Raw genomic sequence first — 61268 nt, forward strand, 5'->3', positions numbered from 1 at the left:
ATTAGTATTGCAAGCTGACGTGAGGCCTGCTTTATAGAAAAAAGCTCATCGGAATGGTAACCTATCAAATAAAAAAAACGATACACATGCAGAAATTGAAAAAGCATAGTTTGGTTAGCCAGTAAGTAAAGGCTAATGGTATTTTTCAATCACAAAGACCTAAATACAATGATCAGCCCTTATTGAGCAAACAAACAATGACGTAAAATCCTTTAGATCGCCAACTTTGACACGAACCATTTTCCTTCAGGGAAATGGTACTGTAGTGTTTATGAAGGCGACACAGTTTTTTTTTTTAGGTATAGCATTAACTACTTGATGTAAGGTATATTTTATCTATCTCACATCAAAGGTCCACAATTTTCTCTTTCCCTCTCTTTCTCTCTCTATCTCTTTCTCTCTGTCTCATAATTAGTTTCTTTTAGTAACTCACCAAGCACATCGATGATTGTTTTATTTCATTTTCTCACCCTCTATCTTTCTAAGTCTCTCCCCTTTTCTGTCTGTAACGCATCATGCCTATAACCCCCTCTCTCCATCTCTTTTAAGTTCCCCACCAGATCAAGGGATGTTAGTGACCTTGATTGGTGCAGTATTCTGGTTTTATCATAATAATATAGAATTATGTAAATATGATGCCGTAAAAGTAAATTGTATGCCTGAATTTTTATTTCTATGACCCGTAATAAAGGATTGTTTTATTGTTCAATACATTAGTTTTATGCTTATGTGAGTATAAAGCTTTAAAGCAAGTAAATTGAAATTGTGTCTACTCTAACCTTACATGCATTCCAATAATGTTGTTTAAAAAAAGCATATCATAGTGCTAGGATTCAAGCAACAGTTTAAGTTTTTTTTTTTTATTTCAACTCAATCAAAAAACGAATAAAAACAGAAATAATACAAATTACTACAAAGGAAAATTAACGTATATACCTATAACAATAACGACACTCGTCAGTAATGATAATCATAATGCAGATAAGAAATATTATTATCATACAGCATTTGTTTTGCTTTAAAAACCAACGGAGTATATAGTAATTTAAATACATTTTCCGCTGTAATTTGATATAACAGAGGCAGAGGAAATAGGGAGATTCGCTAAAAATGTTGAAATTTGAAATTCTATGGGTAAAAAATTATAGGCACAATACTCTCACATATGAAATGTTATAGGTCCACCTGTAAGGCATGAGTAAATATGTCAGAGGTGAAAATGTCTTAGGTGAAGTTGTTCGCGAAAAACAAGTATTAGCTAATGTTTAACAGAGGCTCAATAGAGCAATCTGCCGCCGGGGATTTTTTTAGACTGACAGTTTGCGAATCTTCAACAAACTCTTAAGACCTTATCCGTTCGAGATGTTTAGAATGCACATAATGTAGGCTTCAGGCATTATTTTGTACTTAATGCACAGCGTCATGACGACGTTGATGATGATAATCATAATAGTAAAAAGGCTTTATTGATATTTAGATAATCTTATGGAGTATTCCTGTTTCTTAGAGGAAAGTTATCACTTCCTTTAAAAATTTAAGAAATTTTGATCTTATTGAATAACAGAATAATTAAGTTTTGGAGATAAGTTGACTTTGTTATATCTATATATATCTATATCTGTTTTTTTTCCTCCACCATATTTCACTAATAGAACTATTGACCTATTTCCCTGATCGAAATACCTATCTGTTAAAAATTTAGATGCAGATGGGCTCGAGATCATCAGAGGTGTTTTATGCACCCCTAAGGCTGATCGATAGATTTTTGTAGGCTTTTCAATTCTGGCCAAATATATCAATCAGGAGCAACACCACGAGAGTGATGAGTAGAGGGAGATTATACCCAATCCTATGATTATTCAAGTAATTAAATACATACATATATATTATATATATATATATATACATGTGTGTGTGTGTATGTGTATATATATATATATATATACACACATACACACACACACATATATATATATATATATATATGAAATTATATATATATATATATATAAAATTATATATATATATATATATATATATAGAATTATATATATATATATATATATATATATATATATATATATATATATATATATATATATATATATATATATATATATATATATATATATATATAGCTCTGGGAACCTTGATTTAAGCTACGCCTACCATTGTTCTCTTCATCCATTTCTTTACACAATATTTAAATAAAAGAGTTGCCAAAGCTGTTGTACATGTATAGCTTCACACACATTTATATATATATATATATATATATATATATATATATATATATACATATATAAAATAATCACAATTATCATTATAACCATCATCATTATCATAAATGCACCCCCCCCCACGAGTAATATGAGCCGCCATCGATGTCAAGTTTATGGATGGGCTACGCCTTATCCAACTCTATGGTGGGATGAGCTCAACAACAATATTTAGTGCATTACCGGTGACAGAAAATTCAGACAAAAAATATACTAACGAAAAGTCAATTAATTGATATTTGTTGCGAATTAATATAATTTTATAAGAACAAAATAGATATGATGCTTACAATAATTGGTCTAAATGTAACAACAGATCACCCCCCCCCCCCCGACATCGGTACTTGTCATTGTTTTCATTAAATACCTTATGAGAAATATGGTTGATATGATATAGATAAGAGGAATCATATCAACTTCATGTACGTACAATATCCTTTATCAATTCGTTTTTGGACAGCCAAATCTCTCCCTCTTGTTGCATTTGAAATTGTGCAATGGATCCTGAAATTTGTGCTCCCGTGTATACAGGAAGTTAGATATCTGTGCAAAATGGGTTAGACAAAATTAGAAGAAAAGGAAATAAGCATTTAGTTCATACCATTTTAATATTTTCTGTTCACGTTTGTATGTGAAAATAAACTTTAGAAATCGTGAATGTATTCATAAGGATAATGCTTTTCAGATGTATGCATTCTACTAGGCCTGTCTCATTAACTAAAAATCTCATAATGATGCAAAGTTCCTCATTTTGGAACACTATACCCGTATTCTGCCCTAGTCGATTTTGAACCTTCCTGTTCACCAATATTAATGTCCAAGCATAGGCAAATAATTCAAAAACATAAGAAAAGGACACAGAATAATTGCCTTTAAAATCAAGAAAATGTAACAATCCAAAGCAAAATTAACAATGGAAATTGATATTCTAACTGTTGACGATTTTCGTTATCCTCACACAGTCCATTTACAAACAAGTTGGTTTAAAAGATATTTTGGTAAAAAAACGCTAGAGCTAGTAAAATGAAACCGAAGTGGGGATAGCTTTTTGCACTCTATATAGGTACAGGTGCAAGTTTGCACCCCAAACGCAATATTGATATCTTCGTCCACCTAATATGGAAAAGTGCAAAGCTGCATCATTTTGTTCTTGTTTGACCCTCTAAGGGACAATCTGCACCCAAACGAGCAATTATTCCACAACCTAAAACAAAACCATGAAACGTTTGAGATTATTTTGCTTTAATTAGTGTTGGTGGCATATTTCCACCTTCTCCATTGCGCACTCCTCCACCTAAAGTAATCAAAATGTAGCAGACTGCCCCCTTAATCATTATGATGCAGATTTTTTACTTATTGGAAGGTACAAAGTTTTAGTAAGAGATCTCCCAATATTACATGAAGTAATTTTCCTGTAGTGTATGCCAAGCAGTTAAAACAATTTAACAATTGTTCATGAATATTTGAGAGTGAATGCTTCAGTGATATATTGACTTTATGTACTTAACAGTCTCATCGTCCTAGATCTCTAGCTTTTTATCGGTTTAATTCTTACATGGGTGAATTAATAGCTCGACTGCTGATGCGCGTTACTTTACACTATAATGCAATAAAAATATATTAAAACGATTCCATTTTGGACTGAGCCTGCAAAACAATTTTATGTGAGCAGGCGATCTTCTCCCGCTCACTGTAAAATCAAATTAGTGCAGTCCAAGTGATGGAATGATGAAATATCAATCGATTGTGGAATCGCAGCCCTACATCATACCTTCCACTTCAACACACTTTTTATCATGTAACGGTGTGGACTAAATGTTCTTTTTTAACGGATGAAATCAAATAACAGTGTTATAGTTTCTGCCGTGTGGCGGGGTATAGACCCATCCGCCATCCCCCATTAAAAATATTTATATAAATTCTTCTTAAATATCTTTCTTATACGATTTTTCCACATGCAAAATTTACGACAGTTATCTTTTCACTTAAATTTAAATTCTAAAGCTCGATCACTTTACTCGTCTATTTTTGCCTTAAACGTGCACGATTTTTAAACTCAGCTCCTCAATACGCCAATGGGTTTTGAAAATTGGGGTGACCAGACAAAAAAATGATAAATCAGATGGTAATATTAACAGATCTTTTTTATACACACTTATTGAAAGCCTTCCCACACCCCTGAACCATTAATTTTGATGACTTTGAATAAGTACTTTCATTTAAATAAAAATAATAAAAACAATAGTAAGTATCTTTTCCCGCATTAATCTCAGTAATAGGTGACATACATAATAGGCCTACATGCTTCGGAAACTGCACGCCATTGAATGTATACAGTAAACATGACAGTGTTAGTTCACCTGTCTGATATCACTATTTTCATCAATGTTCTCATTCTTATATACAGGTATATTTTTTTTGTAAAAAGTGATATTGAAAAGATTAAATTGTGTATAATTATAATATGCCTGAATTTAATTTGTCAATCAGGTATAAAAAAAAGAAAAAAGAACAATATATACGCAGAAGATAAGATTCAAGGTTTTAAACGACTCTGGTAAATTTTAACTTATTTTGGAAAAAAACATCCTATTAAATTGTGTCTGGGTGTTTTTTTTTAACGCTTACTAGATAATAAGTTATGGCGATGTCTATATCAAAGTTTGAAACTTACGTATGTAACTAACTAGTACATCTATTGTGGCTAGGTTTTTAAGTTTTGTATATTATTTACTTGATTGGATCTATGTAAACACCCATGCCAGCACAACACACCCACACACAAACCCTCACGCACCCATCCAGGCACACACACCTTACATGTGCACACCTAGGATATCCATCTATCGTTCTCTCGCTGTAATCGTTCAACGCACACTTACACACCCGCACACCTTCACGCAACACATTCCCCATCACACCAATCTATAATACACACTTCTCCCATCACCCTCACACACCCCCACACACTCAGACTCTCTAATCTATGTTATCATTTCTATTTTTGTTTTGTCAATATCCCTTCAATATATTCTTGCCATTATGTTAAACGCCTAACTTCTCTATAATTTCCTTGACGTCGATGCGCATTTGTCTTTTTTCTTCCTCTTCCATGTTCGTTGAATAGGATGGATATATGATGAGACCAAAATATCGATGAAAAGTATTGCTTGGGGTCTTTTGTCGAAAGGCGCTAGTACCGACCATTAACCTACTCTGACCTTTTCATCTTTCCTTCCTTTGCCGATAGCATCAGCTATACGAAAAGCCGTCAGATGCTCCGAATTACAGCTTTACATATTAGAGAGCATCAGAAATCTTTACAGGCTGGGAATTATGTGTATTTTATGTAAACGTGACGATCTATTCAGTAACACTAAGCAGTACACGAACATCTGATCTGAAAGCGAATCATTCTTTAAGAATGATTATTCCCACAAGTACACTCAAAATAGATACACTTCATTTTAGGGATTAAAGTTATCGCAATATCTATTAAAGTTTGGTTACTCATTTATCGCTGTCGTTCGTCTATTGTTTCATTTTATTTTTTTTTTCATTTCTATATTTCATAATTTACATTTTACTTATTATGTTTTTTTTTGTTGTTTTTTTTTACTTTGAAATGAAAAAGCGAATAAATACAATTAATCAAGCGAACATTATTATTATTCAAACTACAGCTGTGGGTAATATGAATTTGTTAAAGACGAAATTTACCAATCGACAAGCAATGAAGTGACCATGCAGGATGTCTATTTTTATCATTCTTTTATGCTCACTTTATTATTATTATCATCATCATTACTTTGGAATATGGTTCAAACCGGGAAGATTATCATATTTTAAGGTTTATCGACTATCACATTTTTTATATATTTTCACGAACTAACAGGTGAGTTTAACACAAATATAGAAAAATGCATTAGTCAAGAACAGTTTAGCTTCGATAATCAGAAATACTAACATTTTCTCTTTTAATACGTCAACATATTCCATAATATATGCTACAGAATATGGTATTTGGAACTTTGATGTTAATATTCGATTATCTCGGATTTACCTTTTTTCAAACAGTAACGCTTATCTGTCATTTCATGAAACGGGGGGGGGGATTGATCAAAAGATTACTAAACACTTAATAAACGTGGCAAATGTTAACCATTAAACTCCAAAATATAGGAGATATTAAAAACACAAACAATATGATTGTAAACAATGAGTTTTGGGTGATTGTTGAGGGATATCAATCACCTTTATTTAGCTTGTCAATTACTTTTTTTGCATTTGCTTCTATGGTGGTGACAATTATTTATCTTTTTTTGTTGTTTGGAAGGAACAAAATATTACGGACAAATGCCCATTCCCCTTTCACTTGTTCATTCTGGATCCGCAACTGAGTCCAGCCATCGCAATAAGCAATGTTTACCAAATGGTATTTATATTTGCCTACACCATGTGTTTGAAATGTTATTTGTAATTGAAAGCTTAAATCATTGGCATCGTCTGAAAATAATGATAGACAACAGTGCATTTTGACATGGGGCGGGACGACATGACCCCCCCCTCTCTTTCTCTGTTCCCTCCTTATTTTCTTAATTTTGTCTATTCATTCATTAACGTCGCATTAATTGATAAGGAATACCTACCTACAACCCTCCCATAATACTTTTAATAGTTTATTTATAAGCATTTTTATTCATATTTTATGCATGATGTGAAATCAAACATAATTCCTATTACTTTTAAACAAGTTTGGTCAATGATGGCGCTTGTCATCTCCTATGGGTACTCCAGATTAAACAGATCGACAAACAAATTCATTCGCCCATAATTCCTACTTTGTGTTTTCATAATTTCACACATTGTTAAGGCGGTTATATCATTTTGTTTTCATACAGCTTCCGGGACTTGTTTAAGTATAATTTTACTGATAGCATATTTCTTTTTTTTTTCATTACTACTTTTTTGATATATCAAATTGTTATTAAAAAAAACTGAGAGCCTTATAAAGATTAATAGCAATCATCAATATACAAATTGGGTTTGAATATGGTTGTATCAGCACAAATATGAAAACTACTAAATTATTCCTTTATATAATATTGTCAAGTAAGAATGAAGGATGGGTATATCTAAATCTATATTACACGCTCATTTTTTCCTGCATTGTCTAGATCATTAATGAAGCACCACCCGGTCAGATTCAGAGTGACAAATTTATATAATTAGCCTATACATATACCTATTACACCCATTCCGTGATTACACCGAATGGGATTTGAACAATAATAATAATAATAATAATAACGTTTTATTTACCCAGGGTAGCCACTTCAATCATAAGACTGCTCTTCCAGCGGGCCCTGCATAACATAATATGTTATTATTACCCTTCTCCAATCTAAATGCTGAGCGCCAAGCAAGAAGGCAGAAGGTCCCATTTTTATAAGTCTTTGGTATGACTCGGCCAGGGATCGAACCCTAGACCTCCCGTTCATGAGGCGGACGCTCTACCACTGAGCCAACATGACCGGTATGTAGGCTACCTTATTATGACAACTCAAAAAACCAAGACATTTTGTTAAATCACAGTCATGGCGGATATACCCCCCCCCCGCACCATTAATATCTTTGAATAAAGAAAGATTTAAAGAAAAATCCTGAAATACTTGGAGAGTAGACATGATAGTTTGTGTATAATATACACAAAGGGAATAGAAATAATAGAGTAATTCAATATAGGCCTTATTCACATCATGGCCTGGCCTATAGTTTTTGGAACTCCCTCGACAATAAAAAACAGCCCTTCCATCCACTCTTTTAAAAGAAAACTAAAAAAATTCTTACTTAAATCCTACCGAGGTCTTCATTACTAATTCCCGCTCGTTATCACCCCCTCTCAGACACCAAGTTATTTTCATAAGTCTCTATCATTTTGTTTTATTCTCTATTTTCGGTCGCAATTCGTCCTGTTTCTATTTATGTTTATTTTCATTTTGTCGTCCTGTTTTTGTTTTTCTTCGTGGTATTTTACTCTTTATTGGTTTTGTCTTGTTCTGTGGGTTATCTTGTTGTTTTTTGTTTTGTTTTTGCTTTTTTGTTTGTTTTTTATTCTATTCAGCAAGTCTCCGTAGGCAAATAACAACCATTGCGTCTCCCCCCCCCTCTCTCTCTCTCCCTCTCTCCCCTTCTTTTTAGTGAATCTCCCATTTCCACAGATACCTTTTTTCTATTTAAATTATATATTACAATTTGTCTACTAAATGCATCATATTTTGTAGATATCTTTATATCTTATCATGGATGTTTTTTTATATGATTATAATGACAATGATTTGTATCGCAAATATTTGTTATAAAGTATGAAAATAATTTGTATCAGCATTTATGTCATTTCTGTTGGAAATAAATCTGAATCTGAATAATAGTCCCGATGACTCGTCATGAAAATCTGTAATTCATAAAAACTGAAATAAGCATGCTGATATCCTTTAACGATTTCACTGCAAAGTTACTGGAATAGATGTAATTTAGGTAAACCCATGGTAAAAAAAACCATATGATCTGCAGTGGGGGCGGCGGATCCAGCTTTTGCCAATAGGGAGGGGGTGTATAAAAATATTTTCATAGTTTTCCCGATCGGCCGTTAAAAGTTGATTTTTTTCTTGTGTGTTTTTTTAAGGGGGTATAAAGTCCTACACTTAAGACTAACGGGTTTATTCACATTTTAGCTTTATTCTTTGAAACAAGGTAAAGAAGATCAATGTCATTAGGCCCGAGAATGCAAGCGCGAGCTCATATTTCTCATATTTTTCCCTTGGGGAGGGGGATTTATGCATTTGAAACTTGAAAATTGATTGGTTTAGCATTTTTGTAAACATGAGCAGGATGAGTATTTAAAATTAAGTGAACAACTGATGTGAGCGCGAAGCGCGAGCTTAAAATTCTTGTTGGGCTGACCCAAAGTTTCGATCTAGCACTTTTGGTAATCATAAACAGACATCTCATGCGAGCGCGAAGAGCGAGCAGAAATTTTGTGATACTCCGACCTTGAACTGATTTTTAGCACTTTTTGTCAATATGAACAGAATAAGCGCGAGTTCAGTTGAAAAACTTAGATCATTCACCGACCTACTGTTAGAGTTTATAATATATAGGGCCCATTCGAAGCACTATTTTGGTACTGATGGAATTCATGCGAGCGCGAGCTGAATTTTTTTCACATCCAGCAGTTTTTTATTTTGTAACCATGAACATGATGTATCTCTTGCTAAACCTAAAATGAAACTCGAATTTTCAGCAGAAGAAATTGCACATATAGTATTGACTTAGATCCTTGCTTAGATCACAACGGAAAATTAGATTTTTTTTTCTCTCAATCCCTCCATTTCTCCTTCTCCCGGCTTTTTTGCGCCGCAAATAGGGGGCTGCGTCCCCTTGGACCCCCACCTGGAACTCCCTATGTATGGGCTATGCAGCAGCAATGGATCTTCATCATTAATTATAAAGTGTGGGGTGGTACTTGGTGGAACCTGTCGATGTCGACCTTTTTTTAAGATCGACCCCATACATGCGCTAATAAGCTAGCTGAAAAGGGGGCGGGGTTTGTTTTAATTTTGGAAGCAATTTACATCGCACTCGCTGACCTGAGGCTGAGCCGAGTTTACTGTCGAAATTTGTCACTCAACTTACAATCGGTATGTGACTATTTCTGCATATTTCCATAACTTACTGATTTTTTTTTCATTGAGATAAGATTTTCAAAAACAAGAATTAAAATAGTAATTATAGCTATAGCTAGATGAATCTGCACCTGATCGATCTAGTCAGTAGTCTCGGATCTCCAGTGTTAACTCCGCCGAAGCGTCGGCGGCGCGGCGAGGCTGCCTAGTGGCAGTGCTAGTCGAGAGCACTTGTTCACTGCTACCACCCTGCCTGTGGGGAATCTAGAGGTAGGACTATGGTTTAGACAGCTGGCAGCCGTCTGTTTCGAGGAGTTTTTTAACATTTTTTTTTAAATTTCTCCTCATACTGTATTTGGTGAGTGAAGCCAACGGAGTTCAGCTGAACAACCAACAAAACAGAGACCGAAGCTTTTGGTCTGGAGTATGCGTATGCCAATGTTGTACAGAGCACACACTTTAAAAAATCATTAAAATATCACTTTTGTGACCAAAATTACTAATTTCCATACAGTTGCAATTTATTTTTCATTAGTAAGTTGGGAATAATTTTTTCATTCACCAGAGCGCTCAAAAACTTGAATTTTGGGCATATATCTGTGTACGCCCTCTATTGGTGGAAAGTAATATGGCAAGAAAATTTTCATTTTTTGATCTCTATTTTTATTAAGAAAAAAATGATTGAAAGAATCAAATTTAAATAAGAGCCAAGTTGTATGAATAATAGGTGTAATGGAAACTGTCAGTGTAAAAAATCAAGCATTTGCCCCAAAGAAAAAGAGAAAATAAGCCAAACATTGCCACCCTTATTTTGCCACACATGGAGATATAACTGAGAACAAGGTTATATTATAACCTTGTAGGCTTGTTCATTGAATGAGTGGGTAGGACTATGGTATGCCAATGCTGTATTGAGCACACACTTTAAAGAATCAATAAAATATCACTTTTGTGACCAAAATTATTAATTTCCATACAGTTGCAATTTATTTTTCATAAGTAACTTGGGAATAATTTTTTTATTCACCAGCCTGGTGAATAAAAAAACTTGAATTTTGGGCATATTTTTGTGTACGCCCTCTATGAGTGAAAAGTAATGTGGCAAGAATATTTCCATTTTCACTCTCTATTTTTAATTAAGAAAAAAATAATTGAAAAAATCAAATTTACCTAAGACTAAGAGCCAAGTTGTATGATGACTAGCTGTAATGAAAACTGACAGTGTAAGAAAATCAAGCATTTGTCCCATAAAAAAGGAGAAAATAAGCCAAACATTGCCACCCTCATTTTGCCACACATGGATGTAACTGAGAACAAGGTTATATCATAACCTTGTTCATTGAATGAGTGGTCTAGAGTTTGATGTCAATAAGCCGACCAATTCTGCTGGACTTCTTCTCCTCTTCTCTGGTTCAGGAGAGTCCTCTTATTAGAGTAGGGTCTATAGTCGTACTTGACTGAGGCCGCAATCACAAAAAACACATGACAGATTTGGTACAGTAAGTAAAAACAGAAAGTTCTCCCGGGGCGGGGGCACTCATTCAATGAACAACTTCAACAAGTTTACCTTGTTCTCTGTTAGTGTTACTGCTCCCTGTGTGGTGAAATAAGGTTGGTAATGTTTGGCTTATTTTCTCTTTTGGGGGGACAAATGCTTGATTTTTTACACTGTCAGTTTCCATTACAGCTATTGATTATATAACTTGGCTCTTAAGTAAATTTGATTCTTTGAATTATTTTTTTCTTAATTAAAAATAGAGATTGAAAAAATGACTATTACTTTCCACCAATAGAGGGCGTACACAAAAATATGCCCAAAATTCAAGTTTTCGAGCGCTCTGGTGAATGCAAAAATTAAACCCAAGTTCCTAACAAAAAATAAAAATTGTGTGGAAATTAGTATTTTTGGTCACAAAAGTGATATTTTAATGATTTTTTAAATTGTGTGATGTGTATGATCGGTGGGGTCTCCAAATTCTATTCCGATCGGCGAATGCGGGCTGTGCTGGAAAACGTTCGGAAAAAGTGTGACCTAACTTCGCGCATCAAAGCTTTTGTGGAGATATAAACAAAAACTCAAGCTCAAAAAGTGAAATATTTATATCAGATTGATGGCAAAATGCTATAGAATCGGTTAGTACCACATTTAACTCACATTTTTGATGATTTCTGCTTGCAAAATGGTGATATCGTGATGCTTGTTGATTTCTTCAAAACGGGCGCTAGCGGTGACAAATTTGCCGATCTTTTGCCAATATTTTCATGAATACTGAACTCATCCTAAAGAAACTTTCACCAAAGGGTAATTTTAGGACGCTTTTCACGTTGATGATGTAAGATTTTAAGAATATTGGCTAGTTTTTTAGATAATGACCGTCCGTGAAGAATGGACACGCGCAAAGTTTGGACTCACTGCCATACAGCATGGGCATACCGTAGTCCTAACTGTCGATTCCCCACAGGTAGGATGGTAATGAACCCTTGAGTGTCCGGGGGGGGGCCGGGGGTTAATTGCTGTAGGTGTAGCTGTACACATGCGTGACCAATAAAACCTTTTTATAGGGTTTTTTTTCAGTTTTGGACGTGCACTCATTAAGAATGAAACCCCGGCTGATTTACAAAGATTAACATTAGATTTGATAGTGTGCATATATATGCATGTTCTTCGAAGGATATTGGGTGATTTCAAGTCTGATGTATGGAGTTGATTGTGTTTCTCAGTTATTAGGCAGGCTGTCTCCAAATTCTGAGTTTTGCCTTGGCATGCCATGCATTTAAACTTTAACCCAACTTCTAGCTCTGTTCCGAAGTCTGGATAATGGAAAAACTAAATTGTCTCCAAGTGAGTGGGAAATGTTGATAATGTATGTTCAGAATTATCAGAAATTACCGGTAACTTTGTTTTTGCTGTGTCGGTGTGCGTCACATAATTTCATGCTGTAATCAGAAGTGGCTCAGCCCATTTGTAGAAGAATACCTATGCAGTGTACCATTTTAACCATAATAATATGCTTTCTAAATATAAAAAAAAAAAAGCTTGAAAATGGACAATTATAATTTTCACCTTCCCTACACCTGGGGAGCGTTTCATCAACATTTTTGTCTGACATGTTGTCAGATCTGACATCTTTCCTTGATTTTGATTGGCTGATAAGCAAAGTTACTTTGGTAACTGTCGGATAAAATGGGACTTGTCGGATAAAACGTCTGACAAGTCCTTTCATGAAACGCTCCCCTGGTATCCCTCTTTTATTCTGCCACCCTCTCCTTAAAAAAAGCAACAATTTTTTTCTACAGTCAGATCTAAGTAAAAATTGATTGTTAATTTTGTATTTATATTCTTCAGTGCATGTAAAATGGCTGATGGTTCGGAGGAACTTCTCATCATTGATACAGACGGTGGAACAGATGACTGTCACGGTATACTCATTGCTGCTGCCGCAGCGCATGTCGAGGTTTTGGCCATTACGTGTGTCGTAGGAAACGTGGATGTTGATCAAGTCGCTCAGAATGTTCTAATCACGGTCAACACTTCAGACAAACTTCGGGTATGTAATCAACTTTATGCAAAGTTTAATTTTCTCATTCATTTTCAACAACCCCGTTTCTTGAGTCTTGATGGAAATTCTAAGTCAGTAGTGAAACACTTATTTCAGAGCTGCCAAGTAGTACGGATTTTCAGTATTTAGTACTGAAAAATGAGAAGAATACTGATGTTTTATGCAAAATACTGATATATCAAGTTTCAGTTTTATGTGTTGTCCTATGGTATTTCTTTGAAAATACTGATTTCCTTGCCAAAATACTGATTTTCAGCTTTAAAAATACTGAAATGTCTTGTTCAGGTTGGCAGCTCTGTTATTAAGTAATGGCAAGCTTGAGAGCTGATCCTACCTGAATGACAGGATCGAGCAAAGTGAGAGACAGAAAAACTCAGTGTATCTATTCCTCTGCATTTTTTTTTGTTTACTTCATTGTCACTCAGAAAGCAAAGTGTCCCATTTACCTGGGTGCCGCTCGACCACTGGCTGGTTTCCCCATTCATCGTTTCAATGTGCATGGAGAGGATGGCTTAGGTAACACCAAGCGATTGGATGACCCACAACATGAATTCCTGAAAGATGAAGCCGCCTGTTTGGCACTAGTGAAGCTAGTCAACCAATATCCCGGCCAGATAAGCATCGCTGCCATTGGACCCCTAACCAACCTCGCACTGGCCACGAGGATAGATCCAAACTTTTCATCCAAGATCAAAAAACTTATCATCATGGGTGGAGACTCGGAAGGTAAAACTTGATTCTTTGCAATGAGCCTGCTTTCGTAAAATGATACTTAATGTACTTTTTGTTATAAGCTACTAAAATCCTGGCATTCAGTTGGCTCAGAGCAAATTTGTCAGTAAAAATTACTGACAAGAAGCGGCATTCAGGATTCAACTTATGTAGGATATGATCTTAATATTATCATAGCATACATAATTCTGTAACTTATCTCTGAATGTAATCACTGACAGTGTCTTCAATTATGTTTCGTACACAGATTGTCATCACTTTCTGTTCAAGACACCTTATGAAAAGTATGCTGAATACATCTGTTACTTTGGCAGGGGGATGTGCACACATATATTTGGGAATATCAACATGTCTAAAAGATCTCTAGTACATGTAATTATGGGGGTCATTTAGATGACAACTATTTCATTTATAAGCCCATACAAATGAAAAAAGAGAAAGTAGTCTTTGTGAGCATGTGGTTTCTACGGATGTGACCGTCCATTTAGACACTTAAGGCACAAACCCCAGTATAAGACATGCTTTCATGTTAGGTGAAAAGTATACCAGTCCCATGTATTTACTTTACTGTTACAGGACGAGGGAACATTACCCCATGTGCTGAGTTCAACTTTTGTGCCGACCCTGAAGCAGCCAAAGTGGTGCTACATGAGTTCACCTGCCGAAAGATACTCGTATCTTGGGAACTCACAATGAAATATGCCTGGAATATTGTAAGTCTTCTCATTTCCATTTCATCCATGCATTTCAGTACCTTCCACAAAAATGCTGAGTCAGTTTCCCATGAGACATAGTGGGAAAAGTTGATAACAAATATCAGATGTTATATTCTAATATACCATACAAGGAGCTGAAAAAAGAGCACAGGTGTGAGGGCAATGGAGTCCACATACATTACCATACTTTTACACAATATGGTAATGATACAGACACACAAACAAAAGGGAGTCCAGGGCCCTGTTGTACAAAGAGTTACGATTGATCCAATCAATTGTAACTCTATGGAAATCTATCAGTGTAATCATTTTGTCTACAGGTCATTTTCAAAAAGGAAAACACACCAAATTGTCAAGAAATCAATGACTTTATGGATATACATTCATATCTAGAACAATTTTTGAACAAACATGCGTTTTATATGTTGACTTTGCTGGCTTTCCATAGTTGCCATTGATCGAATCAATCGCAACTCTTTGTAAGACAGGCCCCAGTTCGACCGAGGGTGTATCATTGGTAATAACGTAATAGCTTTTTTTGAACTGGGGCCTGTTGCAGAAAGAGTTGCGTTTAAACGCAAGTCAAAAAATCAAACGCAAGTCCCAAATGCACGCTGTTGATTGGTTGAAAATCAAGTCACGCATGATTTTTAGAGTTGCAAAGATTGCAACTCTTTCTGCAACGGGCCCCTGGAGTCACTTTCTCAGTGTGGATGTAGCATGAAAAATTACACTAGAACAGAAAAGGCTCAATTACCCCCTAGTCTGATAACTATTATAAAATGAAACTAGATTTTTAATAATTCAATATTTAAATGCAATAATGCTTTTATTCTACCATGACTTTAAGGGGGAAATATCTATTTTGTTTTCAAGGATTGGATGCACAAACAACTGTTTTTAGAGGACTGTAGAGTTGGCCGATTTCTCAGAGAAACCCATGAGCATATTCTAGAAGTTTGCAAAAATGTAAGTTTTATTATAAATGTTGCTTCAGTAAGTGCTCTTAGTTATGTACTTTCAATAATGAACTATAAATTAGATATCCTTTTTTATTCATGTCCTTGTGTAATGATGCGCTGATAAATATTATTCCATTATTTGTGTAATCTCTGATACATTTCATAATGTAAAGATCCGTGATGTGAATTTACTATATGTCAGGAGGGACACAGGAATGATTGTATGGTCAAGGGTATTCAATCTCCTTTAATGATTTTTCTAGTGTTTATAAATTGGTTGGTCGGTTGCTTTTTTTTTTAATCTATTTACTTTACCTTATTTTTTGCCAAGTTCTCAAAGAGACCTAGCACACATAAAGAGTGACTTATAATGCTTTCAAGACAGAAAACTTTTTCAGGTACAGTGATGCCACGTTAGCAACATACATTGTAAGGCCATTATGAACAGCAAGGGTATTCAATCCCCTTCAATGATATTTCTAGTTTTTATGAGTATTGTCATCATTACTATCAATATTCTTATCATTTTTATTATTACTTTTATTATTGTTATCTTTATTTTTATTATTATTGTTATTTTCATTATGATTATCACTTGTTTTTCTCTTTATGAAAGGCAACATTGCTGCTATATTGCATTGTGTAACCCTGGTGGGTGTTTCATAAAGCTGTTCGTTAGTTAAGAGCGACTTTAATAACGACTGGTGATCCTTTTCTATGGTAAATGATATTAACCATTGATGTTCATTGGTGATTATTTAGCGCTTAAGAAGGGATCACCAGTCGTTCTTAAAGTCCCTCTTCACTTACAAATAGCTTTATGAAAAGGTCCCCAGGTGTCACTGCCAGAGGCTTTCCACTCATCATTAATATTTATTCTCACTCTTTTTATCACCATTACCAGATTATTAATTATTTTGTTATACCATGTAGGATCCTGCCATGTGTACTGGAGGATTGGTAGGTTTGTTTCCAGCCTGTGATCAGCTTGCTGTAGCACTGACCATTAGACCGGAATTGATCACCAAGTTTGACCACTTCCGCTGTTCAGTAGAGACATCGGGTGTGTCTAGCAGAGGTCACTTGGTCATAGATAGAGGCTCTGTTGACCAATCATTGAAGGGAGTCACACCCACAGACATTATAACTGAAGTTGACTTTGAGAAATTCAAAGAGGTCAGTCTACTTTCACTTGAAGCATGATGTTTTAGGTATGTATTGTATGTAGACATATGGCTGTATTTCATTCAAAACTTGGATTAAAGGTAAGGGAATATAGTAATAGCAAACATTTATTTCATGGAACGTCCGTAAAATCAAGGTTAATTGTATATCATGGTGGATCTCAATCTGGTATATTGTATGCAAACCTAACTGTGTAATCATGAAACCTATACTGAAACGTTACCACACTGGAGATCCCAAACACAGATAAGCACATGTGGGGCAGTGCATTGTTGTTGCTTGGAAAAGTACCCAGCATTTGGGTGGAATACCATGCTTTTGTTGTTGATTTCTCAGCAATGACACATTAAGCTTTACCAGAATCATTTGGTAAATCAATTTTCTGTACATGTAAACACTGTGGTGGTCGTTTAATTTGATTCTGTTCAAACTCAGTGTAGATAAATTTTACTAAGTATTTTGATCAGCTAAGAGATTCACCTATTTCAGTTCAATAGTGAGCATCTTATTGAAGTAATCCAAAACGTACATAAGCCAAATTTCTTATGGAGAAGCATTGTGATGTCAAATAGTTGTTGCCGAATCAGGGACCTGGGAAGCGGGGGTGCTGGGGGTGCTGAAGCACCCCCAAAAATTTCCTTGGGGGTGCTGCGTGTATTATTTTCCATAGGCAGCACCCCCACGAAATCAGATTCCCCCTGTATTTTTTTAATATGTTATAATGTACATAATTATCACATACACAAATTGCAAATCATTTACATAGTCTTTCACATATTCCAATAACATCCCTCCTGTAACACAACTCAATCAAGCTCCCGTGTTCTGATACAGACGTGGTCGCGCGCGATACGTATATAGTTTACATGTACACACTACTCGATAGCTGGGAGGAACATGGGTGTGGCTGGACATGAAACTTTCAGGTTTTGTGTCGAATCAAGTGTGCGCACGCCCGACCGACCGTGTTTTGTATAAACAATTACGAGTCAGACAATACAAGTTCTAATACAAATTAGTTTCAGTCTTTTTCGCCCTGCCCCATGGCCCTGGGAAGCGGGGGTGCTGGGATGAAGCACCCCCAAATTTGGGGGTGCTGCATGTGTCATCTTCCATAGGCAGCACCTCCTGGAAAGCTAGTGGTAAATGACAGAAATGTAATGAAAATGAGCAAAGGTTTGTAGACCCCCCCTTCAGAATTTTCTGACACAGTACTTAAAATAGTGTTTAAATTCACCCCTTTTCAGATCGGATTATTCAAATATTTTCTGCTCGCACTTTATAATATAAAATGTATTTAGAATGCCCAGATGCTAGGTCTATATCTCTAAACACGCGCACGCATGTTTATTCAGATACGCAGCTTGCTTTGGGTTACTCCGGGCTGAAAATATTTATATCAAATGCATTTTTCTAAATAAATAAATGAAAATCTGATAAAAAAAATAGTCAAGTTATTTAATTCTAAATTTCAGCGATATATTATGTAAATGGTGATATGCATGTCGTCACAAATATTTAATAGGTGAGTTGACATGGGCGGAAATCTGCCCCCAAAGGTAGGGGAGACCAGGGCCCGGAAAATTTGACAAGCAAAAAAAACACAAAAGGTTTTCACCCTAAAATAATGTTAGGTCATTTTAACCCTAACAAAATTTGACAAGCCCCCCCCCAAAAAAAAGGTTTTCACCCAAAATGTAAGGTCATTTATTAAAAAATACATGTATTATTTAGATTGTGAAGTGATGTATTTTTTCCATAATGAAAGACCAAAAATAGGAGGGGGACATTTGGTATTGTGCCCCCTGCCCCCTGGGATTTCCGCCCATGTAGGTTCAAGATGTTGCATTCCCACTATCCTGTTTCTTGTGTTATTACATGGAATCAAAATTGTTTCATTTTTTCAAACCTGTGTGAATGATATGTCTCCCTTATAATGAAATAAGTAGCAGCAAAGAATATCTAATTGACTAAATCAGTTGTCAATTTAACTGTTTTTGGTTCTTGAAGGGAAAATATTGGATAAACCTAATTCTATATAATGAAATACAGAAGAACAAGTGGGGATACGAGACCATCAGTTTGCTCATTGACATGCTTAAAACTGTTTCACCGGAATAATGCTAATCTTTAAAATGCAATAACTTTGCCAAACCATGTTGATACTCAACTCAGCAAATTTCAATCAGTGCTTGAAGAACAAGAGGCAAAGATATTGGAGTTGGAGGTGCAAAATGAAAAGAAATCACATGAACTTGGTCAGTTAAAATCAAAACTTGATCAACAAAGCGACCAATTACGGAAACTACAACATGAAACCAACAGGCAAGAGCAGTAGAGTCGCCGCAACTGTTTGTGCTTCTTTGGTATAGAAGAATCAACAGATTCTTATTGATTTCCTTGTCGGATTTTGATCAAATCTTTATTCTTATGTTCGTCTGATTTTTCTTTATCTGTTCAAACCATATTACATTCAGTGCGGAGTTTCAGATCAGAATATCAAAAATTTTCTGCTCGCGCATTGCGCTCACATTGTTAATATAATAATATATCACATTATCCATCACTCTCTTGATTTAGAAAACATGAATAGAGTCAGAATGTCCGATTATAGGTCTAAAAATCTCAATTTTGTTTCTGCTCACGCTTTGCGCGTGCACTTATCCTGTTCATGATTAGAAAAGTGCTTATAAGATGTCCTGTTTTTAGGATTGAAATCTCATTTTATTTCCGCTCGCGCTTCGCGCTCGCATTAATTGTATAGTTATATACTTATTCTGTTCATGATTAGAAATGTGCTGAAGATGTCCTGTTTTTAGGTTTAAAATCTCATTTTATTTCCGCTCGCGCTCGCATTAATTGTATACATGTAGTTGTATACCTATCCTCTTCATGATTAGAAAAGTCTTTAGAATTTCTTGTTTTTGGTCTGAATTCTCAATTTTGTTTCCACTCGCGCTTCGCGCTTGCATCAATTGTACAGTTGTATACCTATCGTGTTCATGATTAGAAAAGTGCTTAAGATGTCCGGTTAATAGGTCTGAAATCTCATTTTTATTTTTGCTTGCGCTTCGCGCTCACATTAAATGTATAGTTATATACCTATCCTAATCATGATTACAAAAAGTGCCATGTCCAGTATTTAGGTCGGAATGTCAAAATTTTTCAGCTCGCGCTTTGCGCTCGCATTATTTGATTGTTGATATGTGTATCGTCTTGATGGGTAACTGCAAACAGTCCTTATAACACGTCCCTTTCGATCAGGCCAGAGCGTATTTGAAAAATATCTGCTCGCGCTGATCACGTTCGCAGTTCTTTGTTACATACGCATCTTGTTCAGGACCACAAACATTGGTCAAAATATTCAATTTTCAGGAAAAAATACATAAATCCCCCCCCAAAAAAATAGTTTGTGCTCCGCGCTCGAGTTATCTAATTATATATCAATGTTCTTTTATAATAAGAAAGCTAGGAAGTGACTGCCATATACAAACATACATATATATATATATATATATATATATATATATATATATATATATATATATATATATATATATAAAATATATGTATATATAGTATTCAACCTATTCAATCTACATATATGTGCGTGAGGGTGTGTTTGTGTGAGGTGCCCTTAGAGGGGGGTGTGTGTGTAATTATGGAAAACTCAATTGTGTCCCCCCCCCTGTTGAGGAGAGCTTTCAGCACCCCCACTGAAAAAATCGTTCCCAGGTCCCTGTTGCCGAATTGCTTGTTTGTCGCACCAATGTGCTAAGTACTATAATATGAATACACACCTTGACCTGCCATCAAGATTACTTAAAGTTCAAGTCCACTCCAGAAAAATGTTGATTGAAAAAAGAGAAAAATCAAAGTAGCATAATCCTGAAAATTTCATCAAAATTGGATGTAAAATAAGAAAGTTATGTCATTTTAAAATTTCGCTTATTTATATGCACAATTTAGTGACATGCAAATGAGACAATCAATGTCAATCACTGACTATTTCTTTTGTTTTTTTATTGTTTGAATTATACAATATTTCATTTTTTACAGATTTGAAAATAAGGTCCAACTTGACTGAACCATAGAGTATGAAAATAATGCTAATTCCACATGTTCAGGGAGGAATTAATCTTTGTTTCACTTGACAATAAGGAGAAAATTAAAATACTTCATATTTCATTTAATGAAATACAAAAGAAACAGTAAGTGGATGATGTCATCAGTCTCCTCATTTGCATACTCACCAGGGTCACTTAACACAAAGGTAGCAATTTGTGTATAACTGTTTTGTGAAATTAAGCAAAACTTTAAAATGTCATGACTTTTTTATGTTACATACGGTTTAGATGAAATGTTCAGTTTTATGCTTGTTAGATTTTTCTCTTTATTCAAATTAACTCTTCGTTGTGGACTTGTCCTTCAGACGTTATGTAGCTTTTGGTAAAATACTTGGCCACAGTCATGAATTGAGTACCAAAATTGGCTAAGTATTTTATCTAAGCAAAAAATTTGAATAAAATACTTATTTTTTGACTCAAGTATTGAATTGAATATTAGCCCCAATTAGATTAGGTGATGGGAAACTGCAATGCTGCCATATTCTGAAGCATATATGACTGGTGGTTTGGGAAAATTATACCGATGTGCATCAGTGATATTGTGGTATTTGTGTATATTACACCAAATTCATAACGAAATAAGTATTATTTTAGCATCTGATTCCAATGTACATTTTATCCACTTGGAATCAAATTTGGGTCATTTTGTGGAGTTTTCACATTCATTTCAGGAGAGTTTGTGACACTCATCTTAGAATTCCAAGAAAATGCAAATCATTGCACCACATTTTGTGATGGTAGAGTGATCATTACCTCTTTGCTTGCCATGTACACACTTCCACCTGTGCCACAATCATTTTAGGCTGCCACATTATGAAAAGGCTGTGCATGCCATCTGCTTATTCACCTCACAGTAACTTATGATGGGTGTACAAATAGAAATAAAAATTATGTAACAATGTATTGCAATCAATAACCTTGCCAATATTATAAATTTTTGAGATGAATAAAATCATAGATCCTGAGAATTGAAACTATACAACTGGTGAGTTTTCCTATAGCAGAGGGTTTATCCCGTAGCTCATCTGTATTTCAATTTTTTCTCAGAAAAATTTAAATGTAAACAGTTTCGGCTAAAAAAGCTGTGCCAGGAATACTTGATGTGTATATAAAATACACATAATGCAATGGAAATGTAACTATTTTATGTGTGTGCATACAATAGATTTAATTAAATTCCATATGCATTACGTATGAAATGAGATTTTCAGTCCAAGTTGACAGCCTGATCTGAGGCACATTTCATAAAGGACTTACAACTGTCATTATGGCAACTACCATGGTAACAGGGTTCATCAGCCAATCAGAATCAAGGTTAAAATGGTAGTTGCCATAATGGCAAAGTTACAACAGTTGCAGGACCTTTATGAAACATATCCCAGATGTACAGTGTATGTTATATTGTTATGCCAATCAAAGAAAACAGTCAAAGACAACTGCAATGGCATGTACAGGGTTAGGATATTTAGACAAAAATTACATTAATCATTAATGGAGCTTGTTTTGTGTCAAATTTTGCCAAAATCTGTGACAAAGACCTAGTTGGATTCGGTGGGTATTTGAAATTTATAACCAAACTTTACAATGAATGAAATTATAATTAAGAAGAATACATCTCTGCAACAATTACTGTTTTTAGAATCAAGTCAATTGAATTGAAAATATATCAATAAATCAAAATCTGTCAAATCTACCTCGGGATATATTAATTCTCTGCCAAGAAACTATTATGTCGTGTGCATTATGAACACTGGTGCTGCTGGATCATTTTCAAGTGTGATGTGACTAGATCATCAAACCCAGATGAAAATGACAGAGTTAAAGGGTAAACAGTAAACAAAGGAGAGTATATATGTGTGTGAAAGGAGATTTACTCTCACAAGTCTACCTTCTCTTTCAGGCAATGTTTTCTTTATTTATGCCATCAAATTTTGTTGTATCATTTTAAGTGCATTCCCAAATTGCTTTCATTTGATATTTCATGTACTACATACATGTAGATGTATTTACCGAATAGAATTGAATTGAAGAAAAAAAAGGGAATTGAAATTTGAAAGAAAACCCTTGACCAGCAAAACTACTACTTATTGCATGGCTTGTACATGTATCTGCTCTAAACAAATGAATGCTTGCATATTGTAAAACATTAGCATTATGGGTCTGCATTTGTACAGAATCTGTATTCACCAGTTTTCACCTCATTTTAAAATTATATTATTATTCTGTTTAGTATGAAATATTATTGATTAAACAGTAAATGCCAGAATACTTCCAGTTTCCAGTTATCTAAGACTGCAAACGTTATTCAATGCTGAATGTTGCACTCAAGATTATATATATAGCTTCAACAATGTGCATTCCACAGTAGTGTAATCTAATATTCCAATCTTCCACAAATCAAGTGACAATTATTATTAAAAATCATTCCATGTGAAAATTTGTATTTTACATTTGATATTGCAATCATTCTTGGTTATGTTTATATGATTTTTAAAAGAATCCCTTGAACACCTATTCTATAAATTTAGTGATTGTCTGTCAGAAACCTATAACACATTTTATTAAATATGTTCAATCCATTCCATTCTTTGAAAATGGTTTAGTACCAAAAAGAAAAATACAGTTATAAGTTTTTATGTAAATGCGCCCAGTACATCACCCACACCATAATATTTTAGGACAAAAAACATAGTGAAATGATGAACTGGAATAGTGAACTATATGATTGTATTATTATTATTATTGTTATTATATTATTACTATTATTATTATCATTATCATAATTATTATTATTATTTCATACATTTATTTTGAGGGGATTACTAAAATTAAAAGTGGCTTTTTTTTACCTTTATAGTTTGATTGATTTAGTAACTAGCTTGCTGATTCTAAACAAAGTTTTTTTTTATTTTGTAGTGGATAACATTCCTTATTTTCATTGGGTCTGTAAGCCCTTATCCCTTGATATGTGTGCATTACCATAATAAAGAATTTTAAGGTGAGTCAACAATGTTTAAAAGAAACATAAACTTTGACTTATTTGAAATAAAAAAAAATCTGATTTTACAAAGGACACTGTACTTCAATAACTTGGATAAAAGCTCAATGGAATGGAAATTCAGATTTTCTGGGGTTTTTTTTACATTTGAAAATATCTACTCATATATTCAGTCCTTAGTTTCATCAAGTTTGAACATTCAGAAATGAAAATGTTGGAAATTTGATTCTGAGGAAACGAATACTGCTGCTACTCCATGCACCTTTATTTTTGCTTTTCACGTTATTCCCATTCTTTATATTTCTCACATAGGCCTATGACCCTTAAGTTTTTCCTTAGTCAATGATGTAGTGTTTCCCAGCTCCAAGAAATTATGATTCAATACTTTTAGGAACCTGTATATAGACTCAACAAGACCTGCGTTTTATGAATCCTTTGTAATTTATCTATGTTATTTAACGTCTTTCTTGAAATTGCCTATTCATTATGACTCATTTTCCTCCTGTTTAATTGAGTAAATATGTAAATTTCAAATCAAATCAATTGAAATGTAGAATTGTGTAATACTGTTGAAACCACTGAAGCTTTATACATGTTACATGTCTGTACCAACACCTGTATATCATTTCTAATACAATAAAGATGTATTTTTTAAATGAAATATTTTGTTCCCTGTATTGATGGTATTTACTGTGTAGCTAAGTGAAGTACTTGTTCTAATGTTGTTATAATGTTCCCAAGTGTTGCTATGCTTTGAACCTTTTGGGTCTGACTGGAACATATAAGTTAAAATTTCATTATTATTTCAATTGATATTGGCTTCATAATGAAGTTGACCTCATTTTGAAATGCAATTGCCAAGTTCTTCTTAGAATGTAACTTGCATGGTCACCCTATTCTTTTCTTTGATTAATTTCTGTTGGTTTCTGAAATCAGTGATTTATTTATTGTTCATAATTGTTTGATGTTTTCTTTTGATTGCATTCTTGTGGGCTTTTTTTTTGGGGGGGGGTCTTTATTTTTTTGTTATTAGAAAGAATATGAAGAAATAATTGTGACTGGAGATTTAATGTTATAGTTCTACCCTGGGTCTTTTATTTACTTTTGGTTAATTAATACACCTTTTTTATATTCAATATTGTAGAGTGCATATGTCCCGTAAAACTAAGTTCATTATTCGAAGTGTCTCACTGCCCCTCGATTCACGCCATCCCTGTAATAAACAATGTTGCCACCATCTGCATGCTTTGAAATTTGGTTCTGTGAAGAAATGAAGTCAGACAAAATTAATGTGATGCATTATTATTTATTTGAAAAGTATTATCATTATTTATTTATTATTATTTGTAGTAGTATTTATTATTTTTATTATCATTATTATTATCAATATTTTATGAACTTATTATTCATGAACAAGCTGATATAGACGCTTTGTAACTAAAACTGAATTGATAGTTTGATAGAAATATGAGTATTTCAGAAAATGGAAAATGTTTAATGGAATGCCGCCATGGCTTCTTTTACAATTATGTATGATATGTGTTAAAAAAAAAGAAATCAAGACAGTTTGGCTTTAATTCAATTTGTTATATTCATTTTGAAGACTGCCGCAAATAAGTTTTTCATGAGGGAGTAACCAGAAGCCGCTCTTGCATAGCTTAATCAGAGGTGGTATAGGCCGATGGAACAGATTTGTTAACTTTTGCTGCCATTATTGAAACCAATTAATTGTGCAGGTCTTTAAAAGAAAAATGAATTGTGTATATAAAATCTGGTTATAAAAGATTAAAAGGCTGGTCTAGAAAGGGGAATTTCTTCCACAGTCAACATGTTTTTCAAAAAGATCAAATTCTCGTTGATGGCGAAATTTACATAGAAAGTAAAACATACCCTGTTTTCAGATTGGGCTTATATATCCTGTAGGGTCAAAATCATATTGAGAGTTTGCACTATTTTATATTTATTACGAAGAAATAATTGTGACATTTAAGTGGAATCTGATTAAGAAGAAAAGGGGGCTATATGGACCTGGGGGTAATAATACCCCGCCCCTGTCTCCGTTAATTTGTCTTAATATCAAAATGAAGATAATATCAGCATGATAAGGCGTCTTCAATAGGACCAATTCGAGTCTTCCTGACCGAAGTGCAATATCCGATTATGATAACTATAAGTGTATTAATTAGATTACTAAATTGTGATAATCTTAACGGCATGATCGAATGGCGGCTGAATGGTCATGTATGTAGCTGAGTCTCTTTGTTAAAGTCAGTGCTAAAATTTTATTTCATATGCCTATGGAAAATAACAGGTAAGCTTTTGGTAAGCTGACTCATTTAAAATATTAGTTAAAAATGTTTTTATTAGAATATATAATATAATGTCAGTATGTATTTGATTGACTCTAATACATGTATGATAAGGCCTATATATCAGATAGAAGGTATTTCCCGTAACGTGGTGCACAAGGCCGCGAGGACTTATAATCAATGCATGTAGTTTGTTTCTTCTTCTTTTTAGGTGATCTGTCAATTATTGACAGATCACCTCTTGTGTTTCTACGAATTTTCTTTTTTATTTATTTCTTTATTTTTATTTTTATTTTTCCACCCTTTTCTTGTTCCACCAAAATCATCAAAACTATTCAATCAATTTTCATCAAAATATTATCAATTATGGACAGTTATCATACGATGTGTACGAAACAAGTTCAACGTCAAATGGTCATCGTGACGTCATCTACGCGCCATTTTGTAAAATCACATTATCAACAATATCTCCATTATCAATCATCAAAAATTAACAATATTAACATCAAATTAACTTCAGATCAAGGGTCAACTGTCCATGTCATCAATGGTCATTTACAGGTCACGACGCGCATGTACGCGCGCGTCAAAATTTTAAAATGCTCAAAATCACTTTTTGATCAAAGTAGAGTACGTTTCAGGTCATTCTAAGCATTTCAGGAATTTGCGCGCTCACAGGTTTTCGCGCGCGTTTACGCGCGTAACGTCCTTACGCAACGCACAACTGCACTTTATTTTACATCAATGCATTTTTTATGAAATTCCCAATGATTTGATACCTTAACCGACCTTCTACGACCAGTAATAAAGGAATGCGCCTCCGTCAAAGTTTGAATTACGCGCGCAAGCGCGCGTTCACAAAAGGCCAAAAATGTTCAAAAACATGCTTTTACAAAATTCTATATAACTCTTCAGATAGTCCGTTGACCCCCACATTTTCATTTATATTCGGATAGAATAGGACTTGTAGATATGATTTCATGTCACATTTGACAATAAATTTTATCATAACGTCATCAAATTTTCATCAGAACTAAAATTTTCCATTTTTGTTTTATGACGTTTTGATAATTTTGGAAATATGACTATAACTCCGTAATCATTGGTCGTTTTGGGCCCGGTTTTCTACATATTGTAGCTGGTTTTATATTCTTCCAAATTATTTTACAATCTTATCATTTTAAGCAAGAGATCATCATAAATATTAACAATGTATAAAAGTATATCATTATGATAAAACTTGCACTTGAAAAATTCAATTTGAGGTTATATTTCATAGTTGCCTAGAAAGTGTATGGCAGTTACTGTGGTCGAATGGTTAGTGCATCTGCCTTGTAATGCGAGGGTCCCTGGATCAAAACCCATCAGGATCTATTTTTTTTTTATTTATTAAATTTTGTCTCATTTTGCGTGTAACCCCCATAAGCCAGTTTGTGGTTCCATTCTGCGCATAATAAGTTCATTTGTACTAAAGTGACATGATTGTTTTATATTTAATGAGATATTAGCAACAACCTTGATGTCTTGATTTTTCTTTTGAATTGTGCGTTTCAATACACGCATAAAAACAACAATGCGTGTACTAGCAACTGGTATTTCAGAGTTGGCCAAGTATTGTTATAAGAACATGCTGAACGCATTCCAAATACCTCCATCAGTGTTCATTGCTTTGCTTTGTATTCACTTGGTCTATGCAATTTCTCCATCCTGCTATGTAAGACATGCTTGCATAATATCTTGCAATGAAATCTACCTATCGTAATGTAAGAAATGAAAGGTCATTTGGTCATGATTGTTCATGAGGTAACCAAAAATCTAGTCTATGGATACTGATTTAAATTTTTTAAAACTGGATTCTAGATTCTTGCTTTCATCACCACTGCTCACTATTTTGTGTTATCACTTGCTAAATTTGAATTGTCATTCTTTAGAAAAGCAAGTTTTTTTTACAACCTTTTCTTTCAAATAATGTCTTTCAACAGTATTCAACATGTCCTTTCATTAATAAAACTGCGCTTAATATCATGATGCTCATATTGATCTGCATTGACATGGTGATCATTATAAAAAAATAGATCATAATCATGAGATTCACAGTCAGATCACCTAATTCGTCCGTAAGACGAATTAAAATTCTAGTTTCTTCTTCTTCTCTTCCTTCTTCTTCTTCTCTTCCTTCTTCTTCTTCTCTTCCTTCTTCTTCTCCTCCCCTCCTATTTTCTTCTTCTTCGTCTCCTTTTTCTTCCTCTTCTTCTTCTCCTCCCCCTCCTATTTTCTTCTTCTCTTTCTTCATCCTCCTAAAGCTTCCTCTCCTTCTTCTCCTCCTCCTCCTCCATCATTCCTCCTCCTTCTTCACCCTTCCTCCGATCCTCTTTCTTCCTCCCCCTCCTTCCTCCTCCTTTTGAGTCTTATTCATCCTCCTTCATCATTCTTCCTTCTGAGTCCTCCTCCTCCTCCTTGGCTTTCCACTCCTCCTTCCTATCGATCCTCCTTCCTACTCGCTCATTCCTCCTCCTTCCTCCTCCTTCTGCCTATATACTCTTCCTTCCTCCTCGCTCCTTCCTTCTTAGGTTCTTCTTCGTTTCTTTTCTCCTTCTTCTTCAAGATTTATATCGACCCCCGATCGGGACAAAAGTCTCGAACATTTCGAATAATGAATTTGCGTGTCAAAATGAGCATATATATTCCCATAAATATGCGTATAAATTAATGAACATATTTGCAATAATGACTTTGTGTATAGAAATGAACATATTTCATGTATTTACAATGATGAATCAATACAAATGTTTGCATTAGGCAAACCAACTAAACCCCTCAAAAAAAGTTTGAAAATCTGAGTTCGGCCATGAATTTCTCACAACTCCCAATTTTACACAATGCATATTTGACTTCATTAAAAAGATCATTTCATTTTCTTTGAAATGATGTCATGCTTGTTATGATCATGCCATCACGAAAAGAGCAGGATTCAAAAGTGTACGTTGGATGAGGTCTGAATTGAAAAGCTGCAAGACGAGCAAAAAAGTTTGGAAATCTGAGTTTGGCCATTACTTTTTCCCAACTCCCATTTATTACACAATGCATATCATTCAAAAGATCATTTAATCTTCTTTAAAATGATACCATGCTTGTTATGATCATGCCATCACGAAAAGAGCAGGATTCAAAAGTGTTTGTTTGTTTGTTTTATTTATTTACATACGGTAAAAAACCTGCCGTCAGGCTGTTTTTCAGCAAGTCCGTAGAACATACGTACAATAATATAAAAACAACAAAACAAATTTATACATGAGTGAATAATAAAATCAAAGTGACATTAGAATAGCATATTTCGCAACTTAATTACACACACGCAAGGGTCATGAGATCTGAATTGAAAAGCTGCAAAACGAGCAGAAATAGTCATGAATAAGGTTCAATACAGAACATGATTCTTTTGTCTGTGCCAATAGAGATGAAAACCCATTCAAATCAAGCCCCTGCTTCTTCATTTTGTATGCTTTGTTGTGGTTTATGTAGTGATGTTTTGTTTGTTTGTTTGTTATGTCTTTGGTTGTGAAGTGGTGTGTTTGATTCCATGTTAATGTTGATGTTAAGGTGCATGAAAACAATTAAAAGAAACTCACTCATCACCACGGAAAAAGGAACATTGACTTTCAATATTGTCATTTTGCAACTTTTGAATTTTGACCTTAATTGCTACCACATTTGAGGCACTGCACCTCCATATAAACCATAATCAGATGTAGGGTATCATTTTAAAGGAAATTAAATGATATATTCATTAATATTAATTACATATTGATATTTTCTAAAACCGAGAAGGGATTATCGATCAAAGTCAGATTTCCAAACTTTTTTTGAGGAGTTTATAAACTAGATAAGACCGGGGATCGGAACCCAATAATTTGTTCTAATGGTAATAAAAATCTACTAGAAATTGCCAGATACCCGGATGTTATCAAATCTGAGGAGCAATTCATCTACATTTTGTCCGACAAGTTGTCAAATGACTCAAATCTGACTGAGAAGCACCTATATGTTAAATGCAAATGTCGGATAAAACTTCTGACAAAAAACGCCTCTTTGGTTCAACGGATTGTATGGTCACCTGACACTGTAGTAAATCACGTGAACAAAAGCAGGCGTGTCGCCGTTGCAGCTACAGCCTAGCTCTCACGTAGTTTTAGAACGAGCAAATTTGTCTAGGCCTACTTGAATTCATCTCTCCCTGTACAGTTTTGACATGACAGAAGTGGTCGACATACAACACAAATCAACCACCACGACGATGTCTGTTGGTTCGTTTATTTCGTCTACTGTAGCTAGTTTTTTCGAGTATGACACGCCTAAGATAGTGCACATCAAAAGCAAGAAGGTTGGACTTATTAACCGGCTTCTCCAGCTTGCAATTATTGGATATATCATTGGGTAGGTATAAAAAGGAAATCTGTCAGCATCTCTTTCTTCCACTCTCGAGTCCTCCTCCTCTTCCTCCTTTTCTCCTCCTCATAGATAAAGTTATAACTCATGTCATACTACTTAAGTACTCTTTTAATCTTTAACTCTCAGACTAGGTAGGCCTATGTTGCAAAAAAAAATAAATCTCAGAAATAAGGTGTTTTCTTCATGGCATCATTTAGAGCTCATCAAGACCTTTAATTTAACACCTCATTTATCTCAATAGCTCCAGAAATAAGAAAGTTATTGCAGTTTTAAGGTCATATAAATCGCCTATTCAATTCTCATGTATTTCTTTGTTTTTTAAGCCAAAAGTTGTGATCTTAACTGGGACCAAGGTGCACTAATAGAAAACAGCAATGCCCATGCATTTGCATATGGAAGTGCCCCAAAATAACAGACGCCGCCGAAACAGGGACATAAAAAACATCTTTAGCGTCAGTAGATTTCATTCAAATTTCACCACAATATAGTTTAAATGTTGCTCTATCGGAATGAATACATTTAAGAGTGGGATGATACCTGTAAATGTGAATAGCAAGAGGTTGAAAGCAAGGCCAAAGTTCCAGTAGCACACAGAGTCGCAAGAATACCAAGTGAGAATTTTTTCAAGTCTATATATATAGTTGCCATAAACATTCAGCTACGTAAAAACAATGATGCAATGGGGAATAACTTTTCCTTGGACATACAAAAACAATACAAAGCAATGCCTCCACAGTCGCCCTGCAATTCTAGACAGCACACTCAATGCCTCATTCAGAATGCACCTAGAGGGCGCTTTTGCAACATACCTACTCATCTTGGCTCATCTCAAGTACGTTGCCGGTGATTATTATTATTTGTTTGGCGTCACCTGTGGCTGTGATAGCTGGGAGGCGATAAGCGAACTGAATCACTATGACCCGCAGGTCTCTCCTGATATGACTGATTGGGGGGAATGCAGGTGGACCACTACACCGGGGTTTCCCCCTACTTTTATACGAATAGTGCAATGGGTTCTTAACGTGCAAAGGTGGTGACTCTCCTCTACACGGGACCTCCATTTAACGTCCTATCCGAGGGACGGAGTGTTTTCCATTGTAATATAGCCTGCATCTATGAAACATGGGAGAGATGTTTACACACAACGCACTGGCTTCAGTCATCCGCCCGGGGTGGACTCGAACCCACAATCTTTGGTTCGACGGGCAGACGCGTTACCGACTGAGCCAACACCGCTCTCTTCATTCATATTCAAGGATCAGAGCAGTAGACCGATATCATATAGGTCTATTTCTGTAGTGTCAGGGATATGCTCCGCTGAGACTTCATCTGGCTCCGGGGCATCCCCTCTGTCAAAATAACGACCGCCAATGGCCTATAATGGATTGGTGGAGAAAGCAACCGCCGCTTAACTATAGCGTTATGGAGAAAGGGTGTGCTTTTGCACCCTCCTCGATTACTTTAAAGTTTTGCTTTTGATGGGGTAAAAGGGAAGAAATAATAAAGATAAATTTATATTAAATACATTCAGCTTACCACCTTTCCAGAAAATAATGAATTTTGATGACAAACAAGCTTAGGATTAGCCAGGTTCTTCTTCGATCGCTGTCATCACCGCAGCTACAGCTGTACGAACGTGCCAGCCAATTGGCTGGCACGCCGTCTGGACGCTCAGCTGTAGCTGACAGCGATTATTCCTGAATTATATTTTCATAATTTCTGACGTAGTTAAGAGGAATAATTCATAATTTCACCCTAACTCTTTTGATGTAGATGGGTACTCGTGTACAAGAAAGGTTACCAGTCGACAGATGATGTTATGAGTGCCGTAACAACCAAAATGAAAGGCGTGGCATATACAAACATAACCGATGAACCCAATCTTAATGTGAAAGATACAACACCATACAACAGAATTTGGGATGTATCAGACTACGTCATTCCGCCACAGGTAATTGAAGTTTCAATTCATACCAAGCTTTGTTCCTTCTGAAATAATCATGTCCAACATTATAGAAAGAATGATAAAATAAGATAACACTCAGAAAGTTGAGCTTAAATGGAAGGGATGTCAAAGACAATTTTACAGTACATTGTTGTCAGAATAAGGAATCAAAAGTAGGGAATATATTTTATTAAAGAAAATTGATTGTTTTACACAAAATGTATGTTTTTTTAATGAACAATACCAGGTATCAGTTGATTCAAATTAATTACAGTATGTTTTTCAACAATAACACTTAGCATTGTTAATAGTGAGTGACCCTGGGGCGTGAAATGATTTTAAGAAGTCGGCAAAACTGAGTACAGAATAACAGCAGCAATTGCTTGTTTAAACAGTCAGTTAAAAAAAGAAACTGAGTGTTGTTTTTTTTTTCTTTTTTTTCCCTTATTACTAGATGCAAGCATAAATTTAGCCATTACAAGCTGAATGTTAGGATTAGCTTTTTCCTTTTATGATATGCACTTCCATTAATGAGTAAGACCAACTTAGATTTTGATCTTCTGATATTATTTGTTGTTTTTTTCTTTCTGTGCAGCAAACCAATGCCTTCTTCGTTATGACCAATATGATCATCACACCAGGCCAGAGTAAGGGAGAATGTCCAGAGGTATAACATGATATGATTTGATAGCCATTTTGGTTTAGCCAAATTATACAGATTTTTATTTTCTGCTTGAAGGCTTTCATTTGTCCGCAAGGGATCATATTTTCCCAAAAGTGTACAGTTCTGAGGGAAAGTATTCAGGAGAGAATAACGTGACTTTGGAAGGGAAATGAAATGCTATTTATTGAAATAATAGATAGTATCAGATATATCATTTTAGCTGTACATTGTACCTTTATCTTTAGCAATATTATGCATGATTATTTATAATACTCATTGTATCATTATGTTCTATGCTTGAGTTGAAATAGAAATACTAATTTTCCAATACTTATCACCAGAGGCGTAAGTAAGATTTTTGAAAGGGGGGGGGGGGTTAACCTGAAAGACTGAAAAAAAATGTTCACAACCATAAAAAAAACAGGTCTTCACCACAAATTTTAGGTCGCTTTCATACCAAAAAAAAATTGACAAGCAAACAAATTCTGGGGGGATGAGGGTTTCAAAAAAATTTAAGGGGGGGGTTGAACACTGTAACCACCCCTTTCCAAGTCATCATTCTTCATTAGGTTTAGGAATTCACCTTATAATATTACAAATGATAATATACTTCACTCTCATCCTGTTCTTTCTTGGCTTCCAATCCACCAACCAAAAGTCCTTTTCAGGACCAACCACATAGAAAACAATAAATCTCCTCTACATTACTATATGATTACCACCATGTAAACCTTCAAAAATATTATCTATCTGTACTTGGTATCCTTTAATTCATCAATTGTTTAAACACATTGGCCTGTATTCTGAAACCCAGTTTAAATTAGGCCATGGTCTAAAATTATGACAAGCTGAAAATGTCAAAATTTTGTTAACATTGTATGTTTCTTATGTTCACTATGGTATTTCATAAGGCCATAATGGCAAAAAAAGTATTCATTTATTATTGCAAGACTGATCTGCGTAACAAATAAACTAATAAACTGAACCTATACTGATAAAGATTTGTGACACAGTTGGCTATCCATAGTTAAATCATGACAGTATACCAGAGTTTAAATTAAACCCTAGTTCAGAATAAGGGCCATAGAATGGGGATACATCTATTCTGATAGTTCATTAGACCGGAAAATGAATGAATTATATCCTACCTAAATTAAATCCTGTATGCTGATTGGTCTAAATAGCATCATGTGATCAAACATATATTCTCACTATTTTGTGATGATGTTGAAAATGAAATAGCCTCTGAAAAAATTGTATTATTCCATGACGACATGTGTGTGGTATCAGGAAAAGTAGGTCAGTCAGCGCAGCAGGATATTTGGTTCAGATTAAAAAAGGATGAACTACTTTACTTGTACAAGAACTAAATTATCAAGATCTATTGCTCTAACTTTAAAGTAGGATATAAAACAAATATACCAGCTCTTTCATTCAAAAGTATAGAGGGAATTAGGGCTGGGACTAAAACCCGGGTACCCGGGTCCCGCCCGTAAGCGTCGGGTACCCGGGTAGAAAAATCAATACCCGATACCCGAAAATTGCTCACCAGTATAACGTACATTTGATTTGTATTGCGTAGTGTAAGACATTATTGTCAACTCATCACAAAAGTACACAAGTCTCATTTTGAATCTCACCAATTACCCTCGAAATATCCATAAATATACTTGTTTTTCAAGTGATGATGATGTGATTAAGATCGTTCAATCGTCGCCATGTTTCTTTTGCAGCGCAGTGACGTCATCCAGCCACTGCGACGCAAGCCAATTTATGAATGAAAATATTGTAAGCATGCGCATTGCAAGCCTTAGCCCCACGCAGTATTCTGTCAAAACAAATCTGCAATACTCTATCACCTCGTACCAAAATCGACCTAGAATCCCACTTTCCTTTATTTCATATGAATTATGAAAGGTATTCTCAGAGGATCTGTTTTCTCACCGATACCACGCAAGTAAGCAAGTTTTATTACTTCTTGTTTTTCCGTCAAAATCTTACGAAGTAGCGTCGATGTTGCATCGTGTTTGTGAGTGAATCTATCGCTGCGTGAACAAAGTCAATTGATTTCCGGGTTTCGGAGCATACGAGGCGCCAGCCAATCACGTTCTTGATACCATTTTCAGTTCATTATAAACCGAAAATGGTAACACGATCGTGATTGGCTGGCGCATTTGACGCTCTGAAACCCGGAAATCAATTGACATTGTTCACGTAGCGATAGATTCTACAAACTCACGAACACGACTAATATCGACGCCCGGGGGGCCACTTCCATTCACGAGTGGATACCATGCGCGACCATGGGGTCTCGAAAAGCACCCTAAACACGTAATTTTCATATTCTGAAAATGCACCCCTTAACAAGTATTGGCGTGTGAAACCCTACCCTTAACAAGTCTTGGAAACAAAACGATACTCTTGGCAAAATTTCCCTGAAATGAACCCCTAAACAAGTACAGGAATGTTTTATTGTTGTTACGGGTCCTTCGGTCGTCGGCTTTACCTTATTTGGTTTAGTACGACCCCACCTACTACACCTCGCGCAAATCGGACTCTAAACACGTAGTGTTGGGGCAGAAAGGACATCCTTTATAAAACATTTAATTTTGTTTTATCATCCCCGCAAAGTCGACCCTAAACACGTAATTTTCCTAGCGAAATAGATACCCTTTTGTCATTATTTTTGTTTTTGACACCCTTATCACGTTACGTACGTAACGTGCCCTATCGTGAAAAAGACATCCTTTTTACGTGTTTTTTTGGTCGCGCATGGTATCCACTCGTCAATGTAAGTGGCCCCCCCGGGTATCGACGCTATACTTCGTAAGATTTTGACGGAAAAGCAAGAAGTAATAAAATTTGCTTACCTGTGCGGTATCGGTGAGAAAACAGATCCTCTGAGAATACCTTTTATAATTCATATAAAATATAGAAAAGTGGAATTCTAGGTCGATTTTGGTACGAGGTGATAGAGTATTGCAGACTTGTTTCGATAGAATACTGCGTGGCGCACTGGAGGCTTGCAATGCGCATGCTTACTATATTTTCATTCATAAATTGGCTTGCATCGCTTTGGCTTGATGACGTCACCTATGGGGTTTTTCCACCAGTCATATTTCGAGCGACATGATTTTCGGGTACCCGGGTACCCGCCCGAAAATTACCACGGGTACCCGAAAAGAAAAAAACCCGAAAGTCCCAGGCCTAGAGGGAATTATTCATCCTTGGTTGTACTTGCAAAATTAATAATTTTCTCTCCTGGGCTTCGCCCCTCTGGAAAAATAGTAATGCCAGTCCAACCTCAGACGAATGATTCTCACTATACTTACTTAAAGCCTGGTATATTCGTATAATGTAATCACAATGTTTTTCGAAAATCAAATGCCACTTTATTATAGACTGCATATTCAACACAAGTTTTTTTTGTATACTACTTATTTTGCCAGGATCCTAAGATACCTAATGCAGAATGTTCAGGGCCTGAGGACTGTGATGCTGACATGCCTATCACCAATGGAAATGGTAAACTATAAATGCTTTCATTACAAATAGAATTTTTTTTAGTAACGTAGTTGATCCAAGAATGCTTGAGACAATAGCCCAGCAAAGTATCTCCCGAGGTGGAAAGATGGATAAATGGTTCATTGATAAAAACATCATTGCATCATAAGGCAGATTGAGATGAATATGCATGTCAAAATATGTATGTTTCATTTGCATAAATACGAAAATACACAAGGAAATATGAATTCCTAAGTAAATTACATATTGCAAATTGAAACTGTCACATATATTAGCAGAAAATTTTTATAGCGAAATTTATGGATGTGAACTCCTGAAACAAACAAAGAAAAAAAATGAGATAAAAATGAGATAGGAGAAGAATAAGTACAAGACCTTGAAGGAGAGGCTATGAGAAGCTCGCATTTGCATCAGAATGCTATTCAGTGTTTGACTGTTTGTCCGGTGTAAGATCTTGCCAGTCTAGACCATCATTTTCCTTGAGGTTTATACTTTGTTTTAAGCATATCATCTCAATTATTTAGTAACTTATAGAGATTGGAACTCGGCCCTCTTGGAAATTTTGAACAACTGGCACTAACTTGTGACAGTAAACATTTTTTTACGATTAATGTTTTACATATATGAACAATTTTAATCTGTGTCTATCTCTCAGGTGTGATGACTGGTAAATGTGTCAACTATACATATCCTGATGGAAATGTTACAAAGACTTGTGAGATCAAAGCTTGGTGCCCAGTTGAGTTTGATAAAACTCCCGTGTAAGTTCGTCATAACCGTTGTTCTGTACCTGTATATGGTAATGTTGAAAAGCAGTTCAAAGTTGGCAAGAAAAGTTTCTTTTGATTTTTATTTTATTTTTATTTTTTGTTTGTATACAAAAATATTATAAAACACCAAACAAGAGAATTATAATGTACATTTTGTACATGAATCATAAATAATGAAGTATCCAAGAATCATGATTATTCCAAACAAGATTTTACTGCCAAGTAATAACGTTCATGATATGCATGTGAAGGACCTTTGCCTTAAGCAAATTGCTTGTAAAAAATGACAAACCCGAACAAAAAATCCTGAAATTGATGAATACATTTCTAAAGCAGAATGGTTATATACTTTAATTAATAGGTCAAATTATAATTGAGATAATGTTGATTAAGAATATGCTGAGGAAGTAGGTGCCAATTATGAGGATGGAATCGATGGAGATCATGATGAAGATGATATTGATGATGGTTAGTTCAGAGGAGGGATGATTTTACGATACAAACTGAAACAATGGCATTTCAAATATTCTGATAATAAGAAAATAATACCGTACATCGAATGTTGGTTTCAAATGATTAAAAGGAGGGAAAATGTTTTTTAGACTGTGAGAGAGATTTCTATACCTCTTAAGCCACAATCATAGAAAATTTTCCTTTCTTTATAAACTTTTGTTAGATATTGTCATGCTGCATCAGCACATATACAATGTTTGATGAAGGTCTGATGAAGATTGTAGCATCACAGGTTAATGCTTATCAAAATTAGATTATCTATGATTGCGACAAAAGATTTTTTTTCTTCACATTATCACAATTAGTTTGAAGGGGAGTTTCACAAAGATTTAAGTTGGATTTAAGGGTTGCACATATATGATTTAAAATTTATATATAGGGGTATAATTCCATATGATACTTTCCAAAATACTTCTCCAAAATTTCAAATACTGATATTTTCTAGAATATCAGTTTTTCTTTAAATGTTTCCTTTTAATTATTTATTTCATTTATGTATTACTATTGATGTTTTAAGGGGGTAGATGTAAAGATTTTATTCCGAGTAGAATGGAGATCATACCTGTACCTCAGATGTTCAATCTATATCCTTAACCATATTTTTGATATTCTTGTAATTTAATGATTTGTATTTTTTTATGCATTTGTTTTTATAGAACCAATAAATCTGTTCTGAGTGATGCTGCAAACTTCACTGTTCTTATCAAGAATAGTATCCAGTTTCCTAAATTCAATGTTTCAAAGTAAGTTTTACTGATTGATTTTCATTTTGTGGGGCATTATAACTTGTATAGTTGACATACCAGTGATTTGGTTCCATTTAAAAGATGAGATCTCACTTGCTCTAAGTGTCAACTTTGTGATCAAATCATGTTAAATTGTTTCTGTATCTATCTAGCTGTTAATGATTGTTCTCTTTGTTTTTGCAGGCTGTCATAACACGTCAATATTATTAGCATTACCCTACTCTTAAAGCTTGCATAATGCATATGGGAAACAACTTTCATTGTTCAATTTTCTATTTTTCCACAATTTCCCTTGCGATACAGACGAAACATTCTAGAAGACAGCAATAGTACATACTTGAAGCAATGTCATTATAGCAGCAGAACAGACCAGTTCTGCCCAGTGTTTACGCTTGGTACCATAGCCAAGGAAATAGGAGAAGACTTCAACAGCCTTGCTTACTTGGTAATTATCCTTGCTATCTATTATGATTTATACTCTGCATATGAGGAAAACCTTGTTGTATGATTATTCAAAGGTTTTTAATAGACCTGTCAAAAAGCAGAGTTTTCTAATAAAACCATGTTCATATAACCAAAGAAATGAATGAATAGAAAATACATCATTATGTTTTAGTGCACCAATTTTTTTCAAAGTTAATTTTAAACACTCTGATGATCTCAAAGCCTGTCAGCTCCATGCATGTACATGTAAAGTCAATTGTAAAGTGCTTATGAACAGTGAGAATGTAATAGTACATTACAAGTATTCATATTCATATTTTCATACTAAGTTTTTGATTACATAAAAAGCACAGAATGAAAGAATCTGTCCCACCATTAGATAATAAAAATAAATGTAGGTTGACTTACCAGCTGAGCTGATCAGAATACTAAACAGAAGAAGCATGATCATCTACATCTAGTCCAAGCTCAGTCTAGGATCTTCAATAACATGCCAATAACAATATTATATCCTCTTTGGAGTTTATTAGATATTTGAATCCAAGATGTATGTCATTTTATAATATTCCGTTCTTGTACATAGCGTACCACACTGTCATCTAACATTGATATGTTCTTCCATACGACTACTGCATATATACTCAGTGAGATACAGATATGTGTTGTGATATCTCCATAGGAATACAAATGAAACAATACTGGAAGTTTGAGTAGTAAAAATCAATATCTTTACCTAAACCTCTCCCATCATGACTATGATGACCTTGATAAGTGTCAAACATAGAGTATAGCATGACCTGTATGACATATTTCAGAAAGAAAATGAAATGCATCTGTTCATCTTTTGTAATATATTGCACCTGTTACCATTTTTATCCCTCTGTATGAATAAAAGAGCTCACCTTGTGTTAAATAGCCACAATCTGTCCATTGAGGGCTAATATAAATATCATTTGGTGTAAAAAATGGTGTGTATTTCAAAATGCTACTAAATCTTATAATTAGTATTCTGAACTTGGGTTTAAATTAAAATCTGGTTTAAAGTTGTGGCACAAATCTCTTCTAGTACATGTTCAATTTATGAACTCATTTGTCATACATATGATTCATAGTTGTCTGGGAATGATAACTGAAATATTTTTCTTCACCATGGAAAGCAAGGGGGAATGAAACATATGATATTGAAATAATCATCTTACAACATTAACGATTGATTGCATTGACTACAATGTTATAATTAATCATGAAAATCAAGCGTGCAATTAATTTACAAACTTTTATGTCATGGAACCCTGGAAGCTCCATTTAAACATTATTTTAGGCAACTTTGTTCATACAGTTTTTATGGTGACACACACAAACAATTTGAAAAGGTTGTGTCTGTGAAAATAGTCATTAAATATTAAGTGCTTAACGATCATTGCACAGCTTGTACAAAGTTCTAACATTATAAGTAGTATGCAAATACATTGGCTGAACTACATCCAGTTAATACACAGGGAGATCAAGCGACTTAGATGGGAATGCTTCCAGATTCGGAGGTGAAGTAGTTAGGCAAACTTTGCCTTTTGTCTGAGATATTTGGCAAATAGCCATGATCTGGATGGGGGATTTTATGAACATGGCACGTGTCTCTGGTAGGACATGCTCATGTGACATAGCTTTCTATTTCAGACAAATATCAAAATTTTAAAAAAATCATGGGGGAAACATTTGCAAGAAATTTTGAAATGCATTGAATTCATACCAAACTAAAGACAATACCTGTGAACAAAAACCCCTGTTGCTTTTATGCTTTGTACTGATGACAATTCCAACTGGCCTACATTTGAAACACCGATAAATTGTATAAGAAGTAATATTGATCAACTTCTTTTATTTATTTCATATGAATATAAGGGAGCAGTAGTTGGAATAATAATCCACTGGGACTGCAACTTAGACTACAGCTTGGATAACTGCAGACCTATGTACACCTTCCGAAGATTGGACAACAGAAATGCCCTTATTGCACCAGGCTACAACTTCAGGTTAGAAGCAGCTAGTCTCATTTATATCATTAAATGTAGTGTAGATGATGGTGTAGCATCTGTGTGTATCATTGGGTTTTTACAGATGTGTATCTATCAGACATGATTATGTACACCTTGATCCAACCTTAAACTTCACCATCCAAGAACTTACTTTGGCCCGAACTTCTAACCTCAGCTTCAATTAGTAACTTCCATGTGTATTTTGGATGACAAGCGCATGCCACAGCACCTAAATGCTGTCTGCAGAGAAGATTAGATGGAAACAAACTGGATGGAAAGCAAACTTTGCAAAAAGAATAGTTTGACTTGCTTTTTAAACAAGAGATGAAGAATTTCCTTAATGTATGAATCAGAAAGGTGATAACCATGAAGATGCTTGACCCTGTTACACTGCATTGATCTCTGAAAATGATAGAGGTGTGGCTCAATGTTGAATCACCAGAAATAGTTGTATCTGTGGTAACTCAACATTAATACAAGTTCCCAATTACAGAATGATAACAATTTTCTTTTCGACATTAACAATGGCTGTGATATTGTTTGTGGTGGTATTGAATGAGGGGATTCTTTCTTTTTTAATGAATATATACACAACAAAAAAAGTAAGTCCCCCCCTAAACAAACATCAATAATTTCCGAACCCATGCGAGTTTTTAATGTATTTTTACATGAGCGTGTAGGTAATTTTATAAGCTACCCTCTGAGTAAATGTTGTGGACGTATCTTACGTCATGCTTCAATGAGCACCGTTAGAAGTCAAAAATGTCACTTTTCAAAAGTCACAAGCAAAATATCCTTACTTTGATTCCATTTTATTGGAACGAAATCCACATTCTCATCTCCCTTCGTGGACCAACTGGCGCAACTTTCACCAGCAGTAAGGACAAGGCAAACCTCCTCAACGACCAATTTTCATCAGTCTTCAACAACGTTGACGAGGACAGGGAGCCCATCCCCAACCTTGGTCCTAGTCCGTACCCCCGCCTATCGCACATTGACGTCACTTCAAATGGAATAATCAAACTCCTTAAGAAACTAAACCCACACAAAGCATCTGGACCCGACAACATTCCTCCCGACTTCTGAAAGAACTCGCAGATATTCTTGGTCCCGTTCTTGCCACTCTTTACCAAGCATCAATTGACACTGGCATTCTACCAGAGGCATGGAAATCTGCTAATGTAACACCCATCTATAAGAAAGGGGACAAGAGTTTACCATCCAACTACCGCCCGATCTCTTTGACCATCATATGCTGTAAGATCCTAGAGCATATCATCCACAGCACCATAATGGGCCATCTTGATGTTCATAAGATTCTCACTGATGTGCAACATGGCTTCAGGAAGGCAAGATCTTGTGAGTCCCAGCTGATCCTAACCGTGGACGACCTTGCTCGCAACATCGACGCATGTGTCCAGACTGATGTGATTCTGCTTGACTTTGCCAAGGCTTTTGACAAGGTGCCCCATCCTCATCTTTTACGTAAGCTAGAGTACTACGGTCTCTCCGGCAGCCTCTTGACGTGGATCAGAAATTTCCTTCATGGCCGTACTCAGCGTGTAGTAATTGACGGGGAAAGTTCCGACATTGCACCAGTAACCTCAGGTGTACCCCAGGGCAGTGTACTTGGGCCGCTCCTTTTCCTGGTCTACATCAACGACCTTCCCAACTGTGTCTCCGATGGCACCAATGTCAAGCTCTTTGCCGACGATACCATGGTGTATAGGGCCATCAACAGCCATGATGATGCAGTTCAGCTGCAACAAGATCTAAATGCACTACAAGAATGGGAAAGGAAATGGCTAATGGAATTTCATCCCGGGAAATGCCAGGTTCTTCATGTCTCCAAACGGAAGAAAAAAGACCGACATAGCCATACATATACAGTCCATGGAACTGAACTAAAGCCTGTTGAATCTGCCAAGTACTTGGGCGTTGAGATTTCGAGTGATCTCTCCTTTGACAGACACATTGACAACATTACCAAAAAGGGAATGAAGACACTTGGCTTCTTAAGGAGAAACTTGCCCGGTAAGTCATGCTCCAAGGAAACCAAAGCTGCCTGTTACAACACACTTGTTCGGCCTATCGTGGAGTACGCAAGTTGTGTGTGGGATCCCCACACCAGCAAAGCCATTTCCAAGGCAGAATCTGTGCAACGGAGTGCAGCTCGCTATGTGATGAACAATTACTCAAGACGATGTAGCGTCACAACCATGATTGATGCGCTTCAGTGGAAGACCCTGCAACATCGTAGAGCAGTGTCAAAGCTTACTATGATGTACCGAATCACCAACCATCTGATTGACATCCCCGACGACCAGTTGGTACCGCTCAACACTCCAACCAGAGGCCACAGCAAGAGATTTCTAATCCCACGATCACGCACATCACTACTGAAGGATACGTTCTTCCCAAACACCATCCGTTTGTGGAACGGTCTACCTGAAAATGTGGTCATCTCACCATCGATCGACATCTTCAAGACACGAGTCAGAGATGTCGTCTTAAACTAACTCAAAATATGAGAACAATTTGTATATAGTGTATATGCGTTCGTTTTTGGACTTATTTTCATCGAGCTTTGCTACGAGCAACACGTTTAATTAGCCGATAGACAACCAACTGTTGTGCGACGATACTCCGTGGAGGTTTATGCACACTACTGGAAGAAGAAGAAGAAGAAAAATAGTCAGAAGGCTTGTAAAAAGTACTTTCTAAAAGACGATACAACTTTTTAAGCTAAATTTCACGGTTGAATAAACTCAGGTCCAAATTTGCTATAGTCCGGGTTATAACTGAGCAAGGTGCCACTTGGAGAAGGAGAAATTTTCATATAGTGCCTCTAGACCAGTTTTCTACGCTGAATATGAATATATGAGGTAAACAGGCTGTATCCTGAAAATTAACCTGTGAGGGCGCTTTTTTCAAAATGGCCGCCAAATTTTCATAAAATTTGAATATTCGTCCATAGATTTTGACACAAGCATTCAATTGCCATGAAATTAGTGTCATATGAAAGCCAATTAAATTTCCTACGATTTGATACTATTTATGGGGGATAAGTAGGTCATTTGGCTGAGATTTTAAGTAGAAAACTCCATTTTTTGTAATTTTTTCCCAAAAATTGAAAATATTGCAAATACATAAATTTACATAATTCTAAGAAAAATAAATCAATTACCTTGAAATGTTCCAGAAAACTTTACTGATATACTATTATCACGTGTATGAAATTCCAGGTCTGTATCATTTTGTTTAGCGAATTTATAAGGTGTCAAACTTGAATTCTTCAATATCAGAAATGTTGCTTTTGTATGCATTTCCATAGACTAATACATGTATTACATGTATAATACATGGATGTATAATGTTTACCGGTAAGTTAAAAATTAAATGCAATTATCTCCGCTTTTAAACCACTTGTAGAGTTAAGAGTAGGCTTTTCTTTATCAGCTACATAAAAAAATGTTGGCACAGCACATCAAGGCCTGACCCTCTCATGGGGATGGGGGTTTCGAAGTCACCCCCCCCCCCGCCCTTTGTTATATCATGTTATTGTACATGTTGTATATTGCCTATTTGTTAGAAAAATAACTGTTTTTGGAGCACTCATGGAGGCAAAAACAGGCATTTCTGTTATAAAGTACAGCCACTTTGATCTCTTTGAAACCACTTGGAGGGGAAAGAGTAGGCTTTGTTCTACCTGCTAAATCTAAAGAAGTGGTACATCGAAGCCTACCCCTCTCGGGGGGGGAGCTTTTGCTTAATATGCCAATTTATTAGAAAATTCACAATTTTTTGACCCAACATTGAGGCCAAAAAGCGTTTGTGCTTTTTGTACACCCCATTATATTGATTTGAAAGTTGAAACAACTTAGAAAGGAAGAGTTTACCAGCTACATATAAATAAGCGCTGGTACGTCGAGCCCTAGCCCTCTCAGGGGTTGTCTAAGTCAACCCCCCCTATATCATGTATATTGCTCATTTCATTGGATATTTCACCATTTTGGATCATCCATTGAAACAAAAGCACGTTTCTACTATATAATACAGCCAATTTCATTTTCTTGCAATGACATGGAGAAGAAAGAGTAGGCTTTGCTCTATCAACTATAAAGCCTATCCCCTTCAGAATGTTCAGGGTGCTATAGAATTTACCTTACCAATTTTCAGTATTTGACTATCTGTAAGGACATTCACAATGTTGGATCACCCATTAAGGCAAAAGGACATTTCTACTATTATAGTAGAGCAATTTCGATTTTCCTGCCATGACTTTGAGAGGAAAGAGTAGGCTTTGCTCTATTAGCTCCATATAAAGAAGTGTTGGCAAAGCGAAGCCTATCTCCTTCAAACGGCTGTAAAAGTTACCCCGCTGATTTTTGGTATTTGGCAACTTGTTGAAAATTCACCATTTTGGAGCCCCCATTGAAGCAAAAAGGCGTCTCTGATATAATGTTCTATTACTTTTATTATCTTGAAACCGCTTAGAGAGGAAAGAATAGGCTTTGCTCTATCAGCTATAAAGATGTGCTGGCAAATAAAAGCCTTCCCCCTTCTGGGGACTGTCGAGATCACCCCCTCCACCCTTTGCATTATTGCCTATTAATTGGAAAATTCACCATTTTGAAGCCCCCATTGAAGCAAAAAGGCGTCTCTGATATATAGTTCTGCCACTTTTTTTATCTTGAAACCGCCTATACAGGAAAGAATATCAGCTATAAAGATGTGCTGGCAAATAAAAGCCTACCCCCTTCTGGGGGCTGTCAAAATTACCCCCCCCCCCCATTTGCATTATTGCCTATTCATGGGAAAATTCACCATTTTGGAGCCCCCATTGAGGTACAAAGGCGTCTCTAAGTAGTGCTAGCACATTGAAGCTTACCCATGTGGGCGGCTGTCAAACCATCCCACCCCTTTAGCATTACTGCCTAATTATTTGAAAGTTCAAAATTTTTGAGCCCCCTTTGAGGCAATATGCACTTCTGCTGTATGAAACACCCGATTTCATTTTCTTGAAACCATCTGGAGAGGAAAGAGTAGGTTCCCCTCTTTCAGCTATATATGTCGAATTGCTGCCATATCGAAGCCTACCCACTTCAAGGGAACTATTAATGTTACCCCACCTTTTTTACGATTTTTGCCAATTCATTGGAAAACTCGCCATTTTGGAGCCCCCATTGAGGCAAAAAAGGTGTTTCTGGCATATAGTAGAGACACTTCTTTCTATATAGCTGATAGAAGAAAGCCTTATCTCTCCTCTCCAAGTAGTTTCAAGGCGGTAATTAGCGGCAGAACTATATATCAGAACCACCTTTTTGCCTCAATGGGGGCACCAAAATGGTGAATTTTCCAATAAATAAGCAATAATGAAAAAGGGGTAGGGTGATTTCAGCAGCCCTCTGATGGGGATATATGCTTTTATTTTCGAGCATGTCTCTATATGTAGCTGTTAAAGCAAAGCCTTTATTCTTTTCTCTCCAAGTAGTTTCAAGGGAGAAAAAAGGCATAACTATATATCAGAAATGCCCTTTTGCCTCAAAGAGGGCTTCAAGATAGTGAATTTTTCAATGAATGGGCAATAATGCAAAAGGGATGGGGTAATTTCGACAGCCTTTCGGAGGGGATAGGCTTTTATTTGCCAGCCCTTCTTTATATGTGGCTGATCAGGCAAAACCTATTCTTTCCTCCTTAAGTGGTTTCAAGGCAGCAAAAGTGGTAGAACTATTTATCAGAACGCCTTTTTGCATACCGGGGGCTCCAAAATGGTGAATTTCCAATAAAAAGGTGATAATGCTGAAGGGATGGGGTGATTTCAACAGCCTCCCGGAGGGGGTAGGTTTTTATTTGCCAACACTTCTTTATGTGTGGCTGATAAAGCAAAACCTATTATTTCCTCCCAAAGTGGTTTCAAGGCAGTAAAAGTGGAAGAACTATATATCAGAACTCTTTTTTTCCTAAATGGGGGCTTCAAAATGGTGAATTTTTCAATAAATATGCAATAATGCAGAAGGGATGGGGTGATTTCAACTGCATCCCGGAGGGGATAGTTTTTTATTTGCCAGCACTTGTTTATATATAGCTGATAGATCAAAGCTTACTCTTTCCTATCCAAGTCATTGCAAGAAAATAAAATTGGCTGTACTATACATGTACAGTATAAATGCCCTTTTGCCTCAATGGGCGATTCAAAATGGTGAAATATCCAATGAAATAGGCAATATACATGATATAGGGGGGGGGTTGACTTAGACAGCCCCTGAGAGGGCTAGGGCTTGACGTGCCAGCGCTTATTTATATGTAGCTGGTAAACCCTTCCTTTCTATGTGGTTTCAAATCAATAAAATGGGGTGTACAACAAAGCACAAACGCTTTTTGGCCTCAATGTTGGGTCAAAAAATTGTGAATTTTCAAATAAATTGGCAATATTAAGCAAAAGCTCACCCCCCCCCCCCCCCCCGAGAGGGTTAGGCTTCGATGTACCACTTCTTTAGATTTAGCAGGTAGAACAAAGCCTACTCTTTCCCCTCCAAGTGGTTTCAAAGAGATCAAAGTGGCTGTACTTTATAACAGAAATGCCTGTTTTTGCCTCCATGAGTGCTCCAAAAACAGTTATTTTTCTAACAAATAGGCAATATACAACATGTACAATAACATAATATAACAAAGGGCGGGGGGGGGGGTGACTTCGAAACCCCCATCCCCATGAGAGGGTCAGGCCTTGATGTGCTGTGCCAACATTTTTTTATGTAGCTGATAAAGAAAAGCCTACTCTTAACTCTACAAGTGGTTTAAAAGCGGAGATAATTGCATTTAATTTTTAACTTACCGGTAAACATTATACATCCATGTATTATACATGTAATACACGTATTAGTCTATGGAAATGCATACAAAAGCAACATTTCTGATATTGAAGAATTCAAGTTTGACACCTTATAAATTCGCTAAACAAAATGATACAGACCTGGAATTTCATACACGTGATAATAGTATATCAGTAAAGTTTTCTGGAACATTTCAAGGTAATTGATTTATTTTTCTTAGAATTATGTAAATTTATGTATTTGCAATATTTTCAATTTTTGGGAAAAAATTACAAAAATGGAGTTTTCTACTTAAAATCTCAGCCAAATGACCTACTTATCCCCCATAAATAGTATCAAATTGTAGGAAATTTAATTGGCTTTCATATGACACTAATTTCATGGCAATTGGATGCTTGTGTCAAAATCTATGGACGAATATTCAAATTTTATGAAAATTTGGCGGCCATTTTGAAAAAAGCGCCCTCACAGGTTAATTTTCAGGATACAGCCTGTTTACCTCATATATTCATATTCAGCGTAGAAAACTGGTCTAGAGGCACTATATGAAAATTTCTCCTTCTCCAAGTGGCACCTTGCTCAGTTATAACCCGGACTATAATTGGATTTTTACACATTTCTATCAATAAAAATGCTAGAATATGATGACAGTTATTTTGGGGAAGACTATCTTCAACAATATTCATCGTTTCACGGTTCAATGAACATTTATTGGAAACAAAAAATGCGATTTTCAAATATCGTAGGCAAGTATTGCTTCATTTTGGTAACTGAAATGATCTTTTCTCAACTTTTTCGTTATGTTCATGACCAATTATCATGCTTCAATGATTCAAAGGTGTCAAATTAAACATTTACGCTTGAATGAACATGTGGAATGTGATTAGCTCTTTTTTACGTTATTGGAAAAAATGCAATTTGTAACTATGGATATCTGTCACAAAACTCCTTGCAGTTCATTTGATTTGATTTTCATGAAAATCCCGATGTTTAATGCATCAGTGAGCACACAATATTAAAAAATTATGCAAATGAGAAGAAAGTTCAAGGCCTTGGCCCCACTCTGTACCGTATCGAATGGTTATTTTGGTGTGCGCACCTTTTGGATAGTGTTATTCTGAAGCCATGTGCGAAGTTTCATGAAATAACTGTTGGCAGAAGTAACAAAAACCGTCCATGAAACAAACCCTCATTTCATATTTGTTAAAATTTTGACTTCCTCTCTCATAGACTTGTGTACATTATTGGTGCATATGTTTAAGCATACATTGTACGTAACCCCTTGTTCAATATGGTGGAACTTTTTTTCAAGGCTGTCTTTAGCAATGTCGTTTGGCAGTAATGTTTATCAACCTATGGGCAGAATTCTGTGCAAAAATTAAATCGATTTGTTTATTTATGGATGAGTGAGCACGCATCAAAGTGGGAAAATTGGTATTTTCAATGTCACAGACTCATTTTAAAGGGTAATAAAGTGAATATTGGGGGCAAATTTGGTTTCAAATGTGACTTTAATTGCTGTTGTTTTTATCATCCATCATTTCTATCACCACACACTTTCCGAACTTTAAACATTTTCATGGTTGAGCGAGCACATTCGAAAACTTAGGAATGAATACTCTTTATACTGCATGAATGTATTCTTTTCCTAACAATTTCTCAGGATCAGTTGAATGAATGGACAGATCATTAGTGGATCCAGAATTTTAGATGGGGGAGGGGCCTATAATCGGGGGAGCCATCAACATTTTCAAATTTTAACATGATCTAACAAGTTGTAGAAGATACTACCAAAAAACCCCTATGATGATACGTCACAATACAGGGGCCGCAGAGCAGTTTTCAAAGTGGGGGGGGGGGGGGAGGGAGGGGGGCTGACCATGCCAAAAATCACAATCGTATTACATTTTTGTACTTGCTTATGGAAAAAACTAGGGCCCCCAGCCCCCTCCCCTCCCGCTTCCGCGGCCCCTGCAATACATCATGCTCACTCAACCATGAACATACGATATCAAAATTTGGTCTGAAGTGGTTAAATGATGGATAGTAAAACAGCATAACACCATAAAATTCACCTAAAAACAATTTTTGCCCAACTTTGTATTTGCACAATCTGAAAAACAACTCTTGTGACTTTCAAAAATGGTCATTTTTAATTCAATCTTTAATTACTCATGCATGACTCAACCGATCAATCTCATTTTCCCCCAGGAGTTGCTTAATGAGTGTAGAAAACCACCCATGAAATATCATATCTCAAAATAATTCGGTTCAAAAGTTACAGCAATTTGATCTAGGGGGGACTTACTTTTTTTGTTGTGTATAGAAACTTCCCGTTATAACATGACTTTGTTTTCAGCAATTTCAGGTTATTGAATTAAATTGAATTGAATTTATTCAAACCAGTCAAAAAAAGTACAAAGTACAAAAAAGTACAAAAGTACAAACAAAATAAAATGGTTACATTACAAAGAACTGATGAAAATGACAGGTTTGGGACCCCAAAGAAGCACAGCTTGTAATCAGGGGCCCCTGCATATGATATTTTACTTAAATATAGAACAACTATGAGAAAAAAAAAGATAAAAATTACAAGGAATTTAAAGATCACAACAGGAACATAACCCACACGCAAGCATTCGCACACTCACACAGACATTCACACTCCAAACATGTCACCCCCAGGTGTAAATTTCCTAAACCGAGACAGGGTACTGCTATTTCTTATATCAGCAGGACACATATTCCATTCTTTAACACAATTTGTTCTGAATGAATTCAACGTAGCATTAATTCTAGCAAAGGGTTGGTGAATAAGATGTCTCTGACGTGTGTTATAATTATGAATCTTAGAATTAACCACAAAAGTTTCTTGTAAGAAAGAACAATGCAGGGATTGGTATTTATACATGAAAATAACACAATTCAGCGAGACCATTTCATTAAGTGGTAACATATTCAACTGCAAAAAAAGTGGGGAACTTGGAGCCAGATAATTTGAATTTGTGACATATCTTATAGCTTTCTTTTGAAGAACTTGTAGTTTATGTACATGAGTCCTGTATGTATGTCCCCAAGCAATATTGCAATACATTAAATGTGGCACAATTAGAGCATTATATAAAGAAACCAATGTTCGTTGAGGTAAGAAATATCTTACTTTTGATATCACACCAACATTACGAGATACTTTAGAACATACATTATTAAGGTGATAATTCCATGACAAGTATTCATCAACTGTGACACCAAGAAATTGCACACTTGAGCTGAATTCAATTTGTCGACCACCAACTATTATTGGATCTATATTATCAATGATCCTCTTCCCCTTTGTTCTAAATAAAACACATTTTGTTTTACTTGTATTCAGTAACAGCTTATTACAACAAAACCAGGCAAAACATGACAAATTTCAGTATTTACCTCCCGAATAAGACTTTGCAAATTCTTATGAGAAAGTAATAAACAGGTGTCATCAGCGTATAAAGAATATGTAAGCAATTTGGAAGAATTAACAATATCATTAATATAGATTAGGAAAAGCAACGGACCAAGAACCGATCCTTGCGGTACTCCAAATTTAATATTTCTGAAAAAATTTCTATATTCTTAGCTGACACCGTTGATAACCACAAATTGGGACCGGTTTTCTAGATAGCTTTTAAGCCAATTTAAAGCCATCCCACGAATGCCATAATATTCAAGCTTAATTAGGAGTATACTGTGATCAATGGTGTCAAAGGCTTTACTTAAATCAAGGAATGCACCAAGGCAAAATTTTCCATCATTCATAGCAGTGATAATTGTGTTAACCAAGTTTAATACACCCATACTAGTAGAGCAATTTTTCCTGAAGCCAAATTGATGCGGTGTCATGATATCATGATAAAGCAAATAATCGTTTAATCTTTTGTACATTATTTTTTCCAAGATCTTTGAGAAGATCGGCAACAAAGCAATTGGTCTATAATTTTCAATGCATTTACGATCACTCTTTTTGTAGACAGGAACGATTTTAGCAATTTTTAACTTAATGGGAACAATACCTTGAGATATTGACTTATTGAAAACATGACACAGTGGTTCAGCAATGACATGAATGCAACCTTTGATAACTTTAGGAGAAATGTCATCTGAACCACTTGATTTAGAAGCCTTCAATGAAGACACCAGCCTTGTGATTTCATGAACTGATGTTGGTCTCAAAAATAGAGATGATGCATAATTTTGCCTTGGCATGTAATCTTTGAAAGATGTTTGGGCTTCTGGAATTTCTTTATTGATATTTTCAGGCAAATTGATAAAAAATTATTAAAATACTCAACTTTCTGCAGATCTGTAGTGAGTAAATTTTCTCCATGATACATTTCATCTGGTATAAGATCCCTTTTCCCTCTTCCAAGCAGCTCTTTTATGTGAGTCCAAGTCTTCCTAATATCCTTCTGTGAGAAATTAACACTGAAATTAACAGCAGATTACTTATTTCCATCATTCTGCATTAAGTGTATCAATGTTTCATTGGATCTTTACTTTCTTCTTTAACCTAATTTTTTCCTTCAGATATTCTATAAACTACAAAGAGAATGACACAGAATTTAGAACCCAGACAAAGGCATATGGAATACTCTTCCAAGTAATCGTGTCTGGGGAAGCAGGAAAGTTTGATATCGTTCCTCTGATTCTCAACATTGCATCTGGGTTGGCGTTGCTCTCATTGGTAAGGTTATGATTTCAATTTGCTTTAGAGATTTGATTTGATTAAAATTTCGCATTAACAAATGTGTCTTCTATATTGATTTGTGACACAAAACAGCTTTAGTGAAACAACAGTAGTCAACAATAGACTTCCTCTACTAACTTTTAATTACAATCACTAACGTTATCTGCAGTTCTGTGTTACCATGGTTATTAATTGCAAAGAAAGATCTTAACTCATTTGTTAAATAGGCCTCCGATTTTATGTTTGTTGCTTGATTAGGTTGTGACACCTCAACAAATTTTAGAATGATGCCACCATGAAATATTATGACCTGACCTTTTTAGACCAAATTTGAAATGTCCGGGTACACGGTTACAAAATTATGCGACATGTTGGACAAAAAATGCTGCAGGCCTAGTCTGCATAGATGGGCAAGCTATTCTATCACCCATTGGTGAAGAGCATCTACTCATGCGTCTTTCTTTAGCTTGACTATTACTTTCACATTGGTGTTTGGATACGTTGTGTCTCACCTCAAATCCACTCGCATCCCAGGATGTGGATAGATGTTGCGTGTAAGAAGTGGTATGTGTAGACCTTTGATGTATGGGCTCCTAGTAGTATTTTTTTCACTTTATCATGCAAAGTATTCTTTCTTTCCTATGGGTGAATTGAAGGACAAAAAAAATTGGTGGACCAAAAAATGCTGCAGGCCTTGTCTGCATAGATGGGCAAGCTATTTTATCACCAATTGGTGAAGAGCATCTACTCATGCTTCTTTCTTTAGCTCGACTTTGTCACACTTGTGTTTGGAAACGTTATGTGTCTCGCCCCAAGTCCACTCGCATCCCAGGATATGGATAGATGTTGCGTGTAAGAAGTGGTTTGTGTAGATCTGTGATGTATGGGCTCCAAGTAGTATTTTCTTCACTTTATCACGCAAAGTATTCTTTCTTTCCTATGAGGGGATTTTTAGTACCATACTTGTTGATTACTTTCCTCTGTTATCTTTGGATGCCGAAAATAATCCTCACATGCTGAATTAAGATTAGAAATATACCTTTGAAATAATATACTTTAACCGGACAGTCTGGTTTATTCTTTTGATGCATGCTTTCCTTTGACCACTTGAGTCATTGAGTGATTCTCTATGATGGTTTTTAGTCAGTTTGTCAGTTGTCAGGTAGACATAAATTTCTCTTTGTTGAATCAGTTCTACGAAGTCTGTTTTAGACAAAATTGTGTCAGTTTTTTCTCTGTTGATTGCACAAATGCATCACAATGTCCATTATAACGTTGTTTTCAAGTCTTATCGGAGTGTTAACATCAGTTGCTGTTGATGACTTCATTTCAAAACTCATCTTTCACAATGGGCTCCCTGTGATCAACAGACTCTTTTCCTTCTTAAGCATTGAGTGAGGTACATGTCATTTGCTTCTTTAAATTGTGGGTAATTTACGGCGGTAAATCAAATTTGTCTAAATGTCTCTGCAATCCATATAACAGCGTTATCATTTAATGGTTGAGTATACCATTCACCATTTGATCGATGTACCTCTGGATAAAATGATTGAAGAAACTTAGTTCAATTACTGTAATTGTTTCTGGAAGTAGACAGCTTTTTGTATAAACTTGTAAGCTCACTCTCGGGCTACATTGATGATCTTTGTAGTTGCAGGAGCATCTGATTGATCAGTTATTTGTCCAGTTCTTCCTCTCCCAGCGATGCAAAAGTAGCCAGTTGACAATTTTTTTCAAACTTTGTGCTGCATCCTCAGCTCGATGTACTCAATTGGCAATTGAACACACACATGTGACATGTATGATGTTAAGACACTGTCATATTCCAAAGCATAATGTATTCTACATCATGTTGGGAAACATAACAATTGTCCGACCTACAATGGTCATGTGACAGCATGTTGGTCACATGGCAAGTATCTATATAAATCCTGTAAATATAAATATTTGTTTCTACAAAATTTTCGTTCATGATTTTTTTTTAATCTCTCATTTCTACTTTCAGGCTAGTATTATGGCAGATATATGTGTATTATATCTACTCAAAAAGCGGTACTTTTACAGACAGAAGAAATACCAGCTAGTCGATGACATTCCATATGAGGTAATGGTCAATTTCACTTCTATGTATAATTGTTTATCACATCTGGGACAATGATACTAATGCTGATGGCTGGATATATGTAGCACTTTTGCCAGAGGATACAAAGCGCAATGATTACTACCCTGGCTTTAGCTCTAAATACCACTTTGTCAGTAGTTTCTGTGCATTCAAGTTATTAATCCTCACATGTATTCTGTATGCATATTAGGGTACTGCATCAAAAGTTATTATTGATAGTTGACATTGGTTTAGCCCACAAAAACAATTTTCAGGCCACAGAACTATTTGACACCAGCCTTCCTGTTAAATTAAACACATAACTAAGTGTAATTCCTCACTAAAATTCTCTCTATTTATTTTAATTTCATGAACATTATTAGGATGCAGATGCTGATACAGATACAGAGACGCATTAAAGGAAACCATTCATGTATGTAAGTTAAATTTTTCATTATTTATTTTTGATGTTAAGTCAGATGGCACTTATTAGACAGTAGTGAAAATTATATTTAATATATATCTCTGTCAGTTAACTATTTATAAATGAACAAAAAAAACTTTCCCAGTTTTATAAGTTTATCGAATAAGTCCCTTGTGATGTTTCTGTACTGAACAATGGGGAATTGTTGTTTATTTAAGCTTGGCTTGAAATGACAATTCATTCACCATAAATAAAATGAATATTGTTTTCCATTCAGTTTTGATTAAATGTCTTGCATAACACTTGTTTTGTTTGTCGCACTTTGTTCAAATAAACTTATTTTCTTAGTTTGGGTGGACTTGACCTATGAATAATATACTTTATTTTCTCACTTTTTTTTTTTACTTGGGTTTCCTTAAACATATGACATGTTTTTCTGTATCCTTAAATATTTTATTGGTTTTTCTGTGGTTTCCTCCATTCAGATCTTTGATGAGCAATAGATCAATTCTTCTTCAGACAAGTTATCGTTATTACTTCTTACTTCAATTATGTCTTTCCCTTCTCACTTTACGAACTCATCAGTGCCTTTAGAGTATTGCTTTAGTGAATCTAATGCCAACTGTCCCTTCTGTATATCTTGGTACAACACCATTGCATTCAAGACTTTCCTAGTAGGGCAATTCCATAAAGCCCATGTGCATCCAATCCCTCTTGTGAATCTAAACATTGCAGATGGGTGTTTCATAAAACTGTTTGTAACAATTGTAAGTAAAGAGCAACTCTAAGAACGACTGATGAACCTTTCTTACGCACTAAATCACCAGTGAACATTTAATGGTGAATATCATAATACCGCAAGTAAGGATCACCAGTCATTCTCAAAGTCACTAACTTGTGAACAGCTTTATGAAACGGCCAGAATTGTGCTTCATTTGACACATGGAAATGCTTTCATATTGACATGGCTCGGGAGGTGTCTTAAATGAAATATAAATGCGGAAAAATCGAGGCGGATCGGTTATTTTCATGGAATTGCCCAGTGGTTTTCTTCAGTCTTAAACAGTTGGAAAACAAATGGCATTTTAAATATTTGATATGTATTTTGCCAAGGAAGAGACTGAAATAATGTACATTCTATTTTGGTTTTTATGATCAAAGCCAAACTATGGATGCATTGTGTGCATAACTTTGGACTTTATGTTTGCATTTTGGATTTTATGAAAAGTTGTCATTCAAAGGTTAATACATGTCCTCCTTGCTGCCTGAATAATCATATTTTATTCTTAACGATTAATTCTTGGAAGAAATTATGAAGATTCTGAAATAATTTGGTATTCTGTAATGGACAATTATTTGATGAGTATATTATGAGAGAAAAAGTAACTTATTTTGTGTGGTCAAATTTTAGAGACGTGTATATTAATCATGCCATGTCTGTTTATAAAGTATTTATAAGCAAATGATATTTTGTTCATTCTCTAAAGACCACTCACCATACACTTGGGTTGTGACCATATTTCTGAAAATGAAAACAGAATTAAATTTTGTTATTTGAGATTCAGAATCACTAAGAAATTTACATGTAATTCAGAAATATGGGTAAATGTAAGCCTTTAGTTTGGACAAATCAGTTTTAAATTGTATGTAACTAGTCATACAATTGCATATTAAATCATTATGGTTACAAGAAAATCACTTTTATAACTTTAAGAGGATTTCAACAGTCTTGAATATGAACTAGAGTATTCATATTGTTATTCAGAACTTTGGACTGTGGACAGTAGGATGTTTCTTGTTCGAATTTTCACTTTTGTTCTTTATTACTTAAAATTGATGATGATGATGCAAATATTTCAGACATTTGTCCGTAGATCTGAGACTACCATAAGCTGCTTTTTTTTAAAGGATTTGAACATTCTTGTTTAACTACTTTAGAATGCAGGGAAAACATGCCCCTCCCCCAAATATTATTGGAAATATACAGCAAAACTTGTGCATCAAACTGATCAATCATTCTTTTTTATGGTCCAATTTATATTGTGTTGTTTTGTCCTTATGAATCATCTGGGAACACTACATTCAGACAAATTATGATACTTTAATGATCTCCTATTGAAATATATAACCACTTTTCATTCTTTAGGTGTCAGTTTGTTCTGTTTTAGCTGTACAACTAACTAATGTCTGAAAATTTGGTAAAATCTTCAGTTCTCTGCAATACCAAGAATAGAAATGTCAAACATAATTGAGAACTTACGATTCATAGAATTTCACGGAAAACATATTTTTTTCAAGGCAAAAATATAATTTTGAAAATACAGTGAATCTCATGAATATCAAAGTGAAGTCTATCAAAACAAAAACTGTTCATCAGTAAAAACAAATCTGCAGATCAGACCTATTTGCAGTATTTAGCATGTGTTCTCCAAGATACTGCAGTGTATGTATGTATTAACAGAAAATTATATTTTCAAAGATTTTTTTCGATTGGCTTACTATTGGTTTATAATATTGGTTTGCATAGGTCATTGAAGAACAGAATTTAACATTAGATTACCAAAGATTATGGAACTCCACTTAAGAAAACAGAAAACTGGGATTTCCCATAGGGATGTCAGAAGTCCATGTCAAAGCTTAGCCGCTCATTAGACCTTATTGTTGATGATCCCCCTTTTTCTCAGATCAACAAATTTCAGATTGGATTTTCTACTTCAGTGCCTTTTTAATTGTACCACTAGACCATACACAAAAATTATGATGTAAAAAATGGCCAGTGAAGAAAATTGCATATTTTGTTTACTTCTGTTCATTCCAAAGTTGTTTTTCATAGAACCTAATTGCAATGTACTTTAAAAGCAACTTGCATTTTCTATGTACATATGTATGATTGTTTTTTTAAGATTTGGAGGGATTTGTGTATATTTGTCCCTCCTTTGGACCCTGGGCCTCGTATCTTTCAACAAATTTATATCTTAGTCATTGTGTCTATTAAATTTTTATGTCAAATAATGTCACAATGATGCAACCAAAAAGATCTGTGTAGTAGTTACATCTTGATAATTCAGGTTAATGTTTTTGCCACTATTTCACTTGCCTGATTTTTGTGTTTTTATATATTTCATCTCTTTATAAGTGATGAATTTGTATTCTAAATGAATAATTTATCATGCCTAAAATAGTTGCTCATCAGTATGATTAGATGAATTTTATTATTTTTATCTGTGATTGATTTGTAATCAATTTTTCTATAAACGTAATTATTTTTATATTGTATAGTTTTTATATTGTATTTCATTTTTCAAGTATGAGAATACCTTGATAAATATTGGTAAGTTGATTTATTAAATGCTTTTTCAAGTAAGTTTACTTATGTTGTTGTTTCCCCCAGAGTTATTTTATCATAGCCTTTTCTACGTTATAAATGATTTTGAAGGAAATTCACATCATTAGATGCATCATCCATGATTCATCACCAGAATCCATCATCACTTTCAACATCAAATCCGTCAAGTCCACCCCTTTATTTTCCTCTTTGTTGTTCTCACCATCATTAAATCTTCTGTCACCTCTATCCTCACCATCACCACCACCATTGTCCCTGCAATCACCACAACCACCACACATACCATCATCATCATGACCACCACCACAACCTCCACTATCATCAACATCACCAGCGCTACCACCATGCTCATTCCTCCAATCAATCGTCACATCCACTCCATCCTCTTTCTCATCCTCCTATCAACTCCATCATCACTTCCATAATCACTATCACCATCGCCAGTAGTCATGAAGGTGTATCGAAACCTGGCTACAATAACACCCTAAGGGTCACAGAAGACTGCAAAAGTCAGATATTTGGCAACTTGGAGCATTATTTCAGACTAGAAAATGCATTCCAAACCATAATTATATTATTTCACGTTTTAGGTCAAATTTTGACTCAGTTATACATTTTTCCGTGGTCCCAAGAGATTTGACTAAGTCGCATGCACCAGATGATGGTGAAAAGCACATGATCATCCTTTCAATCGACCCCATCTCCATCTTCCAAATACCCAGCATCCATTATCTCAACCACTGTCATCACCATCAACTCCATCCTCATCATCACCTCTGTCTTTCTCATACTTTTCTATCAGTCCATCTTCGTGATCATACCCATAATCACCAGTTTCACCACCATTATCACCAACATCTTCATCATCCCGATCATCACCCCATCATCATGATCATCACCTAGACTTGTAATCCCAGGCCAGCAATGTTGATTTGAAAGTCATTCAGACAAGATGCAACTATAAAGCTCAGCAACAATTTTGTTAAAGTTGATGGGATACATCAATCAAAGGAATACATAATAATGCTGCCAGTGCAACATTTTTTGTTTGCAAGGTTCCTAAAAAATGTTAGCTTAAAATGAACGTAGTCGAAATTTGAACAGGTTTTACAAACTCCTGACATCTAGCATACTCCCGACATTATTTTGAACTCGTCACACCACCATATCATTGTGTGTCACATGTTTAATTGTACACCTTGAGACAATTTCCGGTACTTGAAGCATAAGGTGATATATCTCCCCTTGTCTGAACTCCATGAAAAAATATTGCTGAGCTTAGCACACCACATCTAAATGAGGCTTTAGTCTACAGAGAGGAAAAAGGGCTATTCAACATACACATAAAAAGAACTAACCAACTAATGAATTTTCAATTTTTTACAAAATATTACAAATATTTACATTTTACATAACAGACATAACAAATACACATAGCATTTCATGTAACATAAATCTACAAGTTTGTTCAATAATCATCTGAAGCAATAAGACCTATCAATGATCCCAGTTTGGCGCCAAAATCAAATGAGATTCAAAAACTCTGAAGCAAATACCTAAAATTATAATCAGTCTATTTCAAAGTTTCAACATGTTACTGATGGATATCATGAGGGCACCTATCAAGGCACTCTCTGAGATTTGATCAAGAGTTATTATTTGCTGATGTTCAAAATACCTGATAAAAGATACATCATTGAGGCTCAGCAAATCATATTACGAAACAAACGCCAAAACCTGCTCCAGGCTTTGATGAAGGAAGAGAGGAGACGTCATGTAATTATTTTTCCCTGTAAGGCAATTGGTTAAATCCATGAGAGCACAACACAGAGATACCTCTTTACAAATGTTTCTTTGCATGGCATGATTCTATGATGGTGCATTTAGAAGATGATCCAACTACCAATACAATGTTTGATAATTTTATTTATGTATTTAAACACTTAAGAACTTGGCAACCTCCTACCCCCTTTCCCCAGGACATTCCAGATTTCTTGACAGCACATCTGCAAACAACGATCAGGGGCCTGTTTTTCATAAAGATTCGAAACTATGGTAACTCTGCCATCATGGTAATTACCACAGTAACAGGGCTAAACAGTTAATAAAAATCAAGGTTTCCATGGTAGTTATAATAATGACAAAGTTACCATAGCATAGTTGTAAGTCTAAAATGTGAATCGGGGCCCTTGTATTTTG

The 61268-nt window shown here is 35.3% G+C and overlaps 2 protein-coding genes across 6 annotated transcripts; both read left to right on the forward strand.

The window, feature by feature from the left end:
* The first annotated feature begins 9940 nt into the window (after positions 1-9940).
* LOC121408749 (probable uridine nucleosidase 2) lies at positions 9941-17697 on the forward strand. 4 transcript variants are annotated; one of them, XM_041600370.1, is made up of 6 exons: positions 9941-9979; positions 13311-13512; positions 13950-14250; positions 14833-14969; positions 15849-15941; positions 16868-17697. In XM_041600370.1, exons 2-6 carry the CDS (start codon positions 13321-13323, stop codon positions 17135-17137), a joined length of 993 nt encoding a protein of 330 aa, XP_041456304.1. In that variant the 5' UTR covers positions 9941-9979; positions 13311-13320; the 3' UTR covers positions 17138-17697. The 4 variants fall into 4 exon arrangements, with proteins under 4 accessions (XP_041456304.1, XP_041456305.1, XP_041456303.1 ...); XM_041600371.1 differs by lacking the exon at positions 9941-9979 and adding an exon at positions 10215-10234; XM_041600369.1 differs by lacking the exon at positions 9941-9979 and adding an exon at positions 11432-11463.
* Positions 17698-26526: 8829 nt separating this feature from the next.
* On the forward strand, positions 26527-56439 carry LOC121408750 (P2X purinoceptor 4-like). Of its 2 annotated transcripts, none has more exons than XM_041600374.1 (13): positions 26527-26555; positions 30796-30987; positions 32776-32953; positions 33543-33614; positions 37061-37136; positions 37792-37897; positions 39076-39162; positions 39469-39610; positions 41509-41639; positions 53039-53195; positions 55204-55302; positions 55683-55736; positions 56209-56439. In XM_041600374.1, exons 1-12 carry the CDS (start codon positions 26536-26538, stop codon positions 55716-55718), a joined length of 1296 nt encoding a protein of 431 aa, XP_041456308.1. In that variant the 5' UTR covers positions 26527-26535; the 3' UTR covers positions 55719-55736; positions 56209-56439. The 2 variants fall into 2 exon arrangements, with proteins under 2 accessions (XP_041456308.1, XP_041456309.1); XM_041600375.1 differs by having other exon boundaries at positions 55683-55732.
* Positions 56440-61268: the final 4829 nt, after the last annotated feature.

This window comes from Lytechinus variegatus, chromosome 2 (genome assembly GCF_018143015.1).
Source record: "Lytechinus variegatus isolate NC3 chromosome 2, Lvar_3.0, whole genome shotgun sequence".
Lineage (NCBI taxonomy): Eukaryota > Metazoa > Echinodermata > Echinoidea > Temnopleuroida > Toxopneustidae > Lytechinus > Lytechinus variegatus.

Excerpts from the sequence above, each read along its gene's own strand:
- LOC121408750 (XM_041600374.1), top strand. The coding sequence starts at position 26,536 with ATGCCTATGGAAAATAACAG. Across the intron at positions 33,615-37,060 it reads GTAAGGGAGAATGTCCAGAG|GATCCTAAGATACCTAATGC; the intron begins GTATAACATGAT and ends TTATTTTGCCAG. Across the intron at positions 55,303-55,682 it reads TCGATGACATTCCATATGAG|GATGCAGATGCTGATACAGA; the intron begins GTAATGGTCAAT and ends GAACATTATTAG.
- LOC121408749 (XM_041600369.1), top strand. Across the intron at positions 14,251-14,832 it reads CATGGGTGGAGACTCGGAAG|GACGAGGGAACATTACCCCA; the intron begins GTAAAACTTGAT and ends TTACTGTTACAG. Across the intron at positions 14,970-15,848 it reads TGAAATATGCCTGGAATATT|GATTGGATGCACAAACAACT; the intron begins GTAAGTCTTCTC and ends TTTGTTTTCAAG.